At 53.9% G+C, this 70828-nt stretch overlaps 3 long non-coding RNA genes and 1 pseudogene across 4 annotated transcripts; 1 reads left to right on the top strand and 3 right to left on the bottom strand.

Annotated features, from left to right (window-relative positions):
• Positions 1 to 5591: 5591 nt before the first annotated feature.
• On the bottom strand, positions 5592 to 7962 carry LOC141575786 (uncharacterized). Its single transcript, XR_012503598.1, has 2 exons — positions 7671 to 7962; positions 5592 to 5962 (listed from the first exon to the last, which is right to left on the bottom strand). It is a non-coding gene; the product is annotated as an uncharacterized LOC141575786 (long non-coding RNA).
• Positions 7963 to 13462: 5500 nt separating this feature from the next.
• On the bottom strand, positions 13463 to 17201 carry LOC141575787 (uncharacterized). Its single transcript, XR_012503599.1, has 3 exons — positions 15760 to 17201; positions 14968 to 15324; positions 13463 to 14869 (listed from the first exon to the last, which is right to left on the bottom strand). It is a non-coding gene; the product is annotated as an uncharacterized LOC141575787 (long non-coding RNA).
• Positions 17202 to 38450: 21249 nt separating this feature from the next.
• LOC141575795 (uncharacterized) lies at positions 38451 to 44057 on the top strand. 2 transcript variants are annotated; one of them, XR_012503636.1, is made up of 4 exons: positions 38451 to 39171; positions 40001 to 41323; positions 41759 to 42115; positions 42214 to 44057. It is a non-coding gene; the product is annotated as an uncharacterized LOC141575795 (long non-coding RNA). The 2 variants fall into 2 exon arrangements; XR_012503635.1 differs by having other exon boundaries at positions 40001 to 42115.
• A 16480-nt stretch (positions 44058 to 60537) lies between these two features.
• LOC123614924 (large ribosomal subunit protein eL34-like) lies at positions 60538 to 62396 on the bottom strand (annotated as a pseudogene).
• Positions 62397 to 70828: the final 8432 nt, after the last annotated feature.

Genomic DNA, 70828 nt, shown 5'->3' with positions numbered 1-70828 from the left:
AAGGTCCTGGGTTCAATCCCCAGTCCCTCCATTAAAAATAATAATAATAATAAAATACATAAGCCCAACCCCCCCAAATAATTAAAGTGGTGAAACAAAACAAACAAAAATTTAAAAATAAAGAATCTGGAGAAATCCTTTTGTTCAACAGGTGGTCAGCGGGCACCCACTGCGTTCCAGCTGTGGGGGCAAGAAAAAAACCAAGGACAGCCTCTGCCCTCCCGCCTTCACGGAGCTCACAGGGAAACGAGAGAAGTCAAATGTGCGATGTGTGGGACTGCATCGAGGGTCCCAGAGGGAGGGGGAGGGGTGTGGGGCGTGTGCATGTGGTGGCGGGGCGGCGGCTGCTCCACCGCTCACAGAGTTAGAGGGGCTACAACAAGGAGGATGACGGATGCCGGATATCTGAAAACAATCCAGTTTGTCGAATGGATTCTGTCAGCTGAATGTGCTAAGCCTTATTGCAGGATGCAGCCTCACACTGAGGTGTAGGGAACGGGTCACATGACTCTAAATAAAGCTAATGGCCACTTGGGCCACGTGCTTCCGACAGCTAAGACCCCGAGTCTGGGCCAGTGGGAGGCACAGGGTAGGAGAGGGACACTGTCCAGGGCCCCCCGGCCACAGGCTGACGGCGTCCACATCCCCCAGGACCCCTGGGATTTTCTACTGCCACAGGTCAGTGACCAGCCCTGGAGGGTCTGCTCTTTGGATCTGAGTTATACAGGGAGGTCAGAGCACTGGGTCCTGCACCGCTTGGAACACAGCTCCTCCAGTGTTAAATCCCACTGTTCTCAGGGTGGGGGGTCCCTGGACCAGCAGCAGCATCGCCTGGGAACGTGTTAGACATGCAGCTGGCAGTCCCGAGCTCCAGACCTGCTCCAGCAGAAGCTCGGGGGCGGGCCCGGGTGGCCCGGCCTTCAACGAGCCCCCCAGGTGGGGCTCCTGCTGACGCTGGGGGCTCTGGAGTGGCGAGCCCTGGAAGAGCCCTTCACACTGACCCGTCCCTCCTGGGATCCTTTGATCCCGACGGCGTCTTGGCCCCCTCGGAGAAAGGGAAACGAGCACTCTGAGGTTCTGCCCTGGCCTCTCCCACCGCGGATGGAGCCCCAGGCTCCCCTCAGATGCCACCAGTGAGTGGAGAGGCAGCAGGGGCAATGGGTTTTGCCCTTTACCTTGGAAACAATTCAAACTTCGGCTTTGATGAGAGACGGGCCACGAGGATGAGGAGACCAGCACTGAACTCTCAGTACATCTGCTCGTCTGTGACGCGGGCTCCACGCTGCTGAAACTGCCTTTAACCTCTGGGTGCCATTCTGAGCAGCCTGTTTCTTTGACGAGGCGTCACAGCCGTCTACACTGAGGACAGGGAGCATTTACCCCCTGTCACCCAGTACCAGCAGCCTAAGAACTTCTCAGGCGTCACAGACGTGGACTCTTGACCGTGGAATGAATCTGCCCATTGGCTTGGTTTGTAAAGGCCGGTATCATGATCACTTAGCTGCAGGAGATATTCTAGAGTAAGAGACTTCTACGGAGACTGGGAAGGAGTCGGGGTAGAGATGCAGAGACGGGAGTTACATGATACCTGGACCGTGGGAGTAGATGGAATTCCAAGAGAAGCTGGCTGCAAACGGAGCCTTGGGGGACCTCTGCATGTAGGGGTCATGAGAAGGAGAGACAGAGATGGAGGCAGATAAAGAACCAGGCAGGAAGAAAACTGAGAAGCGCAGTGCTCGGCCAAACCACCAGTGACAAGTTTTCACGATGAAGGAACCAGTCCGTCATCTAAAATGTTTCAGAAAGAGTGAAGATGAGACTAAAGATGAGACGTGAGTTGGAGTACCCACCGGCAGCAACACAGCCCCTGGCTGAGGTCAGAGGGCAGGGGTTCGGGTGTCTGGGGGATGGGGCGGGGCACCACCTGCTGCCCTCAGTTCTCCTGGGAGGCCAATGTGGACCTAATCTTCCCCTCACTGGACAGATACCCTTTGAGGAGATTTAATCAAGGAAGAATGGGCCTAATGGGGTCTCAAGGTAAATGAGACAATGGCTGGACCCATGTGCTGGGTCACCTGCTCACGTGCTTGGGGATTCTGGAGACGCGCCTGCTTCTGTGAGCTTAATAAACTGTGTTTGTCACTTAGCTTGCAAATGGCCTGTCCCTCTGTTTTATTCCTGGTTTGACAGCTCTCCTGGGTTTTGAGAATTTTTTTTCCTCGCTAATTGGAACAACTTTCTTCTGTCCTTGGTGGCCCCCATTTAGATGGGATCCACTGTAAACGGCCACCGTGCAGGCTGTTTCCACGTGGAGGTGGGGAGCATGGGACACAAAGAATGCCCATGCCTGACCCTACTGGACCTCCCTGCCCTTATGGCCTTGGGGTGACCCCATTGTAGATGACAGACCAGTCCCTTCATCATCAGATGCAGGCTGCCACTCATCTTGCCGACACCCCTCAGGTGACCTCTGCTCCTGCAGGCGTTGTGTCTCTAGAACTTGCCCGGAGGTCACGTCACCCGCGGGGGGTTCCAGGAGCCTCCGTGCATCTGACGAGCAGCTGGGCGTGAAGACAAACCTACCAGACCATCACTGAGCATCTACTGTGTACATTCATGCCAGGTGATCACTGAGCACCTACTGCATACATCTGCAGTGCTGTAACGTCACTAAGCGTTCCTGTGTACAGCTGGGTCATTGCTGAGCACCTACTGTGTACATGTGCATCCCAGATCTCAGGGCATGGTGCTAATGGGCCTGGACCCTCACTGACTCACACCCTGGCTGTTCCACTCCACCCACACTTCAGCTGCTCAAGAAGGGCAACCTGTGCTCTGAGTCACCATGCAGCAGGAACACACTTCCAAGAACCATTCTCCCATCCACCCAAACATGGAGCTCGTTCAAATTTTGAGCCCTACGAAAATGACACTTTTTTTTGGAATCCAGCCTCATCTCTATTTTTTCATCCAAAGTAACTGATTGCACATCATCCAATCTTAGTCAGTTCTAAGTAAACATGGTCCTGTCTCTCTGGCCAACCTTAGAAAGTGAGGACGCATCTGGCTCCAACCACAGCCTCACTACCACCAAAAAAAAAAAATCTTGAGCAAATCAGCACAGCAACGGGAAAGAAAAAAGGACTGTCCAGGTCAGATATTGATTTCTCCCCAGTTACTCTGAAGAAGCCCCAGGGAGGATGGGAAAAATCAATAGAGAGTTAAGGTGAGTAATGGAATCGACGGTTTTCTTATAAGATAGATTAAATTGAGATAAATTAAAACAGAGTGGGTCCCTGGGTGGTGTTTGGGGGAGGCCCCACTGGTTCATGCAGGGAATGACTCAGTCTGTGGGTCACAGGATCTGCCACAGATCAGAGTCACCTGGGGAGACTTAACCATCTTGATTTCCAAACTGTGCCTCAGACCAGTTACACCAGGATCTCTGAGGGTGGGAGTCAGGATCCAGTTATTCCAAAGCCTCTCTGGTGATTCCAGTGGGAAGCTATCTCACTAACCACTGGCTAGAGCCCCTCCACCCCTCTTAGGCCTTGAAGGCTTCTGTCCCACCCAAGCGTGGGCGCAGGGTGGAGCAGGCAGTAAGCAGGGCTCAGAGGCAGTTTCAAGCTCCCCTCCCCCTGGAGCTGCCGTGTCCTCTGAGCCATCCTACTGTCTTCCTTCCTTCCTTCCCAGAGCCATGGTCTCCACTGGCCAGAGCTCAGAATATACACCCTCTTCTCTGGCCAAGCCCTCCTCCCTGGCCAAAGTCCTAGATGGGCCTCAAGAGTGACATCTGTATGTTGGACGTTCAGTCTCCATTTCTCTCTTTCGTAGCCTCCCCTGTGGCACTGCTGGTGTCCTGGGGGTAGGTTATGCCTGGGCCATGGCGATTGGTTCAGGGATGGGCATGTGACTCAAGCCAAGACTCTCTGGCTCAAACAGGGAAACCCTGACCTTATGGTTGAACGGCTGGGAGGCAGTAGTTGGCTTTTCTTGATATTTCTGAACATGGGTGGAGGAGAGAAGGGGACGTTAAGCTTGAGTTGTTCAACACAGCTGCTTTGGGAATAAAGTCAGCGCAGAGGAAGAGAGGAGCGAATGAGCCCTAGTGATACCACCTGAGCCCCTGGATCAAGCCAGGCCTGAAACTGACAATGGTTTTCAGCTAGGGGCTCAAATAACATCTCTTTTCACTTAAGCTGGTTTGATGTTCGTTTGTTTTTGTTGCTCACAATGTAAAGGATCCTGACAAACGCAGTGGCCTACGGCTCCTCATTACTTGGCTCTGGCCATGGTCACCCCCAGTCTCTGTGCACACCACACTCCATCTCCTCTTGGAGCTCAAGCCACACTGAAAGACCTTAAAGCAGCTGAGGGATCCAGATGGCCTGGTTCAAATCCCGGTCCTGCCGCTCATGAGCTGTGTAGCCTGAGGCAAGTTACTTACCCACGTGAATTCCAGTATTTTATAGTATGGCTATTGATACCACGTGCTCAAGTTGTCTTTACTCATAAGTATGGATTAAGGATTAAATGAGATGTATTTAAAACAGCAAGAACTGTGTGTGGACACACTGAGGCCCATGTCAGTGTTGGCTCTTGTTATGACAATGATTTTGATGTCTAAGGGGTTCTCAACCTCCCACCTCAGGTCTTTGCACCTGCTGTTCCTTCTGCCTGGAATGCTATCTACTTTGATCACACCTCCTTCAGATGTCAGCTCCCTGAATGTCCCTGCTTGGTGTTCCCAAGGCTCCCTGTGACTTCTGACCCGATACCCACTAAAGCCTGCAGTCCTATGTCGTTAGAGTAGTTACTCCCTTCTGTATCCCTCTCTAGACTGTGAACTTGAAGGCACATGATGAACCTGTTTTGCTATGTTTTGTAGCTTCAGTGCCAAGGACAGAGCCTGGCCCCTCAGAAGATATTTTGAATAAATGAACAAGCGAATGAATGAATAACTCAGGGACAACTTCTTTACTGGGAGAATGTGCCGGACTGTGTCTGACAGCTGAGAGAGGCCAGGGCTGAGGGACACCCTGGTGCTCAGGCTGGGAGGAGCAGTCCAAGCCCTCAGCACTGCAGCAGTGGGGCTGAGAGACACCTCTGACCCACTCAGTGCTGCACAGGGCCCATATTCTTTTACTGCTTTTCTATACAAGCTTCAGGTGTGTATCATTATAGTTCAGCATCCACGTACACAAGATGGTCCACATTCCTTATCATCAAGTGGGTGACCAAAGTGCTTGTCACTGGACCCACTCAGCACCTGCAGCTACAAAGCTCCAGGAAGGTCTACACTAGGCACACAGGGTGAGTTAGACACATCGTGGGGAGTAGGAAACGGGCTGTAACAGGCATAAGACTGCCCTGACTAACCTCAAAAGGGGTCTGTGTGCTTTTTTCCCTCTAAACACATTTGGGTTTAATGAGCTTTTAATTAAAACTAAGGCAGATGTCACTCTGCTAAGATCATGCCTAAAAAAGGAAAGGATGGAGATGATGCTAAGAGGCGTTGCTAATGCAGGGTAATCGTGATGATCTTCCATGAAATGTGTTTTGTTCTTGAAACTGAAATTGACTTTGATGTCTTTTGAGAGACTTAACACACTTTTAATTCATGCAGAAACTCTTTTCTCAGTTCTGCAGGCTCTGCCAGGAGCACTGGGGACCAGTGACATCTTGGGAGCTGGGCTGAGCATGACCATGAACAGAACTGTCATAATGGTCCAGCTCCCAAACCTGTCCCCTGGTGGGCAGCACTGGGGTCATCTGGAGTCTGGGTGCAGAGGGTGAGGGGTCCCAGTCCTGTCACGGCTGAGCTGTGACTGTCATCTCCATGACGCAGAAGGGCGGCTCACCTCCCAGGGAACCCGGGTCCGAGCCTGTGCTGTGCCCATGGGTCGCCGTCTCTGCCAGGGGTGGAGCATGATTCTCTGGGTCGAAGCTGCAGACCTGGACCCTGGACAGTGCCAAGCATCAGCAACGTGGGAAATTGAGCAGATTTGCATCCAGAGCTTAGAGTCCTTCCCCTTTTCCTGCTACCCCGTGCGTGCTGTGTGAAGGAAAGGGAGGGAGGGAGCTTGGCTCAGAGTGGCCTCACAGCAACAGCTATGAGACAGCCTCCTCGCCCCACCCTGGGTGAGGGCTTCCCCTGAGGACCCAGCAGATGACAGCGCCTCCCAGGGTCAGCTTCCTCCATCGGCCCCACCTTGGCAAGGTGTCCACAGCTTCGGCAGCGCTGGCCCACAGCAGGGACAGCATCCTCAGGTCACTCCAAAGGTGGAGAGGAGAAAATGCTCCCAGGACGGAAAGTCCAGGTGCAGCACAGCTCTCCACCGTTTCCTCAACAACCTCCTCGTGAGGGACCCCGGCCCCGTCTTTCCTCGGAGCTCTCAGGGGTGGGTGCAGGAAGCCCAGCGCCGCCCAGCTCCTGGAGGGCCCCCCGCCCCCCGCGCTATCTGAAGGTCTCTCAGCAGCCACAACACCCCAGATAAGCCCTCTTTCCATTAATGAGAGGGGCTCTTGGGAAGGGCTAGGCAACAGGACGTAACCGGGGAAGATCTGTGAAGTCAAGGAGGGGTCCGGGCAAGTTTTTTAGATCTAAGATAAGGCATCATTGCAAAATGTTTACTGCTCCTGTGATGCCGGAAAAGCAATGTGCATGAAAGTTATTTTACTTAAACATCCTGATGGTCGTCTCTGGGGAAGGCTGAAGGATAACGATTTAGGGGTCTGACGCAATACACAAACAAGGACTCAGACCAATGCTAAGCGCCCCAGGCTTTCCCACAGACGCAAGCACGACAGCCAAGCTGCCAGCCCTTCTCTACCCGCCACCCTTTTCCAAACACGCGGTGTCTCCCAGAGCCTCTGGCTCTCACGCTAAAAGGAAGCACTGGGCCCAGATCTGATCCTTCTCGAATCTTATGACCGAGTCTGGGGCTGCGTCAGCTTGTGTATGTGCTGCAGCTTGATACAGTCCACGTGCGTGCATCTGGGGCGGCGTCTGTGTTACCGGCAGTCCGGCCCCATGTGAACTGCCTGTGGGTGTGACGCGGGGGCTACCAGTGTGCCTCACCTGTTTGTCTTACAGCTGTTCCGCTGCGTGTCACCCACGTGCCGTCCTCTTGTGCTCTACGGGCTTCTTACGTGTGTTCCCGGTGACTGTACTGTCAGCCTCCCACACACCGCTACCTGGACGGATGCCATCTTTGTCTACGTGACCCGTGTGCTACCTGGGCCCCGTGCTGCTGTGTGATACATCAGTGCTGCCTGAACGTGGCAGTACCTCGCGTCACTTTCACATGTCGCCTGTGAGTGTCACTGCTTATCTGTGTTGCCAAGAGTCTGCTCTGAGCCCTGTGCGCGTCCACCTGTGCGTGCGCTGCAGCTGGAGGCTATTACTCTGCGTTGCCCACAGACCGCTGTGTGCCCGCAGCTCCACGTCCCCCTACGCGTGCCCTACTCCTGGGAGTGGTTTCCGGGTGACCCCCACCCCCCGCGGCCCCGGCGCCCCTGACCCCCGACCCCCAGGACGGGCTCCCTGACCCCCCCTTCAGACGGGACACCGGGGCCAGGGCGCCGGGAAGGGCACAGTCCCCGTTCTGGGCCCCGCCCCGCCCCCTCTACTAACGAGGACTCCTCGCCCCAGAGGGGCAGAAACGCACCTCAGATTTGCTCAGGAAAAAGCCGGGCGGTTGGTGCGCTCCTGACCTGCGGTCTCGGCAGCGCAGGCCCAGCTTCAGGCGCGGCTGGATCCAGGGCTCCAGTGGTGTCGTCAGAACTCAGTCTGCTCCTTCTTCCAGCTCAAGCCTTTGCCTTCATGCGGCCTGGCTTCGCTAACAGGCCCCAGTCTCCCCGCCGGGCTCCTCCAGGCTCCTCCACGGTGACAAGGCGGCGGCAGCGTCCCGTCCCCGCCTCCTCTCAGGGCCGAGGCTCTCCTGTCGGCCCGGGGCAAGGCCTGGCGCTCCTGGTGATTGGACTGAACGAGGTCATGTGACCATTTCTCACCCAATCAGTGCAGCCAGGATACAGCCAGCGGAACTGTAAGAGCCTTTCTAATTGGCCCTGGGACAAACCCTAACATTCATTCTGATTGGACATGCTGAGGTCATGTGACCATTTCTCACCCAATCAATGCAGCAGGATACAGCCAGTGGAAGTGTAAGAGCCTTTCCTATTGGTCCTGGAGCAAGTCCTGATGCTCACTGATTGGACACACAGAGGTCATGTGACCAGCTCTAGCCCAATCACTGAAGTCAGGGAAGGGCTTCCCTTGACCCGCCTGGGTCACAGCCCCATCTGGAACGAAGGGTGCTCCAGCTGGATCACAGGTTTGAGCGTGGGGCACAGATTCCCTGATGCAACTTGGGGCACTCCTAGAAGGAGAGGTGGATGCCGGGAGCCCGCCACAGGTGTTCTCTACAGAATCTGGATTAGTGCCCTGGAACCCCAGCTGCACGCACCTAGGGACCCTGGAGGGAGAAGAGAGGACTCCGATTGGAAGGGAGGAGCGCTCCCTCATGAAATGCAGAACTCTAAAGTCACCCCGAGGAAAAGATGAGAAACTCGCAGGAACGCCGCCTAGACGTCAGGCCAAACACGGGGATACAATAGCGCTTGCGTCCAGATGAAGCGAGCACACTCCCGCGGTGACAGATTTGTCCTTAGGTGGTGAAGTTGCCTGGACTGGTCCGCCCTCCGTGCTGCTGGGATGAATCCCCATCAGCAGTTAAGGAGCAGGAAACCGAAAAGGCACAGGCTGAGCCCTACACAGCGCTCAGACCTCCTCCCGCCTCCAGAAACGTCTGAGGCCCAGCCTTTCTTGACCTCCCCTTCGTGGGCAAGGCTGCCTCACCTGAGCCCCCCGGGAAGCCCTGCCGGACCCCTCCTCTGACCCTATGCACCCTCCTCTGAGTCCCCACAGTGTGGGGCGGAGCCGCATTGGAGAGCTTATCTCATTTCCGTGCCTTGGAGTTAATCTCACCCACCTGGAGTGATGGGATTGCTGGGTGGAGGTCAGGACCCACTTCTATCCCAGAGCATCTGACGTCCTTGGCGAGTTCCTCCCCGCTCTGACAGGGTGACCGTGCCCTGGGGCGACTGGTGAGCAGAGCACCCCTGTCAGTCAAGATTGACACGAGGCAGGGGAGAGAAGTGGGTGGTTATTTTTAGTCACAGAGATGAGGGGATTTTATGAGACTGCTGCCAACCTTTATGTGCATTAGTCAAAAGCAGCTCCTGTAATAGGAGGGAGTGACAGGCAGCTGGCAGGGGTTCCTACACAACCACGTTTAGCTGGTCTACTGCATGGGCTTGGGTTTCACCCCTGTGTCTTGCATTCCCGGGCTCAGAGCTGGAACCCACACTTCCTAGAACACCCTCTTCTGCAAGGATTAGGGTTTATTAATTATTTACATCTGACACATCTATTTGTCCTAATGTGTTTACTCTTCTCATCATTTCTAATTGCTCTCTCAAATTTTTATTTATCTATTTGTGCACAGTAGTCGACTTTGGTTCCAGATACAAGCTCTTTACCAGTCACCTCCCCATCCAGCCTCATTCACCCCTCCCCCACCAGTTCTCCCAAACACATGGCTTGACCTTGAATCTTTACTCTAGAACTGCCTCTGGGCGAACGTAACATGAGATGACATACACTAGAGGTCAACCCTCCAGGACTTAAAAGAAATCAGATGTGGGATGTGAGGCAAAGAGCAATGTCATGGACGAAGCCTAAACTGTTGGCCTGATGTGAAGGCAGCGCTGCTGTAAAGATGTGGGTTATATGGAAAAGGACCATTACAGAACTGGGGACACGTCAACCTTGATGGTCACACTACCTGAACTCTTCCTCGGCAGCCACAGAATAAAGAGCTGTGAATATTTCTGGAATTTCAAAAGCCCTAAACTTCTGATGTCCCCAGTGGATCTTCAAGTCTGCCTTAGAGCATCAGAGAATCCCTCTTTTTATCATTTATCAGCAATGGATTCAAATAACTCCCAATGAGCACCGTTCATTCTGTGTAAAATGTCCAGCCACTCCCAGAAATAATTTCATTAGTCACCTCATTGTCAGCCACACATGACTTTATTAAGGTTCCTCTTAGGGATTAAATTTCCATGCTTGGTCTCCAGCTGATGGTGACCTCATTGCAGAATTTAGTTCAATTTGTTTCAGTCCTTTGTGAAGTAAGAGAATGTGCACTTGTAACCAGTAAATGGGTTTTTACAACTTTATGGTTATACATACCTGGGAATATCAAAAGCATTCTGGCTGGGAACTTTACCCTTTTTTTCCCCAAATGTGCACACTACAAGAAAAAAGGGGGTAGGTTTGGCAAGAGCTCTTCTTTCGGAATCTTCTCCAATAAGCTATTACTCCAAGTACACAGATTGCTCATTACGCACCCGCCTTGTTCTCAATGCGCTTGCAGGTTAAATAACCCCACTGAGGCAGCCACCCGTCCTGTACGGCTTTTGTTTTGTAGAGAGAGAACTTCACATATCTTTTTCTTTCACATGCTAGGCCATAAAGCAAGTTTCAACTAATTTAAGAGGACATAAATTATATCAAGCATCCTTCCTGATCACAAAGCTAAGAAAACAGAAATCAATTACAGAAAGGAAAATGGGAAAAGAACAAACATGTGAAGACCCAACAACATGCTAAAAAACCAATGGGCCAATGACTGGTGAAAAGCTAAAAGCTTTGGTTCTAAAATCCAGAAGAAGACAAGGATGCCCCCTGTCACCACTTCTGTTTAACGTAATACCGGAAGTCCTAGCCACAGCACTCAGATGAGGAAAAGAAACAGAAGGCATCCAGGTTGGAAAAGAAGCAGTGAAACTGTCACTTTTTGCAGGTGACTTGATGCACCTTTACATCAGTTCATACTCACTGAACGGACCTTTGGAAATTAGAGACTGCTCTTGACCTTAAGAAAGTTTGACCCTCAAGTCAGACAAAGGGGACAGACAAGCAGTTCACCAAATCACAGCACAACTTCCCATCAGGGGAGCAGAGTGGGAGAACCTTGATTCATGTCCATGATGGTGTGGCTGGTAGAATGATGGCCCCCAAAGGTGTCCAAACTCCAACCCCCAGACCCTGTGACTGTGTTACCCAATGTGGGAAAGGAGGCTTGCAAATGTAATTAGGGGTCCAGAGCTTGAAATGGGGAGTGTATTCTGGATTGTCTAGGTGAGCCCAATCTAATCCATCACTTCTTGAAATATGATAGCCTTTCACTGGTATTAATCCTCTGTGGCCTGTAGCAGGTGACCTTGGCCCTCCAAAGATGCACAGTGAGTTCTTAGAATGATGCTGAGAACTGTGTCCAAGGGGTGGGCACGGCCAGGACTTGGATGGTAGACCTGGACCTTGATCCCCTCCCAAATTTCCCCGACATTCACTCTTTCTACTGACTGTCTTGTGGGCCAGGTCCTCCCTGGGTGCTGGGTGCGAGCACCAGCGGGAAGATCAAGTTCTGCACATCAACCCATGTGTCAGAGATTCCAGGAAGCAGAGACAGTCAGGAGCGAAGAGAGGAAGTCTGCCCCATGTAGATTCCAGGATGGAGGTCATTTTGGCTTCGCCCCCGACATTATCAGTTGGATTCCCAGAAGACGGGTGCGTTCTCACCAATGTGACCAACCTCTGCTGTGTTCCACAGCTGCCGGCCTCACCCCTGGCATCTCCCTGAGTCTGGGAGAAGCCGCAATGATCTCCTGGGGGCTGGAGGAGACAGACCTTCCTGAGAGGTCTGAGGTCTCAGAGAGCAGGGATGGTGCTGGATGGTGGGAGGCGGGAGTAGGTGTGAGGTCCACCCAGAAACCAGGGAAGGGGAGACGCCCTGCTGTCAGGCTGCTGGGGGATTCCTAGATGGATGGCTCATTGCATCTGGAATCAGTTGAGTTTGCCTTCCATGTGTGACTATGAGAAAGAAATATGAGAGAGAGAGGATACTAGCTGACAGAGGATGATGCTGAGGGAACACAGAGAAGGTTGAGCAATGTCACCTCTCCCTCGGGTATAAATTAAAAACCATCTCAAGTGAATGGACCCAACTCAGGGTGACTCTCTCCTTCCAGGTGACAGGCAGGAGAAAGGAGATACGAAGAAATGAAAGGGACTTACTGTTACTGAGATTTTTTCTTCTGTGTTTGGATTCTCAGCTTCCTCTGCTCAACACCGATCGCCCCACCACCCGACAGCTCTGCCCTCACCTCCCCCGTCGCTGGCCTCCATTCCCGCTGCTCCGACCAGATCCCAAGCTAACCTTCCGTTCACCCCGGTGACTCAGGGGTGTGTGCTCGCCCCGGCCCCTCCACCCTCCGCATCCCGAGGCACTGCCACGGACCGGCTGAGGGCCCGGGCGGTTAAAGGCGCCTTTTAAGTGACAGTGCCTTGCTGTCCCGTCACACCGGTATTTTGTACACGCTGGGGGCAAGGAGAACTGTGACCCTGCTGTCCGGGAAAGGGCACTTCGGCCAGACCGTGAAGACGCTGCACCCGCAGCGGCTGACGCCCCACGGCGGATCGGTTCTGTCCCCGGAACGGTCCCCCGGGAGGAGCCCCGGGTCTCAGTGGAGCGGGGAGACGCGCACGGAGGGGCCTGCGGGCCGGGCCGCCGGTGAGGCCCTCCTCCCGGGGACACCCCCTCCCGCGGGGCTCCCGGGCGGACGCCGGAGGGCCCCGCCACGTGCCCCGGGCCGCCAGCCGGGAGCCCCCGTGAGCCTCCGCTCCGGAAGAGGAAGCCGGCGCTGCGGGCGCCCCAGGGGGCCGCGGAGGACCCGGGCCTGGGGTGGGGGTGCGGGCCGGCGCGCTGGGGCCCGGCGGGCGGCTGTGGGGCCCGGGCGCGGGGCGGGCGTGCGTTCCGCCGCTCGGCTCGGCCCCCCTTCCCTCTCCGCCTGGCGGGCGCCTCCTGAACCCCGTCTTGGTGCGTCTGCACCGCCTCTGGGTCTCCCCTCCTGTCTGAGGTCCAGGACCCCTGGATCCGCCCACTTATGTCCAGGGGGACAGCCAGTGTCTGGCCCGGAGCACAGTGGGCGCCCCCGCCCACACGTGAGCGCAGCCCCGCGGCTCGCCGGGGCGCGGCCTCCCGCCGAGCCCCTCCTCGGGGGCCCTCCCGCCCCAGGCAGCGCCTCCCGCCCCAGGCAGCGCCATCCCGCCTAGCCCCTCCTCCGGGGCCCTGCCGCCCCAGGCAGCGCGTCCTGCGGCTGTGGGCGCTTCCTGGGCAAGACACGGATGCCCCCGCCCCGGTTTTCGGGGAGAACGAAGTGAGGGCGAAGGCGGGGCTGGGAGGAGGCTGGACCTCGACTGGAGTCCGGGAAGCTGACTGGGCTGGGGGTGCCTCCAAGCCCAATGCCACAGCAGGAGGGCATCCGGTCAGTCGTCCCAGACTGGCCGGGCGCCTGGGGTTGTAGCAGGGCCGCGCTGCTGTCAGCAGCGCCGGCAGAAGAGAAGCTTCCTACTGTGGGAGGGGCCGCAGGCAGCCTCCGCACCAGGGGCTTATTCTAACCAGGAGCCCGCCGGGTCCGGCTGCGCCCCTTCTGTCTACTGAGACCTCAGTCTCTTGTCCTCTCTGTTTTTATGTCCCCTCTCCCTCTTCCTTTGCCCCAGGCCTTGTCTCCACACTCAAGAGCCAGTCTGAAATACTAGCTGTACTTTTACTTCTTTATGTTTCCCCAAACCCTGTTCTCCTGTACCTTCCAATCCCACATCACAAATTACAAAGGAGTAAAATTTATGCAGTCTCTACAGAGGGCACTGACGGGATTCAGGAGACCCCAGCTCTGGGTCCGTGTCCACCAAGATGGGGACAGGCACCTCCCACCACCCCTCAACCTTTCCCACACACTCAGTGGACTGATTTCCCCTCCAGGATCCTGGCGTCTGGGTCATCTAAATAAGCCCAGGTCCAGTCCATTGTTTGAATTTCGAGGGATGTTCAAAGCCAAGGGACACCTCCAAACAAATCAGGTTGTAAACTGTGGAGTAGTTGACATGCGAACATGTTAACAGTTCACTTCCTTGTACTCTGTCAGGAGACACAGGGAGCCGGGTGCGCATCCGTAATGCTGAGATGGCTCTGGATCAGGTGACAATGGCCAGTCATCCAGGGAGCAGGTGGAACTTCTCTCTGTGACCAGGAGGAAATCGCCAGGGTGCGGGTGGGGGTGGAGGTGGGGGACCTTGGCACTAGGTGAACATCCTGTCCGTCCACCTTTCACCTGTTGGTTCCCCTCAGTTATAAGCCTGGCCTGTGTCAACAGTCAGTTCTTCTCAGGTTTATAAAACAATGCCTTACCAAATCCGCCATTCATCCACCCTCAGCGGCTGTCAGGCTCCCGAGAAGTGGAGCACTGGGGGGCTTGTGGAGGACAAGTCAGTCCTACTGGCAAGGCAGGACGAGAGGCTGAGTCCTGACCATTAATCATGTTTCCAAAGTACTGAGGGGTCCTGGCTGTAACACATCAATGCAGATAACATTTTGAGAACAACTGGAAAAATTAGAATATACTCTGGGTATTAGACTGGATTAAGAAACTATTAATTATTTTGGCAAGCATTTTAACTATAAAGGAAAAAGTTACACTTTTGTTACACATACAGACATATAAAAACAAAAAACATCATTAATACCTCAAAATGTATACAGTTGACCTTTGAATAATGTGAATTTGAATTTTGTGGGGCCACTTATACACGGATTTGTTTCAATAAATAAGCACCACTGCACTGTCCGAAGTTGCTTGAATCCGAGGATGTGGAACCATGGCTGCAGAGGTAACGTTAGACACGGATTGTCAGCTGCACGAGCGGCTTGCGTCCCTCAAACCTGAGCTGTTCAAGGGTCAACTGTAATGAAAACACACTTGCTTCAAACGAAAGATAACTGCAGAGGTTTTACACGCACGTGTGCTCACACACGCACCCACACTCTCACACTAACTCACCGAATGATGGGAGTGGCACAGCTCAGGGTGGAGCCGGATTTTAAGTGTCTGTGATGACCCTCTTGTCGCTCAGTCCTGTCCGGTACCTGCGATTTGACCCCATCTGGGGACCAGGTGCAAAGTCTGAGGTTGAGCCCATGAGCGGTCGTGCTGCTGTTCTCAGCTCTTCCCCTGCTCGAGCATCCTCACGCGTTCCCCTGGCTTCAGTTTTGAACACGTGCCTGCTCTGGCCACTAGCTGCAGGGGAAGGGGCTGTGGGGCAGCTCCAAGCTGGACGCCAGAGCCCTCTGCTGCGTCCTGTTCCCTCGGAATCCCCTGTGCTTGTTGTGGGAGGAGGCCTAGGCCGGCCCACGGCCCCTGGGGTAAGAGACGCAAAGCACAGAGACCCCTCAGCCACGTTCAGCCCATACCAGGCAGTACCCAGCCCTCTGCCCACTCACGAGGGCGGCCCGAGACCAGGAGCGCCGCCCCGCGAAGTCAGCCTGCCCGACCCGACCCTCATCGGGTCTGCAGACCCCTGAGGACAAAGGCTGTGGCTTAGGCCACCAGGGGTCTGGGTGACTCGTGATGCAGCATTCTTGTGGCAGCAGGTGACTGACACAGTGTCCCCGTCCCAGTCTGGGCACCAGGGAATACTAGGTCCCCCTGTCCTACGAGGGCCGGGGCTCCCAGCCCACGGAAACAGCAGCCCTGAGAACAGGTGGGGGCTCTGCTTCCTGGTGTTCCTTGACAATACCAGGCATTACGGGCTAAACTGCTTTCTATCCACTTAGCAGATAATTTACAACTCACACAAGAAACCCAGAGTTATTGCTTATGACGTCTTATGACTGCATTATGGGAAGAATCCATCTTTGCTCAGAAGTTAGTAGGAAACAATATCGTCCCCAGACAAGCCTCCTGAACAGTACTGTGCAGTTGGCTCAGTCACACTGGGCGGTCGGGCTGTGATGCGATTTTGTGATCAGACACCGGGCACATCTGGAAAGCCGTCATCCCGGGGTGGCCTGAGCAGGCTGGTGCCGTGGGGCCTGTGGGAAGTAATCCCATTCTCGGTGAAGAGATTTCTGATCATCCAGAGCAGCTCTGAACTCAGAGATTTGGGGCCCCCTAGGCGGCAGAGCCTGCAGCACCTGGCAGGGAAGTGACAAAAACGCCTTAAGTTTACTTTGGTCACCACGGGAGGCAGAGACAAGACCGAGTGGGTCAGGAACCACCACATCGGCCCCCAGATGGGCAGTGGGAGCGATGACGTCGAGTCCAGCCAGGACACGGCGGGTCTGGGCTGTGAGCGGTGCGGAGGGGCCCGGGCCCACACATGGCTACGTTCTGCGGGATCAGACAGCTTTTCCAGGTGAGGACTGTCCTACCCCGTCCCTTCTCCCTCCGGCGTGGGCAGCGCCTGCCCGCTGCCCCGGCCGTGTGTGGGCCCATCGCAGACTGACGACCCCCGTCTGGAAAAGTGCTCACGTGCTGAGATGGGAGGGAGGCTGCCCGCCAGCCTGCTGGTCCAGGGGGACGGGAGATGGGGAGCCACCCCCAGACTGCGGGCTGAAGAGAGGCGCCCGCTGGGCCTCGCAGGCCTTCACCTCCTCCCTCCCAGCCCAGCTGGGCGAGGGGTGCCGAGGGCGGCTGAGACCAGCCAGTGGTGACCCTCTGGCTGCAGCCCCGGGACCTCTGCCGGGAGAGCCAGGACCCCCAGGGTCGTGACCGCAGCGTAAGCTGATACGACAGGTCCCAGGCCCAGGGCGCCGTCCCGCTGGGTGGTGTCCCGAGCGCACGGGTACGCGGGGCGGCGCCTCAGAGCCACGTTCCAGCGCCACCGCCCCTGTGCCTGGCCAGGGCGCTTCCCCTCCCTGTGTGTCACCTCCTCGTACGTGAATAATAGTAATGACACCGTGTGGCTTACTGCGGAGAGTGAACGTCTGAGTACACACGTGGCTTCGGGAGCAGTGTGAGCGCACGTGGCACTGGCACACGCTGCGGTAGCGACTTTGCCCAAATGCTGGGAACCCCAGACTCCGAGCCGAGACGCTGGGCTCGTCTCACAGACCGGCCTTTCCCCCGGCGTCCTCTGCACGTGGCGCACTTGACAGGATGAAGGAGTTGCTGCACCTGTACAAGGACCCCGAGGTCAGACATCCCGGGAACCCCAGCACCAGCCGTCCCCCCAGCCTTTGCCGCAGCCCCGCCAGTGCCTTTCCCACCCCGAGGAGTCTGGGGGGGCGCTTCTCGGGGGCGGCACGTGGCTTTGCAGCTCCTGGGGCTGGAGCAGGGCTGGCACAGGGGCAAACCCTGCCCTGCTGTCCTCTGTCACTGAGTGACCGCCTCCCACCCACATCCCTGTCAACAAAGTCACTGACAAATTGATAGATGGGAAGGGAACCCGTCCTCCGTCCAGGGCAGCAGGCGAGGCAGCCGGCTGTGTGTTCCTCGGGTAACATGCTGGCTTTAGTTTGTCAAGTATTTGCCGCCCAGCCCCGGCCACTTGTGAGCAGCGATGCTGTGACTTGGAAATGCCTTCCACCCACTCAGCTCCTCCCTCCAGACAGAGGAGCTGTGGGAGCTGGGCTGGAAATCGCCTCCTGGGAAAACCGGGACCAGCCGCCCCCCTGCCGGGGTGGGGGGGCCCCCGGCGACAGCTCTGCAGCCCGATGCCCGGCCACTCAGTCTCCCGAGGAAGTGCGCGTGTCTCCCGCCCACAGGCTCCCTCCCGAGGGTGCGCCCCGAGCCACAGGCTGCGGTTTGCACAGTGGGCTCTGTGAGTGACGGGTCCTCCTCGCCCTGCGCCCAGACTCAGGCATGGAATCCCCCCCGCCACAGTCGGAGGCCCCGCAGAGACCACACCGCGGGCAGAGGCCCTGTTCCCGGGGCCGCCTTCAGAGGCAAACTGTGTGTGCAGTGACGTGCCCCCCGGGCTGATGAGGCCACACACCGGGGCGGAAGCCAGCGCTCCAGGTCGCCCCCAGGTGCTCCCCGCTTTGTCGTTTCCACATAAAGATCATCAGCGGGAAAGCTGTGCCCGGCGAGGGCGGTGTTCAGCTGCCGCGGCCTGGGGTTGCGGGTGCTCGGCTTTTCTGAGGAAGTCCCTGAATTGTCCACTGTGCTTTTATTTTCTGCCTTTCCCAGCTTCACCGAGTTCCTCTTGGCGTAAAGTGAAGGGCGCTTCCTGATCGCCTGGGGCATCTGAGTGTCCGTGTGAGGCCGTCACTGCAGTCACGGGAGTGAGCGTGTTCCCCCCCCCACGTTTCCTGTTCCCTCTTGTCAGCCCTGCCTCCTGCCCGACAAGTGCTGTCACTGTAAAGTAGGGGAACCCTCCCTGGCCCGGCGGAGAGACTTAATGTGATCATCTCCACTCTGCACGTAACTACACTTCACAGATTTACAGCGATCGAGGCTCAGAAGCTTTACGTCGCTTGCCCAGAGCCCAGGGCTGGGAAGTGGCAAAGCCAGCATGGGTATTAAAGGCAAGATGACTCTGAAGTCCTTGCTCTCTTTCTTCATGCTGTGTTTTCTCTCTGTTCCATTCACAGTTTTTTAAAAAAATTCAATCCTTAATTCTCTGAGCACACTACGAACAAAATACTGGTAAACTTTTCACGTAAATTCAGTTTGCTGAACACTAGCTGGGCCAAAGATCTTTTTTAGTTCCCTTTTCCCCTGTGTTTTCCAGTTTGTTTAATGTCTGCTGACCTACTCATAATTGCTCACCCTGTTCTTGGCTGTGTGCCAGGTGCACAGATGTGTCCGTGAGAAGGGTCTGCATCTCTGTTCCTGTGGTTCGCTTTCCCTTACACTCTGGCCTCCACCTCTCTGTTGGATTCTGCTATTTGTTCGTGCATCTTCTCTGTATTTTCCACTAGAGGCTTTAACATGTTACTCAGAGTTGTTTTAGATTCACTGACTTAGTTCCAACAGCCTGTGTCATACCTGAGTCTGTTTGTGTTGGTTGCTGTGTCTCTTGACAGTGGATTTTTTTTCCTCCTCGTCTTTCCCTGTGTCCTGGACTTTTTGGTTGAAAGGTGGACATGGGAATGGACAGTAGAAATGGAGGCAATACTATTTACACCGGGAAATGTACATGCCTCCCATTTTATGAGGGGGCTTTGTTTGGGGCTGGGGTGAATTCATCCAGACAGGAGCTGAGCTGGCGGCGCACCCCCGCCTTCACACTCCTCTAGTGTTACCTTGTGTCTACAGTGGGGACTAAGTTTCAAGAGGCTATCTCTCAATATTCCTATTCCACCCTCAGCTTTAGGATTTACTTATAAGCCTGTGGCGTGGAGGTCTCTCTCTACACGCTCGTCCCTCTCCCAGGGGCCTTCTGCTGCGACTTGTACTCAGTGCCTGCTAACTTCATGATGGGCGATGGGGACCCTCTCTGTTGTCCCAGTTGATTGTATTAGGTAGGCTCCCTGTCGCTGTCTTGAAAATGAGGCGTTCACAGTGACCCTGACCCACTGGCCACCGTGTCATCCACACTCGCTTTGTCAGTCTGATGTGTCTTTGAGGAAGTTTCCTGTCCTCCATCAGCAGAAGGTACCCTTATGATCTGCACCCAGGGTGGTTGTTTTTTTCCTCTCTCTCTCTCAGAAGGATGTCTCTCTGATCCCTTCCCCTTGTCATAATGGGCAGAGACCCATTTGCCGTGGAGATGGCAGGGTTTGCTGATCTCCCAGAGTTGCCTGACATTTGTGCCCCAGGAGTGAGGTGAGGGGGGAGGACCTGGGAAGGGCTTGTTTCCTCCCTGCAGTGACAGCCATGCCGCTCTCCCAGAACGGCATCACAGAGGGAGGCTTCCTCCCATCGCCCATCCTGCCGCCAGTCTTTGTCCTGAGCAGCAGGTCCATGGAGCAGCATGTGCGAGGGGCTGCACCCTCCTCGCCACGTGCCTGGCTTCTAGGGTCTGCACTCACAGGCCTGCCCACCCTGAGCCTTTGGAAACCTGTGGACACTTCAGAAGAAATGCACTTATGGGAGCCCTGCGCTGCCCTTGCTCTGACCCCGACAGACCAGGGCTGCATCCCTGCCCCTCCCTGGAGGCGGCTGCCTTCCTTAGATTCAGGTTGGCTAGTGGCCCTGCAGCCTCCGCTCTCTCACGGGCATACTTCCTGCCTTTTCCTTATTGTGACTGTGGGAACGATGCTCTTTAGCACTTGGGAAACATGACAGGACCCTTTCCTTTAAGGGTCTCTTCATAGGCTGTTGCTCAGAAATCAGCCACATGGACCATGCGTGGAGCATGAAGTGAACGCTGAAAACACAGCTGGCATTGCAGACAGCTGTGCAGCCAGATAGACGTGCTGTGACTACGGGGGTGAGAAGACGGGCTACTGAGGGGCGACAGGCAGGCTCTGCTGCTCCTTGCTGTCTTCTCGGTTTTCATGTCATTTCCCCCATTTTACACATAGGAAGGTTGGCGCTCAGTGCCATGGCAGCTTTTGCCCCAGTCACATGGTCCAGAGCATCAGCACTCAGGCAGGGACTCTGCTTTCTGGATGCAAACCCGGTCAGTGGGGACGCTGGTGAGGACAGACCAGAGGGGAGCCCACAGCTCCTCCCAGGCGCCCCTCAGAGCCCATCGAGCCTGGTCTCCCTTCTGGTCGGCATTTGGCCATCAAGCTTCACTGCTGTCCACAGAAGCTTGTCAGCTTCCCACAGAATCCCAGGTCACCCAGAGACCCAAGTACCTCTACAGGGTGCATGGGCAGCTGGCCCCAGAGAGGAGGCGCATGTTCCAGAGAAAGACCCCTGAAGCCGGAGGGCAGGGGAGCACACCAGCAGGTGGCAGAAAACAGCTTCAAGAGGCAGGCTGTGGGGTCTGGGTCTGATGGAGGCAAACTCCTCCAGCCACCCCCGCAGTGAGGAGGAGGTTCACACTCGTCACCAGGACTTGCTAGGCAGAACCTGACCCGGCCCCGCCGCGGGCTCCCACCTGGCCTGGGGGCCGTGCTCAGTGCTCACGTGGTGTCGGGGGCGCTCAGGTTCTTCCGGTTTGTCAGAGGCCCCACGCGTCAGCCTGTCCCATGGGCTTTGCGGTTGCTCTGCCCTCTGTCTAGAACGGTCTTCCCGCCACGTCCGCGTGGCTGTTCCTTCTCCCCTTCCCGCTCTCAGCGCTGCTGTCCCGTCGCAGAGACCTTCTCTGACCCCGTGGCAGCGGTCCCCACGTGGTTGTCCGCCTCATCACTGTCTTGTTCCCGGTGCAGCCATCATCACTGCAGAAAATCGTGTTGGCTTCCTTCTCATGTTACTGTCTGTTGTCGGCTTCCTAGGAGGGCAGGTCCTTGTCCTCCTCGGCACCATCTGTCAGCAGTGTCAGGGCCACAGCGGATGATGACAGAGCTCTCCTGAGTGAGTGAAGGCAGCAGCGCATCCTGAAGCCTTGTACGTGGCGGGTGGAAAAGCTCTGCTGGTGGTTCCTCCTCCAACCGGAAGCTCCCCGCCTCCTCCCCAGACCTGAGCCGGGCAGGTGCCCCCAAATCAGGACCTCGCCCGTGGCTCCCCCACCCCGCGCCCCTCCTCGCAGCCCAGCTCTCCCTCCCTCCTTTGCCCTCTGCCTCCTCTTCCCTCCATCCGTCCGCTGCTTCTCCCCCCTCCTCCCGGCTCAGCTGCTCCCGGGGACTGGGCTGAGGCGGCCTTTCGCCCGCCCTCAGGTGACTGAATGTCCCCCCGCCCCCGCCCTCCAGACTCACGATGACGTCAGGCCCAGAGCAGCCATCAGCCCTGGGCAAACCCCACTTCTTGGTAAAGAAGCAAAATTGTTTCTGCATCTGCTGGCTCTAAAGCAGATCTGACATCTGTCACGCTGCCCGTAACCGCTTCTCCCGAAGCACACTCAGCTCACATGGACTTCTAAGCCCTCAGCCCAAGTGTGTGACAGAACTTGGTTCTTTTATAACTAAATACAGTTTCTCTCCAGAGCCCTCGCTCTGGCTAATGGCAGAAAACACCGACTCAATTCCAGCGCAATGGTGTCAGCTCAGGGCAGACTCTTTCTCTACGCAGTTGAGACTTTTTCTCCCTCCCCTATTAGGTGCCTCTAAACTGGCTCACACGGGGGCGGGGGTGGGGCTCTCGGTTGTCACCTCGCATGCTGACATCTGCTGACCAAGCTCGTCCCCATTCAAGGTCGGCTCCTGCGATGCTCAGTGTGCCTGGTGTCACATCCCCTGACCCCGCCCGCTCTCCTGGTGCCCCGGCCCCCTCTTCGCTGTAGGACTTTGTCCTCCTTGGGACCCCGCGTGATCCATGCTCTACCCCGCACACCGGGATGTGAAGGACCACAAGGTCTGTCCTTGGTCCTCTCTGCCCCGAGGCCCCACCAGCCACCTCCTCTCCCCACCCCCATTCTCACTCTGGCTGCGTGGGGTCCCTTGTGAGGTCAGTGCTTCCAGAATCCCAGGCAGGAACCAAACCCAAGTCCCCTCAGTGCTTAGACCCCACACTTACCAGGGGCGCCTGGCCCTCTCCATTTCAGAGCCAACTCGGGGAAGTGTTGGGTGCGAGGCCCCTCCTGGTGTCTCTCCTCTTCCTCCTGGATTATTTCTCTTCTCCAACCTAGAGGCAATCTCCACCTGTCTGGGGGCTGGGAAACAACCCACTTTGAAGTGATTCTCCCTCTCTCTGCATTACGGCAGAACAATGTATTTGAGGAGGGAAAAAAAACCCTAAAGAACAGGAATATTATTCCTTTGTTCTCTGTTCCTCCTGTAGAACTTCCCCCGGAGCAGACGCCTCAAGGGCAACGAGCAGGGGAGAGGGGGTAAAGCGAGGCTCCAACGCAAAAACCCACCAGTCACCTCCTGACAGTGTCGTCCTGCCGCCGGCAGATCAGGGACCTCCCACAGCGGAACCACCAGCCCTGGAGGCCGCTCTGGGTGACCCGGCACCTGGCGCAGGTGATGAGAAGCTGTCTGGGGAGCATCCACACAGAGTCGTGAGACGGATCTTGGGGTCCCCAGGCTTCCCCGGAGGAAGAGGGAGCAGCTGGCGGTCCCCAGGCTCGGGGGGGTGCAGAGAGAGACGTGGATCCCGGGGACGCCCTGGGGGAGGAGGAGGAATCACAGAGACCAGCGAGGACCAAAGTCTGAGGGATTAATGGGAGTCATGACGTCCCAGACCAGGGGCCCCTCACCCACAATGTCACGGCATCACGTGGCCCCACACACCGGTCAGCATCTCAGATGGGCACTTGGGCAGATCAGGCAGAAAGTGAGTTTATGTGAAGGAACCTGGGGCGCCCACTGAGTGGTCGGGAGGACGGCGGTCAGGGTTGGAACAATGACCTAACCCGACCAGACGAGGGACCGGCCACCTTTGCTGCCGCAGCCTGGCCCCCAGCACATCCTGGACGCAGGCGGACGGCGAGGGGCTTGCGTTTTCTGACTCAGCTCATACTCATACATCTGGAAATTTGCCAAACACATCAATGAATAGGGGAGGTCTTGGACATAAATAAGAAAAAAATTGCCCCCTCACCTTTGCGGGACTTGGAGCAACACCAGGGGAAGGGGAAAGCGGACCCTGACCGGGCTGACGTGATGCTCCACCAAAGACACACAGCGGAGCCTCAGACAGATGAGCTTCAGTTATGGAAAAGCGACCCGAAGTGCTGTTTCCTTGCAAACCTAAGATCGCAGACTGAGGCTCACACCTCACGCGCGTCTTATCCGGAACCAGCCGTCATGACGGAGTGTGTTCAGCCCAGAATCCCAGCTCCCTGGACGAGAGCCCCTCCTGGCCTCCTGGGCACAGAGCCCACGGGGACGCTGCAGGGACACAACCGTCCCTAAGTGACTCGAGCAGCTGCTGGTTGCAGCTGTGGGAGGGCTGCGCGGTCACCGCCCAGCGGAGCAGCCCCACCTCGGGTGCAGAGGAAGGGCCCGGGAGGGCGGCTCCAGGCCCGTGGAGGCCGAGGGCAGGCCTGCTGGACACGGGGGCTACGTCGTCCCTCCGTCAGCAGATGCTGCCGGGGCCCCGCCCCCCGACTTTGGAGGATGTATCTGTGGACCCCAAGGTCACAGCAAGGGCATCACCTGTTGGTTCAGGCTCACCCTTCAGCCCCTGCAAGTGCGCATTTGGCAGAACTTCCCACCGGTCTGGGGGGCACGCTTCTAGGCTTCTCACCCACCCATGGGGTCTGTCCTAGGTTCTCCTCAACTCCCTGGCTGGGAACCCTGTGGTGGGGTCGGGGGCTCTCCCTTTGCTCCGCTAAGGAGCAGAAGCAGAGTGGGGTGTGGGGGTGGAGGGAAAGCAGCAGCAGGAGCTCCCGAGCCCCCCAGGGCCCCAGGTGGGTGCTGAACACTGTCCTGCGCCCCCTCAACCCTGGGCAGCAGGAGGTGGTGGGTCCGAGCTGGTCAGGGCCCTGAGGCCCATCTCCCCATGCCCTGCCCAAGGGCTGTGGGCCGTCCCAGTCTCTCAGCCACTCCTGTTGACCCTCAGAGGTCAGCTGGTGTCCCACATCCAGTACAAGGGGGGCGATCAAGAGAAGCCCCTTGGAAGTAACCTCTGAGAACAGCTGGGACTGACCAATGGCTTGTTCTGTGGGGCTATTTTAAGAAAGAAACCCGCCAGAAACGAGGCGGGGCACCAGCTCCCTCTGCATTTACACGGGCAGTGACAGGATTTGCCAGTGCGGAGTCACCGGGGCTCGGCGCTGCCCCCTCACCAGCTCCGTGCTGATACTGGGGGTCCCTGGGCCCCCGTTCCCACATCGGTAGAACGGGGGCTGAAACGTCACCCACCCCACGGGACCCTCGTGAGGATCCACGAGGTCGTTCACACGACACGTTGGCACGGTGCCTGATCCCTGAATGTCCGTCGTTATTATCCGAGGCTTTTGCATCCCAAGGAGAACAGAAGGTGGAGGTGGAAGGGAAGAGGCGGAGGACTCAGTTACGCGATCAGACGCTCCTGAGCCTCAGGCGCCAGGCCAGGCCTCCTCCCGCACCGCGGACACCGCGCTCAGCACCTTCCCTGGCTCCACGAGGCCCAAGCCAGCCCGCCTCCCTGAGGGCGCAGGAACCTGGGCCGAGGGGTCCGTGCGGCTTCGCGTGTGAGCAGGTGTATCCCTCAGGGGACACATTCAGCTGCAGTGACGGGGCCCCCAAAAGAGTGGCTTCAACAAAACGCGAATTCCCTGTTATCCACAGTCCCGGCATAGGCTGTGGACCGTCATGCGGTGACCCCGCCATGGGAGGCCCGGGCTGCCTCCTGCTCCACCAGCCCTGGCAGATCCCCCACCCTCCTCGGGATCCATGATGGCAGCACACTCATTCACTTCCGGAGGAAGGGAGAGCGGGCTTCAGGGAAAACCGGAAATAGTACCCATAATTTCCCCTCACCTCATTGGCTGGAGCTCACCATGTGACCATACCTTGCTGCAAGGGAGGCTGGGAATTGTAGTCTATTATGGAGAAACAAGTATCCCGCTAAACCTTGGGTGCCCTTTTGCTACAGCACGAAGCAGAGGATTGGACGTTGGGGGCAGTACTGCCCCAGGAGTGGGCCCAGAGGATGTTCCCAAGCCTTGAGGGCCTTTTTCATGTATAAGTAATTCAAGATGAATGAGAGTAAACTCGAGAAAGGGAGTTCAGCTGGGTACAGGTGATCACTGACAAAGTTAGGAAGGAAATTCAAGACAATGATTTCAGACAAACTGGAATTTGAGGTCCATGAGATCCATGAATTATCAGATGATACACACTTGAAATTTAAAAACAAAAAGACAAGTCCGTTGCAACTGGAAGGGAGATGGAAATTGCTTCTTGAAACATTTATGCCACAGCAGCCAGGGAAGCCCACAAAGAATGTTTGATGATGTTTTAAGTAGCTTTTGCGCTGCTGGACTCTCATTAACAGTCATTGCTTTTATGTTTGTCACCATGACAGGACATTTAGTGCATTTCACAAGACCCATGTGTCAGCTGTCCTCCCTCTGCAAGGTAGTGGTGTGGTCCAACCACACCATTCCCTGAAACAGCCTTTCCCTTCCAAGACCTCTGATACCCCCTGCTGACACTCACCGTGGGGCACCCATGAAGCCCTAACCAGCCAGACACAGGACGCCTCTTCTCAGTGTGCACACTGGACCCAGACTTCCTGCAGGAAAGCTGCCATCTGACAGGAGAGCTGGGGTGCAGAGCCAGTCTGACTCTTGTCCTGCTGAGACATTTAAAACGAGCATTCCCCAGCTTCGCACACACAGAAGTCCGACCACTGCGGGAGGTCAGATCTTCTTGTTTATGGATGATTTATGGGCGCAGTAGCCTCTAACTCGCCTTTCACTTCCAGGAACAACTGTCCCCCTGAGTATCAGATAAAGACGAAGTTGTCGCAACGATACAGTCCAGGAACGCAGTACTGTTTTCAGCACTCAGACATCCACTCCGTCTTTCTGAATGAGCATCATTTGTGCTGCAGGCGCCCGAGTCTGTCCTTGAAAGGCGGCTCCTGAGAGGGTCCCAGGAAGCCCAGACGCACACAGACACCTGTGCCCAAGTCTCGGGGGTGGGGGTGATCTAGAAAGCAAGCACCCAGGTCTGCTTCTAATTAAACATTTCGGGCATGCAACCCGTGTAGTTCATCACTCTCCAGTCTGACGGGAGAAGAGAAATTGCAGCCAGAGAGTCAGGAACTCCTGGTCTTTTCTTCGGGACGGTGAGAAGACATCAGAGAAGTGGCAGTGTCAAGTCACACATTAAGGCTGACAAGCACTCAGTCATCTGAGTTTCCTCCCCTCCCCCTTAACTTCTGTATTTAAATTCTTTGTACACAGCCACACACAGACGCATTAACTGTGGGACCTTGTGGGTTTTCTTGCTAAGTATTTTTTTTTCATTTTTAAATCACTAATCAAATTTAACTGATAGTGTGAATGGGGGGGTCACATATAAATTGAATAATTTTAACCCCAAAATATGCAGAGGTCTCTGATTGTTCTATTTCCAGGGTTATTAGAGAACTTGTTTAATAAATCAATTTATAACCCTGCCAGTTATCACATCCAGTCATGGGATACAGGTTGAAGGTCATTCTCTTTCTGCCCTCTCTTTGTGTATCTGTCATTAAACATAATACCTCATCAGGAGATAACGTCATGGATGTAAATTACAGGTCCTTTGTGAAGAGGAGGCAGGACCAAACGCCCTCTCTGGCCCCCATTGGTCAGGCAAACGTCCCTCATTTTCTTTTTCCTCCAGACGCCTGGGGGGCCCATGGAGGACAAGAGGCACCTGCTGTTCTTCCTTGGGGCCTGGAGGCTCGAGCCTTGAGCTCAATCCACCCCCAGCCTAGTGGGTACCAGTCCCTGCTGGATGCTACAATGATTTACATAAAATATTACCTCCTTTCGGTCCCCGCAGTGGCTGTAGATGACCTCAGAGCAAGCCCAGACAAATGTTCAGAGCAGTGGTCGGTCGAGAGCGCCCTTCTCTGGGATCCGGAGTCTCCAAAGGGTCTGCAGTCACACATCCCACAGGAAACAGAGGTGTCTTATGCTCCACAACAAATGTGTGTGAAGCATTCAGCCCCACTCAAATGTGCAGTGTGATTATCTTCCTTCGTCTGTAACTGGATTGCACTAGCCTCTAAAAGCCCCACTTCCCCCATTAATTTGATCATCAGGTAACCCAGTCACTTGGGTTTAAAACAGCCATTTTGGTGCAAACGACCAATCAGGATTAAGATTTACGTTCAAGTTCAGCCCCAGATCAGGCTCTTCTCTGTCTTGGCACCTGCTTCTCCTGGTGTGAAGGTGGCTGGGGAGGTCCGGGGGGGGGGGGGGGGGGACGACGGGAAATTTCTCCCATGGCTGCCAGACAAAGGCAAGATCTCCATTTAAATTTGAATTCCAGACAGACAAAATTATTTTTTATTATAAATATGTCCTAAAAAGTTCATGGGACACTCTTAGACCAAAAAGCACATGTATTATTTGCCTAAAATGCAGAATTAACTGCACATCTTTTATTTTCATTTGCCAAATCAGGCTGCCCTAACTCTCCCTCATGACATATCTCCCAAGCTTCGGCTGGGTGGGGTCATCTCTAGCCCCTGGAATCTGGAAATCAAAGCCAGGTGATCCCCATCACCACCCCTCTGTCTCCATCCCATATTTCATACTATCCTGAGGGACCTGTCTTACTTTCTTCCTAGCACGTATCACAGTTGCTAATTCCATATTTGTTTCTGTGATTATTTGTTCAACGTAAGACTTCTCCTGCGGGCTGTCAGCTCCATGCTGATGGGGAACAAAGGATCATCTCCACCTTGGTGTCCAGCTTGTGGTGTCCCTGGATATCTGCTGAATGTTTGAATGCCTTTGCTCCAACACCCCTACTTTACAGGGGGGGAAAGGAAACCCCAGAAAGAGGGGCATTAAGCCCCTCTAGTCTGATGAGAATCATATCCTAAGGGATCAGCAAGTCTCTCTCCTTTGACCCAAAGACCGCCATTAGAGTCAGGGTCTCCCTGCCTACACTCGGACCCTCACAGAGGGGGCATCTCCCCCCACCCTGAACCTGCCGTTGACTTGGCCAGAGCGGGGGGCAGCCTCCAGGCACCGCCCTCTGCCCTCCACTCAGGGTTTGTGTGGGGGTTAGGAAACGTGCCCCACTTCCACAGGACAGGCTAGCAGACAGTAGGCCCTCCCCGAGGCCCCGGCCCTGGCGATGGGACTCTGTGCTCGGTCCCAGCCTGGAGTGCTGGGTAATGAAGACGGGCGTGTTGCAGCCTCCCCGGGAACCAACTTTCAGGGCCTCGGCGAGCCCTGATTGAGCATCTTCAGTCCCTGGGAAGGGTCTTAAGCTCCAGGACATCCCATCAAACAAGCCCAGAGTAGCAAGAGGGGTTAATGAGCCTGTATACTAGAGTGTATTTTAGCAGAAAGTAGAAATGCAAAATAATGGCAAGAGTTGAAAAAGACCATTAGAGGGACCACGAAGAAGAGAAAATAAAGCCAACTTCGCCTCTGCGGCTGAACCCCCTAGAGCGCCCTGCGGGGTCTGGCCTCAGGATGCCCGGATGCGGCCCCGGCAGGCTCCGCGCCGAATTCTCAGTTGGTGGCAGCAGCATGGACTCACTTTGGGCAAGAAACGACATTTCTCTTCCCGTCAATCGCATTGAGCCTGTCATTTTGAAAGAGCAAACAGTTCCTTCTTGCTGTTCTCCGTGCTTTTTCGCTAACACTTTACTGCTGGCGGGGGAGCGGGGCGGGGCGGGTGACCGTTCTAGCTCAGGCCCGTTTCAGTAGCAAGTGATGAAACTGGAACTCAGACTGGCTTACAGGAAAAAGAAATCCTATAAATATAAGATGAATTTCTCGTGGACCTCAGGCACCTCTGGGGTTCCTCTCCGCCCTCCCATCCCTGCTTTCCTCCTCTGATCATTGATTTTCCTGTGGGCGGTGAGAGCCGGGGCAAGGAGGTGTTTATTTCAGCCTTGCCCACAACAACAGAGCCGCCCACCCCGCCTGCAAGCTGCCTGCAGAAGTCAGTGCTGGCTGACTCAGGCCTCCAGGGAGGCAGGGGTGACTCACGCGGGCACAGCTGCCTCTGTCTATAAACCCTTCACAAAGCCCCGGAAGGGCCTGGGAGGTTGTCGGGTCCTGCGCATAGAGAACGCGGTGTAGAAGCACGAACTGGATCTGATGTCCCGACCCCGGGACCTGACCTTGGCTAGCTGGGACCCACTCAGATGCACACGTTGTCCCTGACTAGCACACTAGTGTGTGGGGACAGGCCAGGAAACCAGTTACTGGGAACCGGTTTGTTAAAAGTGATTTTTCAAAACATGAGAACCTCAGAGGGCTCTGGCCTGCACAGTGTTTGTTTATAAATGCTAGAGAGCACGTTCTGCTCATCAGTCCCCCAGGGTACCGCAGAAACCCCTGCTTCCACCCGCAGGCCAGGCTCAGTGATGACGGAGTGGCTCAAGTTACTCCCTCCAAGAGCTCCAGTGACTCCTCATCTACTTAGGGTAAGCCCCATGCTGTGTCCTATAGCCTGGGGGGCCCTCCGTGGCCTGGCCCCGGCCTGGCTCTCTTACTCAGTGTCCCCTACCCACTGTCTATTCCACTTCAGCCTCTCCGACCTTCCTACTGTTCCTTGAATAGGCCAGGCTCACTCCTACCTCAGAGCCTTTACACTTGGTGTTCCGCCTGCCTGAACACTGTTCCCACAAACTTCATCCTTTCAGTCTCAACTCCAGTATCACCTCCTCAGGGAGACCACCCTTGACTTTCTGTCTCGTGCAGATTCCTTGCACCAGGTCACACTCACAGTGCCCTCTTTGATTTTCTTCATTGCACTTGTCGCTGTCTGAAATTATTTGCCTATTTGTTTAGAACATAGTTTCTGAGCCCAGTGATTCTGGAACCAGATGCCGGCTCTGAATCCCAGCATCACATCTTCCAGTGTGACCTCGGCCTCTCTGTGCCTCAGCTTCTCATGTATGAATTAGGGATGATGAGAGCACCTGCCTCAGGTGTTATGAGTCAGTTAACACGTGCAAGATGTTGCGAATAGTGTCTGATACATAATAAGTGCTATGGAAGTGTTTCCTCAACGACTGCTCCATTTGTTTGCTTCCCCTGCTGCTGCTCCCAATACATCATCATCCCCATCATCCCCATCATCTTCACCTCCATCATCCCCATCATCATCATCATCTTCACCACCATCATCAGCATCACCATCACCATCATCATCTTCACCTCCATCATTATCATCATCACCACCATCACCATCACCATAGGGACCATCATCATCTTCACCTCCATCATCATCATCATCACCACCATCATCACCGTCAGGACCACCATCATCGTCACCTCCATCATTATCATCATCACCATCATCACCACCACCATAGTTATTCCATCACAAGAATATAAACTCGGTGAGAGCAAAGATCTGAACTGTTTCTTCACTCTTCCTGTGTCTAGAACAGTGCTTGGCATGTAGCAGGCAGGTGAGTATTTACTGAAGGAATGTGGCATTATGAAATGAATAACTGTGCAAACACTCCAGCTGCAATGCCGACACAACATGGAGTCGGCTGCCGATTGCTGGAGCGTGGATGTTACAGGATCAAAAATAAAAACCGCCCTTCCACCCACTCTGGATGCTCTTCTAGCCTCGCCTGCACTCCCAGCACCTCTGAGTCACACAGGGCTCCACGTTGCCTCATTGATTAAGTGCCCAGGCCCATTAAGTGATGGGTTTTGCATCAATACCTTCCTGCCCTGGGAGCAGGCCTGGGCAGGAAAGCTCTCTAAATAAAGACATCTAACAATGGGTTGATGACCTCGTGTGAAGGAGGGCCGGGGAGGAGGCTTCCTTTTCATTAGCAGAGGCCAGAGGAAGCCAGGCGGGAGGAGGCGCGAGGGCTGGAGCCTGCGCTGTGCTCTGAGGGGGAGAAGCCTGGCTGACAAAGCCGCCTGCGGGTCGTGTGGGCAGAGGACAGGAGAGCTGACCGGGGTGAGGAGCTGACCGGGCCGGCACAAAGGAAGGTGGGAAGCTCAGTACTTGACTTTGCAGCCTGTCTGCCTGGGGGCTGCAGGGGGAAGGGGGTGGGGGCAGCTCTGGGGCAGCCAGCCGCAGCGCCTGGCAAAGGCAGGAAGTCACATGCTCTGTTCGTAAAGCTCAGCTCACTGGGCTCTGTAACATCAGTAATATTCTACTAACCCAGAAAGAAGAAAAGAAGTATCTGTCCTTCATGTTTGCAATCAAAATTTGTCATTTCTGAAAACAAAAAACACAAAAAGCTGTTGTTTATAAAATGCTCCTTCTTCAAGACACTTGTCAGGCTGCTGATCTCTCGCACATCTTACACCAGCACCTGATTTAGATCCTCCCTCAGGCCTCTCTTCTGTGTATTGTGGAACCTGGAAGCTTCCCCAAGGTCCCACATAATCCCCCTGGGAGGCGGTCTCCTCTGGCACCACGCCCCCCCGCCCCTTACCGCACTCAGTTCCTCAACCTCTGGGACCGGTTTCTGTTCTGCCCATAACAGTCCAAGAGTCGGGACTCAGCCTTAACCCTTATTTTCCACGGAAGGCAGGGAGGGAGGAAAGAGGGATTTGCCCAGATCACCCAGCGTGATCCACGTTCCTGCAGCTCCAGGACCCCCGGCCCAGCCTTCTGCCCACAGGATGCCCCTCCCATCAGCTGGCCGCCGGTCAATCTTGCAAAGCCATCAGAAAAGACCGCACTTAAACTTTAACGAATGAGCCCACGTGCTAGTTCTTCTTTCCACCCCATACCTTTCTCTGGTACATCAACATTGGTTTTACATCTTTTTACAACAAAAAGTTGATGCTGTGAAATAATCAGGTCACCTATTTCATTTTGACCTGGAAAGATTCCCAGCGTAGATTTGGAGGGTTACTGGGAGAGGTCGGCAGGCAGCAGAACTGCCCAGCCTGGTCGAGGGGTGGGGGAGGGAGCGAGGAAGCGTGCGCTCCTCCCCAGAGCAGGGTCAGCCCAGGACGGGTGTTCTGCGAGACCCTGACCCAGAGGCCGCGCAGCCCCCAGGCAGGGCCCCATCCCATCCCCGCCCCGCAGCCTCCTCCAGTCCCCAGACTTCCCTCTACAACAGGATTTACCTTTTCATTCTTTTATTATCTGTTCCCCTGATTCCCCAGGGCCCTAATTTATGGAGCTGGACTGTAAGGATTTCAAAACTGCTCCTGATGCAGAACTTCCTCCAAGAGAGATGTCAAAATACACCCCCAAGCTCCCCAGAGTTGACTATTAAATGATGTCCGCTCGCTCGTGTACACCGGCTGCGTGCAAAGTAGCTTTAACTCAAGGAGTTACACGCACGCACACACACACACTCACAGCTGTTTCCAGATATTTCGGAAAACTCCCAACCGTTGTCTTTGAAAAACACCTGAGGGTTTTACAATCTCTTGCAAAGTAAATGATTTTGAAACACTCAGTGACACATTAGCAGTTTGTGCAGCATATTTCAAGACCACTTTCTATTTATTTAATTTATTGGCTTTTGTAACTTGAAGCTCTCACTCACACTCCAAACTTCTTTTGATTCCTGAAGAAAGTGTTAGCACCCGGTCTGCTGAGGGCGTCGGTCTTCAGCCCTGCAAAACCGCCTTCTCCGCGCCTTACCCAGGATTTCACAAGGCTCAGCGTTACAAATCATGGCTCAAATTACAAAAAGGCACCTCTCTTGTAAATAATTTCAGGTTCTAAGTATGTAATTATGGGATTTTTTTTTTACTAATTACATAATCAAGGTAGGTGATTATGTCATCAAAATGTGACACTTCATCCACGCTGCAGCAGCTGCTCGTCAATGAGCGTGCACTGGGCAGGCCTGGCTGTGAGCGGGGCTCTGTCTCGGGGACCCTGGGACGATCCTAGGCAGGGAGGCGGGGGTCACACCTGGTACACTTCCCCCACCCCTGGCCCTCCGCCCGGGCCCAGGGATGCTGAGTTCTGTGGGAGTTGGTGGCGCGTGTTCCTCCCCTTCGGAGCCCCCTTAGTGCAAACAACCCTTTTACCCCAATGGCCTGAATCATCCGGCTGAGATCCGTGTAGCCTCCTGTAACGACTAATAAGGGGGCCTCGACGGCGCCCGCGCCGACCGGCCCTGCGCTGGGGGCGGCCCAGAGCCGGCTTTCCCCCAGGGCGGGGTCGTCTCGGGAGGCGCTGTGCCGTGGGGCTCCGGCCTCCCGGCTGAGACCCCTCAGGGGCGGAGGGATCGTGTTAACGTCTCCGCGCGGGGGGGCCCGGGGTTCACACGCTGGGCGAGGACTCGCCCCTTCCCACGGGCTCCTGACTTACCCCGAATCCTAACTGAAGGGGACACGTGCCCCAATGCCCTTGCTCGTCCACCACTGGGTAAAGGCCAGCGTCCACGAGCCTGGAATCCTCTACTCTGTGGGATTTCAGCTTTTTCTGTTTAACACACCTTTGGAAGTCGGTGCTCGATTAATTAGCCATCCCGGGCCGGCGCCCCACGCGTAGCTTGGGCTTTGAACCCTGGAGGGAGGCTGGTGGGGATGAGGACGGAGACTCCAAGGGGTGGATCCTCAGCCTTGGGCTGCAGCTCCTGAGCTGGCTCCTCACCCACCCACCCCTGGGGCGGATTTTTCGCGTCTACGCGGGGGTTGCGAGGCCAGCAGCTGCCTGACCCGATGCTCCCTGACAGTTTCAGAAGGAAATGACACTCCCTGAGATTAAAGGAAATGATCCTGAGCTGGCATCACTTCTCCTTCCTTAACACGACGAAAATGTGCATCGTCATGGGAACTCTCGCCCATTCGTAGCAGCTGTCACCCAGGTGCATGTGATGGTCACACGTTTTGACTGCTGGTGTCTTTTCGCTGTGTTACTGCAGGAAGGTCCCAGCGTGTGCTGTGAGTGTCGTTTCACCATCAACAATAGGACATGGAGAAGGTGAAGGGGGGCCCGGGGGTACAGGCGGACGATGGTGACCTCACAAAGCCACCAAGTGCAGGATCGGCTCCCACCCGCCCCAGCGTCAGCCGCCTGGGCCGGTGACCTGGGATCAGAAGGGGGCGTGGGGGCAAGGGACAGTGAGGGGCAGTGCCCTGACCTGGCAGCAGCAAAGAGCATCTCCTTCAAGCCCTTATTAACAGAAGCACAGGTGAGAGGAAAGGTTTCCATGGAGCCGTATCAATGATGGAGAAATACAAGTGATTTGTGATTTTGATTTATCATAAAGAAGACTTTCCTCTGAGCCTAAACCTCGAGATTCCCCTTTAATGAGGAGAACAGCCATTAAATTAGATCTCACGGACTCTGCCTGGATGTCTCCTCAACCCCATGAAGGTGTCCCTGGCCGGGTTCATGTCCTGTCAGCCGTGGCTCTGGAACAGCCTCTGTGGACTGGACACTCGGGAGGCTCTGTGGGGAGGAGGGGCCTTTGGATCTGTGCCCCACCCGCGTCCCCCTGCCCCCCCAGAACGCCCCTCCATCAGTGAGTGTGAATCAGGGAACCCAACTTTTTAAACATTTGCCCAGGCAGACATTTTTTAAAAACATAATTCTCCTGAGATGAAATCACTCATTTAAAAAGGGAATTAATGTATTCTGAAGGCAAGTATAAATTAGCAGGGGATGATTCACACTTAGATCATTCTGGTCCATCGATGAAAACAGGGGACGCTGAGGCTCATGTGCAGACAGGACTGCTGGCGCCATCTGAAACCCGCCTTGTGCTGGGACGTCTGCTGTCCAGCATAACTGAGCTTCCGTGGCCTCTGCCGTGCTAGTGAGAGCTGCTGGACGCGCACGTCACAGAGGGGAGGGCCCGGGGGCCTGTCTCACCCAGACACGCACCCAGGGAGGAGGGTGCCAGCTAACAGAGCCAACGTTTAAAAGCTTCCCGTTTGCGTAGCTGCGTCAGTAACGCACACTGACGGCAGGGAGAGGGGATGAGAAAACACAGGGCATCAGAGAAAGAGAAAGGATCACCCACGATTCTACCATCAGTCAGGTTAACTGGTAACAGCCCCGCATCTCCTCCATTTTTAAACTTTGTCTTAAAGAAGCACACATACACGCAGGTGATTTATGCGACCTCATTTATACCTAAATGGGACCGTGTCCTAAATGACATTTCATCATCTACCCCACCACTCAATACACCGCACACACCGCTGCGTGTGACTAGTACACACGTGCACGACCATCTGGCTCCTGCAGTGTCCCATCGAGCGCTGTCCTGAAGCCCACTGGACGGTTCCCTCTTCTGGCCCCTCGGGGTTCCCTGAGGCCTTGCTACCACATGCGGAGGCGTGATGAGCGTCCCTGGGCCGCACGCTTGCCCTCGGCATGACCCCAGCCGTGGGTGTGCACTGGGCACACAGAGCGGGGAAGCTGTAGCACTAGGCCTCCAGGCAGAGGACTGGGGAGGGAGGAGCGAGAAGGGGGCACCCGAGAGGCGTGACGGGTCGGGGAGATGGCAGAGGAGACGAAGATGGAGGAAGGGAACTATAAAGGTGTTTCCAAACCACTCCCGGGCTCACCCTAACCTGCCTACGTGAGCTGATACGAGTCAGCACACCAAAGGCTTTGAAGACCGTCTACACCACAGACCAGCCCCAGGCTGACCGGCGGACGGCGCACACGAGGGACAGATACACACAGCGCTTCAAAGCCTTCGAGAACCGAAACTGAGCTGCAGCCCACGCGGCAAGGGCAGGGATCTGCTGCACCGACCCAGCCAGGTCAGCCGCTGCTGAAGCAAGTCAGCCTTCCCCACAGAACTTAAACAGGATCCAGGGTCACCTGACATAGTACCTAAACTGTTCCGGATACAACCTGAAATCACGTGCCATCAAAAAGCCAGAACCATCTCAGTATCTTGCAAGAGGAAATTCTAATCCAGAGATGCTAACGCCAGGGGGAGGGTGGAGCTCAGGGTAGAGCGCGTGCTTAGCACGCGGGAGGCCCTGGGTTCACTCCCCGGCACCTCCAGTAACAAATAAATGAACCTACTTACCTAACCCCTCCCACCTCCCCACCCCCGAAAAAGCGATACCAGCTCCAGGTGACACAGAGGGTGGAATTACCAAACCAGCCTTGAAAGCAACTGACGGGGCTCCGAGGGGAAAAGCGAGCACTCTTCACGCAAGCGGCAAGAGCTTCAGGCGAGGCACAGAAGCGACAGAAGACTCAAGTGACGACTCAGAGCTGAAAAATGCAGTAACCGAGAAAACACAATCAAGCTGGCTGGTCTCAGCAACAGAGTTTACAGGAGAAAGGGCAGCGCTGGATAACAGGTTAATAAAAACTACCCATTCTGAGAAACTAGGAGCGTAACGCTGAGACCCCTGCACAGAGGGGCGGAGGCCTGTGGGACGGCACAAACGCAAACAGACAAGACCCCGCGCTCGCGTCGTCGGAATTCCAGGAGGTGGGGAGCGCGGCGCAGGGATCCTTGCTGGCGCCTCCCAAATCTGCCGAAACGCACAGCTGCTATTCAAGCGACCGAGGGAACCTCAAACGGGAGAAATTCAAAGAAATTCATGCTTCCGTTTGTCAGAACGAAACTGTGGCAAAGCAAACCCAAAGAATAACCTCGAAATAGGCATGAGTACCTTCCACGGGCTGTTTCCCTGAGTGCATAACTCATCAGAGTTTCTCATCAGAAAACATAAACTCAGGGGCCATCGGGACAGCACACGGCTCCAGCATGTAGAAAGTGGCGTCAAGCAGAGCTCCGCATCCAGGGAACACCCTTCGGTAAAGGTGACCCAGAGACGATCTCAGAAGCAGGAAACCCAAGACGTGTTGCCGGCAGACCTGCTGGGAAGGAAACGTCGACGCAGGGCCTCAGACAGCAGGCAAAGAGACCAGAGGAAGCCCAGGCCGTCACAGTGGAGGAGAAGCCGCGGAAGCAGGAAGGACCTGGGCCCCGAGACGGGCTGTGCACTGAAACAGGAGACTCTGGTTTCAGCTCTGACAGCACGGAGCTTGGAAGCGGTCACTTCTATCCATAAAACGAGGGAAAGCTGAACAGATGAAAAATCGGGGTTACCTGGACCCACCGGAGAAGTGACATCACAGGACAAACCAGCACGTCTAAGTCTGGAGGGAGGAGGAGGCAGAGGGTCAGGCCAGGGTCTGCTCGCCTGGGCCAGAGGCACGTGGGGACACCAGCTGGTGGGAACACTTTTATGACACTGAATATATATATATATATATATATATATATATATATATAAATTTACAACAAGACAGAATTTCCAGTCCTAGGTGTCTACCAAAGACAAATGAAAGCATATGTCCGCACAGTGACTTGTACACTCGCACTCATGGCAACAGTATACGTGGTGGCCCAAACCCCAAAACAACTACACGTATGTATGTACGTGTGACTGAATCAGCACGCCGTGCCACCAGAAATCCACACAGCACGGCAAACAGACTACAGGTCAATAAAAAGAAGACAAGAGAACAATTACAACAGCCACCAAGTGGAGAACGCGGACACAGAGGTGCTCTGTGTACACACCAGCACGCTGACTGGCAATAGAGTGAAGTCCTGGTGCATGCGACCGCAAGGCGAATCGCCACAGCAGGGCGCTAGGGGAAAGCCGCCAGGCCCGCGAGACCGGGTCAGGTACCATGCCGTTCCTGTGGAGTGGCGGGGAAGGCGGATCCACCAGGATGGACAGCGGGCTCCTGGCTGCTTGGGTCTGGGGTGAGAACTGAGCGTGACAGAAACTGACAGATCCCTGGGCGTGCTGGGGGCGCTCTCACACTTCGTCAGGTGAGGGTCGCGCGACGCTTTAAATTGACTGGAAACTGCAGAATTGGGTGCTTAAACAAGTCAATGTCATGGTATGTAAACACCCCAAAAGGTGTTTAAAAATACCATGCACACCAGAATGGCCGAACTTTAAAAGACTGACCGCTCAGAGAGCCACTGAGGATGTGAACCATCCAGAATGCGTATGCACTGCTAACAGGAGTGTGAAACGGCACAACAATTTCAGAAAATAGTATGACACTTCCTTAAAAAGTTACAAACCCATTCATGTGACCCAGCCACTTTTAGATTCTCCCCCAAGAGAAATGAAAGCAAATGTCTAGGAAAAAAACACATGCACACATGTTCATAGCAGCTTAGCTTGTAACGAGTGAAACCTGGGTGTGACTCAAAGTCCACCAACAGTTGCATGGAAAACAACTTGTGGTCTGTCCATGCGGGGAAATACTCAGCAAAGAAAAGACGAGGGTATGGCAGCCACGTGCGTTTCTGAGTAAAGCAGGAAGACCAATGGGTGCACAGAGCGGGGTTCCACTCACACAAAGCCTGGAAAACGGAAACACTTTGAAGTGACAGCAGTTGTCGGGCAGGAGGCAGGGCTGACAAGAGGGAACAGGAAACGTGGGGGGGGGGGGGAACACGCTCACTCCCGTGACTGCAGTGACGGCCTCACACGGACACTCAGATGCCCCAGGCGATCAGGAAGTGCCCTTCACTTTACGCCAAGAGGAACTCGGTGAAGCTGGGAAAGGCAGAAAATAAAAGCACACTGGACAATTCAGGGACTTCCTCAGAAAAGCCGAGCACCCGCAACCCCAGGCCGCGGCAGCTGAACACCGCCCTCGCCGGGCACAGCTTTCCCGCTGATGATCTTTATGTGGAAACGACAAAGCGGGGAGCACCTGGGGGCGACCTGGAGCGCTGGCTTCCGCCCCGGTGTGTGGCCTCATCAGCCCGGGGGGGGGGGGGGCACGTCACTGCACACACAGTTTGCCTCTGAAGGCGGCCCCGGGAGCAGGGCCTCTGCCCGCGGTGTGGTCTCTGCGGGGCCTCCGACTGTGGCGGGGGGGATTCCATGCCTGAGTCTGGGCGCAGGGCGAGGAGGACCCGTCACTCACAGAGCCCACTGTGCAAACCGCAGCCTGTGGCTCGGGGCGCACCCTCGGGAGGGAGCCTGTGGGCGGGAGACACGCGCACTTCCTCGGGAGACTGAGTGGCCGGGCATCGGGCTGCAGAGCTGTCGCCGGGGGCCCCCCCACCCCGGCAGGGGGGCGGCTGGTCCCGGTTTTCCCAGGAGGCGATTTCCAGCCCAGCTCCCACAGCTCCTCTGTCTGGAGGGAGGAGCTGAGTGGGTGGAAGGCATTTCCAAGTCACAGCATCGCTGCTCACAAGTGGCCGGGGCTGGGCGGCAAATACTTGACAAACTAAAGCCAGCATGTTACCCGAGGAACACACAGCCGGCTGCCTTGCCTGCTGCCCTGGACGGAGGACGGGTTCCCTTCCCATCTATCAACTTGTCAGTGACTTTGTTGACAGGGATGTGGGTGGGAGGCGGTCACTCAGTGACAGAGGACAGCAGGGCAGGGTTTGCCCCTGTGCCAGCCCTGCTCCAGCCCCAGGAGCTGCAGAGCCACGTGCCGCCCCCGAGAAGTGCCCCCCCCAGACTCCTCGGGGTGGGAAAGACACTGGCGGGGCTGCGGCAAAGGCTGGGGGGACGGCTGGTGCTGGGGTTCCCGGGATGTCTGACCTCGGGGTCCTTGTACAGGTGCAGCAACTCCTTCATCCTGTCGAGTGCGCCACGTGCAGAGGACGCCGGGGGAAAGGCCGGTCTGTGAGACGAGCCCAGCGTCTCGGCTCGGAGTCCGGGGTTCCCAGCATTTGGGCAAAGTCGCTACCGCAGCGTGTGCCAGTGCCACGTGCGCTCACACTGCTCCCGAAGCCACGTGTGTACTCAGACGTTCACTCTCCGCAGTAAGCCACACGGTGTCATTACTATTATTCACGTACGAGGAGGTGACACACAGGGAGGGGAAGCGCCCTGGCCAGGCACAGGGGCGGTGGCGCTGGAACGTGGCTCTGAGGCGCCGCCCCGCGTACCCGTGCGCTCGGGACACCACCCAGCAGGACGGCGCCCTGGGCCTGGGACCTGTCGTATCAGCTTACGCTGCGGTCACGACCCTGGGGGTCCTGGCTCTCCCGGCAGAGGTCCCGGGGCTGCAGCCAGAGGGTCACCACTGGCTGGTCTCAGCCGCCCTCGACACCCCTCGCCCAGCTGGGCTGGGAGGGAGGAGGTGAAGGCCTGCGAGGCCCAGCGGGCGCCTCTCTTCAGCCCGCAGTCTGGGGGTGGCTCCCCATCTCCCGTCCCCCTGGACCAGCAGGCTGGCGGGCAGCCTCCCTCCCATCTCAGCACGTGAGCACTTTTCCAGACGGGGGTCGTCAGTCTGCGATGGGCCCACACACGGCCGGGGCAGCGGGCAGGCGCTGCCCACGCCGGAGGGAGAAGGGACGGGGTAGGACAGTCCTCACCTGGAAAAGCTGTCTGATCCCGCAGAACGTAGCCATGTGTGGGCCCGGGCCCCTCCGCACCGCTCACAGCCCACACCCGCCGTGTCCTGGCTGGACTCGACGTCATCGCTCCCACTGCCCATCTGGGGGCCGATGTGGTGGTTCCTGACCCACTCGGTCTTGTCTCTGCCTCCCGTGGTGACCAAAGTAAACTTAAGGCGTTTTTGTCACTTCCCTGCCAGGTGCTGCAGGCTCTGCCGCCTCGGGGGCCCCAAATCTCTGAGTTCAGAGCTGCTCTGGATGATCAGAAATCTCTTCACCGAGAATGGGATTACTTCCCACAGGCCCCACGGCACCAGCCTGCTCAGGCCACCCCGGGATGACGGCTTTCCAGATGTGCCCGGTGTCTGATCACAAAATCGCATCACAGCCCGACCGCCCAGTGTGACTGAGCCAACTGCACAGTACTGTTCAGGAGGCTTGTCTGGGGACGATATTGTTTCCTACTAACTTCTGAGCAAAGATGGATTCTTCCCATAATGCAGTCATAAGACGTCATAAGCAATAACTCTGGGTTTCTTGTGTGAGTTGTACATTATCTGCTAAGTGGATAGAAAGCAGTTTAGCCCGTAATGCCTGGTATTGTCAAGGAACACCAGGAAGCAGAGCCCCCACCTGTTCTCAGGGCTGCTGTTTCCGTGGGCTGGGAGCCCCGGCCCTCGTAGGACAGGGGGACCTAGTATTCCCTGGTGCCCAGACTGGGACGGGGACACTGTGTCAGTCACCTGCTGCCACAAGAATGCTGCATCACGAGTCACCCAGACCCCTGGTGGCCTAAGCCACAGCCTTTGTCCTCAGGGGTCTGCAGACCCGATGAGGGTCGGGTCGGGCAGGCTGACTTCGCGGGGCGGCGCTCCTGGTCTCGGGCCGCCCTCGTGAGTGGGCAGAGGGCTGGGTACTGCCTGGTATGGGCTGAACGTGGCTGAGGGGTCTCTGTGCTTTGCGTCTCTTACCCCAGGGGCCGTGGGCCGGCCTAGGCCTCCTCCCACAACAAGCACAGGGGATTCCGAGGGAACAGGACGCAGCAGAGGGCTCTGGCGTCCAGCTTGGAGCTGCCCCACAGCCCCTTCCCCTGCAGCTAGTGGCCAGAGCAGGCACGTGTTCAAAACTGAAGCCAGGGGAACGCGTGAGGATGCTCGAGCAGGGGAAGAGCTGAGAACAGCAGCACGACCGCTCATGGGCTCAACCTCAGACTTTGCACCTGGTCCCCAGATGGGGTCAAATCGCAGGTACCGGACAGGACTGAGCGACAAGAGGGTCATCACAGACACTTAAAATCCGGCTCCACCCTGAGCTGTGCCACTCCCATCATTCGGTGAGTTAGTGTGAGAGTGTGGGTGCGTGTGTGAGCACACGTGCGTGTAAAACCTCTGCAGTTATCTTTCGTTTGAAGCAAGTGTGTTTTCATTACAGTTGACCCTTGAACAGCTCAGGTTTGAGGGACGCAAGCCGCTCGTGCAGCTGACAATCCGTGTCTAACGTTACCTCTGCAGCCACGGTTCCACATCCTCGGATTCAAGCAACTTCGGACAGTGCAGTGGTGCTTATTTATTGAAACAAATCCGTGTATAAGTGGCCCCACAAAATTCAAATTCACATTATTCAAAGGTCAACTGTATACATTTTGAGGTATTAATGATGTTTTTTGTTTTTATATGTCTGTATGTGTAACAAAAGTGTAACTTTTTCCTTTATAGTTAAAATGCTTGCCAAAATAATTAATAGTTTCTTAATCCAGTCAAATACCCAGATTATATTCTAATTTTTCCAGTTGCTCTCAAAATGTTATCTGCATTGATGTGTTACAACCAGAACCCCGCACTACTTTGAAAACTGATGATTTAGGTCAGGACTCAGCCTTCATCCTGAGGTCGAAGACTTGGGTCTCCTTAAGGTGAAAGGAGGGAGCCGCGGGTCTGATGGGGGCGGCGGCAGGCGCAGGGCCAGCACGTGCTGCTCAGGGCTGCCTGCTCGTTTTCAGCTGCTGCTCCTTCTGTCCCAGGCTTTAAATATTTGGAATATTTCCCTGGACGCACGAGGTCCTGGGCTGAAGACAGGATGAAGACCCAGAGGTGGTGCAGGTGCCCAGGACGTGGTTCAGGAGGAACCTGCCCGGGTTGAGAGGGAAGGGAGGCCGAGTGAGCGCTGGCGCCGCCGGGGCCTGAGCGCAGGAGGACGTCCGTCTGGGGGTTGGAGGAGGTGGGAGCGCCGGCCTCAGCATCACACCTGGGAGGTGTCAGGTGGCCTCGGCAGGAACAAGAGTCACCACGGTGTCACCCTGTTTGCACCTGATTCCACCCTCCGTCCTCCCGAGCTGCTCCACCACCCCGGTCAGCTGACTCCTTCCTCACTGGAGCCTGACAGGGACACCCGGTTTGTATAAAACGTCTGACACCCAAACACAAGGGAAGGGGCCTCAGGTCAGTGTCTGAAGTCACAGCAGCTCAACCCGCATACTGATGATAATGATGACCACGCTAGTCCTGTCACTCACTAGGATGTGTCCTTGGACAAGTGAATGAACCACTGGGCCTCAGTTTCCTCATCCACAAACTGAGGATAACCGACCCCACGTCAGGATGAGGACTGAGGGAACTGGTCCTGTAACTAGAGCTGCGAGCACGGCCAGCACAGAGCGAGCAGCGGTAATGCTGGGCTCCCCATCTGCACGCTGGCAGGGGAGCTTGGAGCCCTTTCCCTGGGGCGGGGGCCATAGGGGACCCGGGGAGCTCGGGGCCCTTTCCCTGGGATGGGGGCCAGAGGGGACCGTGGGGAGGCCACTCATTCCCGGGCCGCCAGGGAGGGGGCCCTGCTCAGCAGGAGGCTCTTTGCTCCTGTTGGCGGTCAGTGGGGAAGCCCAGCCCGTGTCTACTACACATGCTGTTCTAATTCTATGTCCTGATCTTGCTACAGCAGGAAATCTTGTAGGTTTAGAGGCTAGATTCTCGACAAGAAAAGATAAAGGTGTCTCCAGCAGGGAGATCAGATGGAGAGGGAGGACTCTTTGTTAAGAGGTGTCACCGCAGCTGCCTTGTGGGGAAGACAGGCTTCTGTGCTTCAATCTCCTTTCCTTCAAATTCAGTCTCTCTCAGTTGCCCACATCACATGCTTGTGTCCTGAGCCAGGGGCCCTACACTAGCACGGAGCCGCAAGGCACGTCAACCAGAACAATGCCACGGCCATGTGGCTTCTGTGGGCTGTGATGTGGGAATGTTGAGAGATCAGGGACTTCAGGTGATAAACACCTCCTCCTCCTCCTGACCCTGCGCCTTAAAGCCCACCATCAGGGCTAAGATCAGGCTGTCCCTGGACACCCTGGGGAGATGCTCGGGGCACCAGGCTGGGTGAGTCTACATGACTATGACCCTCAGGACAGTGCTGCGGGTGGTCAGCGTCAGGAGCGGACAGCAGCAGTGCTATGAGCTTCTGGAGGTGGGGAGACATGATGCTAGAAGGGGCTTCATGAGGATGCGGACTACGAGGGAGCCTGGGCATGTTGACAAAGGCTTGGGGGGAGGGAGGGAAATTCTGGGAACAGCCAAGGTGAGGACAGAATCCCAGGGATGGGGAGTCAAGGCTCTCGAGGCAGATCAAGGGCACGTGGTGCAATACAGAGAGTGGGTAAGAGAATGGACACGGGGCCAGGCTGCTGGGTCTGAGTCCACACCCGACAGCTCATACCTGTTCAACATTAAGTGAGTCCCTTAACCTCTCTGTGCCTCAACTCCATCATCATTCAAATGAGGCTGGCGGTGATACTGCCTCACAGACTTGCGATGATGTAAAGGAGCAATGGATTGGAAGCACTTAGAGCAACGTCTGGACTTGATGAGTACCACATCACGAATGGCTGTGATCACGGCAGTGGTGATGATAATGGTGACAACGAGCAGGACGGAGATGATGACAAAGATGGCGATGATGATGGTGATGACCACAGTGATGTTGATAAGGATGGTGATGATTGCAACGGTGGTGACGATGAAAATAACGATGATGAAAGAAAAGAGCCCAGAATAGACATAACGTCCTCCCAGAATCACTCTTCAGGACAAACCCTGAGACCCAAGGCATCTAGAAGCCACTGCTCAGCTCCAGACACAACATCAGAAAAAAGCAACTCTCAAGGACTGGGTCAGAGGGCTGCTGGGAAATCAGCATTCCTCAGAAGAACAATAGGAAATGTGGTTAAATAATCAAAATTAAATTTCTTTCAGTCTAGACATAAATAATTAGATTTTATAGAATTATAATCTGAAGTGCAATATACTATAGAACGTCTGACTACTTCTCAAATCTGATTTTCTTCCCTTGTAATTGACTAGTGGGATAGACTTGACAAGATACACTGTTTACAACTGATCAGGGACAAAAGCTGATGTCCCCAACGTCTCAAATCTCAGAACATCCTGCTGATGCACAAATGATGCACACCATGTCACTGTAATAGAAAAGAACCAATCTGACTCCATTTTAGATCTGTTCCTTTGACTTTAACCCTGTGCTGTGTTTCTCGTGGTTAAGTCATACTGATTTTTCACTTTTTCGTAAAGGGATGTTGCCTAGAGCCTGAAATACATGAGACAGGCCATTCCTAAGGCTCTGATCTTTAAGGGTAGAACACTTTTCCATTCATACAGAGATAAAAAGTTGCAGAGCAGAAAAATAGTATGTCTTGTTGGAAGTTTACAGGAACACCACGACCTGACCTACGTGGGCAGCTTCAAGAACAAAGGATTCCGACACCAAGAAGTTTGCAACAACCAACCACACCCCCCCCCCTTTTTAGTATAAACGGAGCCTGAATTCTCACTTAGAGAAGATGGTTCTCCAGGACGTTAGTCTGCCATCTTCTCGGTCTGCCAGGTTTCCAAATAAAATCATTATTCCTTGCCCCAAGACTCGTCTCCTGATTTACTGACCTGTCACGCGGCAAGAACGCATTGGGACTCAATAATACCACTAACCTGGGGTCACAGCGCGTGGCTGACCTGCTCTACCCTGTGGAGGATAAAGGTGCACACCGACATCACACACCGCCCAGGGTTCACTGCTGGTCCCCAGCAGCCTGGCTTAAAAGCCATTAGCACTTGGACCACACTGTCCGTAGCTGTGGGGAGCAGAGCTGAGTGAGCCTCACTGACAGAGGAAGGGGGACCGGTATCTCATCCGGCCCGGAGCTGTGACTGTTCATTACAGGATCCAATCTCCCAAACCAGGCTCCCAGGGGCTCCTGGATATTTATCTCATTTGCAAGCTTTTCTGCAGCATGAGGGTGCAAAGCCTAGCAGCTTTGGTTCATTCCTGCAGTTCTAGGGACATGAGAAAGGAGCAGCTTTGGGCCCAAGCAACCCCTGCCTGTGTGTGGTTCTGTGTTCTCTGTATAAATAGGAACGTTTCTGAATTTGCACACAGGAGTCATGTGTGGTTGTGGGTGTGTGTGCATCTGTGTGGTCATGTCTCAGTTTGCAGGTGTGTCTCCGTCTTTGCCTTTGCCCAGGATAGGTGTGTTTGGTGTCTTGTGACCACGACGAGTTTTCTCTGGACAAGGCGCGGCCTCCTGGCCTGGCTTCTCCTCCCATCCCTCTGCAGCCCATCACCAGGACACACATTTAAAGGACAAACCAGACCCCCTCACTCCCTGGTTAAACCCCTCCCACGGCTCCCGAGTCAGCAGGGCCGGCAGCTGCAAGGACGGGTTAAGGAGGGCACATGTCAGCGTCCCACCCCCGGGCCTTGCTGGGAGGGGCCCCTGTGTCAGCAGGCCTGGGCGGGTCAGGGCCGCGCACTCCCACCCACCCCCCACCCCCCACCCCCAGCTCCAGGTGAGGCCCCGCTCCCGCTGGGAGGCCAGGGCAGACGGCAGGACGCGCTCAGGCCCTTCGTGGGCAGAGACTCGGGCTGCGCGGCTTGGGGGGAACACACGCCCGCCCCCCGCCGGGGCGGCTCCAGGGAGGGCCCCGCCCCGGGCCCCCCAGCCGCCCGCCGGCCCCCCAGTGCTCCGTCCCGCCACCCCCACTCCAGGCCCGGTACCTCCGCGGCCCACGGGGGCGCCCGCAGCGCTGGCTTCCTCTTCCGGAGTGGAGGCTCACGGGAGCTTCCGGTCGGCGGCTCGGGGCACGTGGCGGGGCCCTGCGCTGTCCGCCCGGGACAGCAGCCCCGCGGGAGGGGGTGGCCCCGGGACGAGGGCCTCACCGGCGGCCCCTAGGCCCCTCCGTGCCCCCCGACCCGCAGCCCACTGCTGCGAGGACTTTCCCCGCCATCCTCGGGCGGGGCCTCGCCCCCGACGCCACGTCCGCACGGAGGCCTTCTCTGACCACCCCGGTTCCAGGACACCGCGCCCAAACCGAAGGCCGCCAGTACTGAGCACGTTCCAGAGATGCTTCACACCCGCGCTTCCCCCTACAGCGCGAAGTTACAAGACGTCCTGCTGCTTCAGCAAAATGAGTCTTCACTGACCCAGACTCCGTAACACGGGAAGATCCCGGCCACGGACGCACCGTGCAGGCGCGGGGCTCCTCCAAGAAGGACCGCTCTGGGGACAAAACTGAGCCTCTTGGTCAAATATACGCGTGGTGTGGGGGGGCCGGGGGGGCTTCTTCACAAGATCCCTTTGAAGTGCTTTTTCTCTGGTGCGGCCGGGGCTGGAAAGGGGCTGAGCCAGCACGCGGTCCTGCACGCAGAGGGAGTGGGCAGTCAGTGTAGAGAGCTCACTGTGTGCATGTGGACCAAGGAAACGGAAGTTACGATATGGCACGCGGTGGGACCCTGGCACGTACTCCCCTAGGTATTAAATCCAGATACATACACTCAGTTTGCAGAGAGGGAGTGGGGGAGCTACTTTAAACCATTTGGGTCAGTCCTGTCAAGGAGTCTGTGTCGCAAATGCAGACGAACCAGAGGCTGGGGACCTGCTGTCCCCTCATCTGTCTCCAGGGGGTGACTATCCCACCATTCTGAGGTGATTCAGTGTTTAAAGTTGTGTTTTTCACTCAAAATGGCCCTACGGATGAGGCATGTATTTCATCTTATGCTCAGCAGAGAAAAAAATGAAAACCAAAAACTGATCTGGTCCAATGCCGGCCTACTCATGATTTTTAAGACGCTCTGTTTAAACCTAAACCCTGTGTAAGATGCGGGTCCCGTGCTGTCATTACGTGGGCTGCCCCTGTGTTTGTGTGGCGCCCCTGCACTGAGCTTCAGCCTGGCCGCTGAGGCTCCACCAGCTGGGCGCAGAACACGCTGGTGTGAGAATCCTGGCTCCACCCCTCCCTGGATGTGTGGCCAACTCTGTCACCTCCCAGTGCCTCAGCTTCCTCACTGGTAAGTTGGCTGATAGTGGTACCCACCTCACTGGGAGAGGACTGAATGAGATCATCCATCTCAGCCCCTTAGCGCAAAGGTCTGTCACCCAGGAGGTGCTCCAAAAATGTGACGGTTATTAATTTCATGTGCACAAGATGGACCTAGCGGTAAAAGATGTAGAAATAGTTTGGGAATTTGTCCTGGTATATTTCAGGCACTTGTGAATGAAGCACTAGCCTGAAAGGCGTTTATCACCTGCTTTCTCATAGCTAGGACCCTGGACTCAAATATTTCTTACTGTTTAATAATATTTTTGTTCTTCGTGTGGCTGCCTCAACCTGTATTTCTTACTGACTTAGTCCTAATGCTTAAGCCTAGACTTTAAGAGAATAACAGAAACTGAAACTGTCGCTGTATTATTTGTTCTTTTAGATTAAAATTTATTTTCGGATTCCCTACAATCTTGCCTTTCACACATGCCTGTGGGTTATTAAAGGGTAGTCAGAGCGTGCCTTTCATTTCTTCATATCTCCTTCCTCCAGCTTGTCATCTGGAAGGAAGTTTGTCATTTTCAGTCAGCTCACAGGAGATGATTTTTAATTTATACCTGAGTGAGAGCTGACATTGTTTAACCTCGGCCTCCTCCGTGTTCCCTCAGCATCCCCTGTCGGCCAGTATCACCTCTTTCCCTCCCTCCCTCCCTCCCTCCCCCTCTCTCTCTCTCTCATTTTTCTTTCTCATAGTCACACATGGGAGGCAAACTTAACCCATCCCAGATGCAGTGGCCCATCCCCCCAGGAATCCCCCAGCAGCCTGACAGCAGGGCGTCTCCCCTTCCTTGGTTTCTCACACCTACTCTCCCACCTCCCACCATCCAGCACCCCTGCTCTCTCAGACCTCAGACCTCTCAGGAAGGTCTGTCTCCTCCACCCCACCCCCAGGAGATCACTGCGGCTTCTCCCAGACTCAGGGAGATGCCAGGGGTGAGGCCGGCAGCTGTGGAACACAGCAGAGGTTTGTCACATTGGTGAGAATGCACCCGTCTTCCGGGAATCCAACTGATAATGTCGGGGGCGAAGCCAAAATGACCTCCGTCCTGGAATCCACGTGGGGCAGACTTCCTCTCTTGGCCCCTGACTGTCTCCTAGGACCTTGCTGTGGGTCCCCTGCCACAGGACACAGGACGTTCTGGGATAGAGCCCAGAGCTGGTGCAGCTGGCGATGGCAAGGGAAGAGCAGAGAAGTTCCCTCGTACAAGAGGGATGACGGGGTGTGGCTCAGACCTGCCGGTCAAAGGGAAGCAACCCCCCGCCCGCCCGAGAACCTTGCAAGAGCGCGTGAGAAGCACAGAACAGAAGGACTAACGTTCTTAGCAAAATAAACCTTCAGATGTGTCCTTTCCACAGGACACAAAAGCACACACACAACAGCCCTGTAGGAAGGAAAATCACTTCAGCAAATCATACGTACATTTTCCAAATCTAGGTCCTTTCCTCACCATTTCTAGGAGGCTGTCTGTTGATTCTCTGCCCAGGTTGCTAAGCCAAGCACAGCCTGGCACTCGGCACGTGGGTAATTAGCTCTCAAGATTCTGGTTCATGGTGCTGGCGATTTGGGACAGGAGTCACCCTGTCCTACTGCAGGGTAAACCCTGACAGCTGGGTTTTCTCTTTGTGTAATGCAAGCGCCTGACAAGCTTTGACTGCCAAGACACCCACTTCAAAGAGGCATCCACTTTAAAGATAAACACAAGAGCCAGGCCACCCCCGTCCACTGGGGCTCCTTTGATTTTAAAGATTTTGGTTGAAGTTGGTAACTGACCACTTGGATGCTTGTTTTTTTCTCTTTCTGAGCTTTAAAGCCCCACTCTTACTTTTTAATGTACTTTTTTAAAAAATACTATTTTTTGTTGAAGTCTAGTCGATTTACAGTGTTAATTTCAGGTGTACAGCAGAGCGATTCAGTTATCCATGTATATACATATTTTTTTCAGATTCTCCTCCACTACAGCTCACCACAAGAAACTGAATATAGTTCCCTGCACTATATGGTCCCATTTTTATTTTTTTTAATTCACCAATAAAGAGTGAGCCCTTGAAACCCCAGGCACCCACCCTTGGCCCCAGGAAAAGCAGAACCCCAGTGCTCTCTCTCTCTACCTATGACCTCACGGTGTGGCCCCAGGTGTACCATGTACCTTCCAGAGCATGGAAGTAATAAACCATTTTTCCCCAAAGTTCCCTGATGGCCTAAAGGGCGTCTTGTCATCATACATAAGGACCACGAGGCCCAGTCATAACTGGGTCACTGACAGGCTGAGACCGGGGGGATGCTGGGCCTCTCTTCGTGTACTAATTACCTACGTGTGTGTCCTTCGGTGGGGAAATATCTATTCACATCTCTCGCCCATTTTTAAATTCGGTCCTTGGCTATCTTGTAGTGAGTTTCAGAACCTCCTTGCTCACTGTGGACCCCGGACGCTTAGCAGGTGTGTGGCTGGCCGACACTTTCTCCGCTTTGTGGGTTGTCTCTTCACCCTCTTGATAATGTTCTTTGAAGCACAGATTTTTTTCAATTTCCATGAAGTCCTATTTCTGTTTTCCTTTGTCACCCACGCTTTTGGGGTCATACCTAAGAATCCACTGCCTTCACGTGGCAGGCACTCTGGGAGTATCAGCTGCAGGATGAATAAGGCTCCATCTTCCTCAAGGTCCAGGAGGCTGTAGCAGTGACCCCCAATGCCTGGGCTGGGGTTGAGCCACACCCATGCAGCACTACCCTCATCTTCCCATAGTGCCCTCCCCGCCCCCCCCCCCAGTACTGCACGCACCACACTGATCACAGTGTCCTTGCGATGGTACAGGCCTGTCCTATATCCCCATTAAACGTAAAATCATGACAGTTGCTGGAACTCAGTCCCCATATAGATAGAGTTATAGGTAAACAGTGCCTGTCTCCTAGGCCGGTGTAAGGACTGAGATGACTCAGTGCCACTCAGTGCCGGTGCTCCCTACCACATAGCAGAGCTCTCACCAGTGTTGGTTCTTTCCACGCATCAACTCCAAGGCCTTTCCCCCAGGGTCTGCGGGGTGAGTTATCATGTGATCTCCAGGCAGGAAATGTTCTTCATCCCTAGTGGTCAATGGAAACAACTTGCATTAATTTACAAACCTGGACACTGACCAGTAGCAGACATGAAGTGGTTCTGTGTAAAGTCCAAACGGGGTTCTGAGTATTTGCTTCACTGAATCTTTTCTAAATTTATTCTACTATGTATACCTTTAAATGTGAGTGTCCTTTCTTAAATTTACCCTGTGCTGACAAAGATTTTAATATTTATTTTTCCTGAATATTTAACTTCATCAAATCGTTGTGGATCTCCGCTCCCCTCATCTTTCTGACCTAACTGAAAGTCTACCCGGGTTGAGTAGCAGATTCTCTGAGCATCAGATCCTTTGTTTATAAATAGGGAACCCTCCACTCAGAGGTGAGAACACTCAGCAGAAATGCTTTAAACCAGATTCATGAGTTTTGAAAAGCCACAGAAAAAAATGCCCCTGAAAGTCCAGAGTAGAGATTAAATGGAAGATAATGCTGAATGAAACTGCCCGGCTCTGAAACGAAGAGAGAACACTAAAGCGCAAATAAACACACAAATGAAACTTCTAAAGACTGATTGGAAGTAAGCAGAGTAAACACATTAGAACTAATAAAAGAGATTTACCAGAAGCAAAGAATAAATAAATCCTAATCTTTGCAGGATAGGGTGTTAGAGAAAATGCGGGCTCTGGCTCCGAGCCCTGGAGTGCAAGATACCAGGGCGATAGCTAAGCCTGTGCAATAGATTAGCTACATGTGGTTGAGAAGAAACCTTTGCCTGCTGCCCGACCCTCCCGTCCCACTATGAGAGCTAGTTTTGGTTAGCGCATGCAAAGCAAAGGTGTGCGGCAGTCACGTACAATCCCCTCATCTCTGTGACTTAAAACACTGTCTGTTTCTTGCCTGCGCCTCGTGTCCATCATGGACTGACAGGGGTGCTCCGATTGCCATAGTTGCCCCCAGACCTGGCTGCTGCTGCCCGTCACCCTGTCAGAGGTTGGAGGAGCTTGACAAGGACGTCAGATGCTCTGGGAAAGAAGTGAGTCCTGACCTCCTTCCAGCAATCCCATCACTCCAGGTGGGTGAGACTAACTCCAAGGCACGGGAATGAGATACGCTCTCCAATGGGGCTCCACCCTGTGCTGGGCGGGCTCAGGAGGGAGCATCAGGGGCAGATGAGGGGTCCGGGAGGGCTTCCCAGGGGGCTCAGGTGAGGCAGCCTTGTCCATGAGAGGCTGAGCCTCAGACATTTCTGGAGGTGGGAGGAGGTCTGAGCGCTGTGTAGGGCTCAGCCCCTGCCTTTTCGGGTTCCTGCTCCTTAACTGCTGTGTGGGTTCGCCCCAGCAGCACCGAGGGCAGATGGCAGGGCAGCCAGTCTGCGACTTTCTCCACTTAAGGACAGACCTGTCACCACGGGACTGTGCTCACCTCCTCTGGACACAGAACTGTGGGCGCAGTTGTACCCCCATCTTACAACTTACTTTAGGAGCCTCCACCCCAGAATCTCTCCTTCTGATTCTAAGGCTTTGCATCTCATTAGGCAGAATTTCCAGTTTCCAAATCGAGAGGCGAGTCCCAGGACTGGGGTTTCGCTCCAGCGCACACATCCGTAGTCTGCATTTCCCTGATACCTTGAACGGCTGTGGATGATTCATCAGCTCCCGAGTTCATGAATGAGGTTAAAAATTCAAATTTCATTAGAGACTCAAGATCTTCCACAGTTCAGTATAATTTATATTCCGCTAATGCACAAAGCCCCCAATCTTCATGCTGATACACTCAGGGCTAAACCTTCCAACTACGAAAGTACCATTTTAAGGAGCGCATTACAGTGAGCTCAGAGAGGCTTGAGCCCGTGGCTGGGCTGAATCTGCAGGACCAGAGAAAGGGCAGGACGCAGGGCAGGGTGGCCGAGCTCTGGCCACAGCTGCCCAGCAGGCCTTAGTCCCAGCCAGTCCCAGGCTCTGGCCGGTGTCAGCGGGTCTCAGAGATGAGTGTTAATGGGGAGGGTATAGTTCAAGTGGCAGAGCACATACTTGGTAAGCATGAGGTCCTGGGTTCAAGCACCTCCTCTAAAAAGACACGTAATTACCTTCTCCCCTAGCATAAAATAATTAAATACACTAATAAATAAATAAAATTATAAAAAAAAAAAGTGTGTCCAAGACCAGAAGTGGGGGCCAGGCTGCATCCTTCTTCTTTACCCATCAGGGTCCCCATGTGGAGATGGTGGGGGGCCTCCAGGGCACTGACCCGGCTTCTGTGGAGGACATCTTCCTGTGTCCACCTCTCCTTCTAGGAGCACCCCAAGTTTCACCAGGGAATCTGTGCTCCACGCTCAAACCTGTGATCCAGCTGGAGCACCCTTCGTTCCAGATGGGGCTGTGACCCAGGCGGGTCAAGCGAAGCCCTACCCTGACTGCAGTGATTAGGCTAGAGCTGGTCACATGACCTCTGCGTGTCCAATCAGAGTGAGCATCAGGACTTGCTCGAGGACCAATAGGAAAGGCTCTTACAGTTCCGCTGGCTGTATCCTGGCTGCACTGATTGGTTGAGGGACGGTCACACGACCTCGTTCAGTCCAATCACCAGGAGCGCCAGGCCTTGCCCCGGGCCGACAGGAGAGCCTTGGCCCTGAGAGGAGGCGAGGACGGGACGCTGCCGCCGCCTTGTCACCGTGGAGGAGCCTGGAGGAGCCCGGCGGGGAGACTGGGGCCTGTTAGCGAAGCCAGGCCGCATGAAGGCAAAGGCTTGAGCTGGAAGAAGGAGCAGACTGAGTTCTGACGACACCACTGGAGCCCTGGATCCAGCCGCGCCTGAAGCTGGGCCTGCGCTGCCGAGACCGCAGGTCAGGAGCGCACCAACCGCCCCGCTTTTTCCTGAGCAAATTTGAGGTGCGTTTCTGCCCCTCTGGGGCGAGGAGTCCTCGTTAGTAGAGGGGGCGGGGCGGGGCCCAGAACGGGGACTGTGCCCTTCCCGGCGCCCTGGCCCCGGTGTCCCGTCTGAAGGGGGGGGGGGGGGTCAGGGAGCCCGTCCTGGGGGTGGGGGGTCGGGGCGCCGGGGCCGCGGGGGGTGGGGGTCACCCCCGCCGGGACACCCTCTGCTCCCGCCACCCTCCCCCTCCGCTCGAAGAGGCCGAGATGGGCGCTGGTCTAGTCCACGGCCTGAGCTGCCGCCGACCTGGAGTCTAGTCCTCGCGAACGAAGGGACACGGGTCAGGGAGGAAGGGGGTCTGCCCTCGGCTGGGCGGGGGTCCCTGCGGGGCCTTGGGGGCGGCGCTGCAGCGGAGGGAGAGCCCTCTCGTGTGATGTACTCGCGCCACAGCCAGGAGTTCTTGGCTTCCCCGGGTCAGAAGCGTGAGTGAGCTGGGCTTTGAGGAAAAAAAAAAGAGAGGCGGGTTTCAGCCTCATGATGACAGGGGCGGGCTCTTGAGGACCTGGAGCTTCAAGTTTTCTGTGTCTTTCTCTCTCTTGCCCCTCACGCTAAGTTGGGGGAGATGCTGTGTTACTGAGGGGTCGCGGGCAGCACTCACAGAGGTGACACGCCTGGGTTACACTGGCAGTGCCCAGGTGCAACACACGGGTAGTAATCATACCAGGAACACACGTGTGACAGCTGTAAACATCACCCCGAGTAACATGCAAGTAGCATGAACACAGGACACACAGATGTCACAGGGGCGGCACCACACAAACCAAAACACACAGAGAATCCCGGGGAATAACCCGTGACAGCTCACTTGAGAATCACGCACATTGAGCGTGTGGAAATGTCCACACGGAGCAGCAGGCTCAGGTGACGCAGAGGTGCCGCACACACAGGCTGGACGCAGGCAAAACACACAGACCGCGTACTGCAGTGGCGTGCACACACAGGGACAGACCAGGAGACCCCCAGGACCCCAGCGCACGGGGGGCATGCACAGATAACACGGGGTCCTGCTGCAGTCAGGTGACACAGGCCGCATGAACACAGGTAACGCGGCCCACCTAAGTGAGCGCAGCACAGGGGAAAGGCTAGAATTTGAGCCGGGCAGTGCCACACAGGCAGAGCACACATGCACACACAAGATGCACACTCAGGCTGCACGGGGAGGCTCGTGGTGAGTGACACACGGCAGCAGCAGTGCAGCCTGAAGGCGGCGCACACACAGCCCACACCCAGGCAGCACAGAGGGGAAGCAGCCGCAGAGAGCACAGCCGCTGGGAAACACACACTTAGCACGGAAACCAGGGAGACGGCACACGGAGGGTTCACACGGGTAACACACACACGCAGCATCACACGTGAAGGACGTGCGTAGGTGATGCTCGATGGCAGCCCGCAAGTCACACCCACAGGCAGGTCACACAGGAACCAGACGGGTACGGCACAGGCAGCTCCCAGTAGTAGCAGCCACCGTGCACAGGACACACACCCAACGTGGGCTGCGCACCTGTAACACGTACACAAGCTGACACCAGCTCTGGATTCAGACATAAGATTGGAAAAGGCCAGCTAGGGGCCCAGTATCCCTTCTAACCTGAGAGTCACGTGCTCTGGACTAGACACTTTGGGAATCACGTTCGAAATCATGATCCTTCCATCCTTCACAGAGAACGTCAAGATGTTTGAATGAAATAACCCACCTGAGTCCATTCTTTTCCAGTTTTATGGGTGCAGTAATATTTTGTAGCGAAGCCTTTATCTCTTTGATTTAAAAAAAAAAAGAGCTTATGCAGAAGTTCCTTGTTAATTTACTTCATAAATCCTCCCCAGTTACGTCCTGCTGCCAAGGCTTACCCAGTGCCCCTTCCATTATCAGGAGGGACTTAATTGGGATGTATAATTGCCAAGCTGGGATGTGGAGAGGCCCCCAGCTCCTAGGATGCCCTGGGCATCCCCAGGAATCAGGATATGCTGATGTGAGATGAAGGAACACTGGTGTTTGCTGCATCCACTGCTGACAGCTCAGAAAAAAGACGAGGCCAGGGACCCTCACGAGGAGGTTATCAATGAAGGATGGAGAGTAGCGCCGCACTTGGACTTTCCGTCCTGGGTGCATTTTCTCCTCTCCACCTCTGAAGTGGCCTGAGGATGCTCTCCTTGCTATGTCAGCACTCTTGAAGCTGCGGACACCTTGCCAGGGTGGGGCCGTTGGAGTTAGTTGACCCTGGGAAGTGGTGTCATCTGCCAGATCCCCGAGGGGAGCCCTCACCCACAGATAGGGTGAGGAGGCCGTTTCACAGGTGTTTGCCTGTGAGGCCACTTTGAGCCAAGTTCCCTCCCTCCCTCCCCTTTCCTTCACACAGCATACACAGGTTAGCAAAAAGGAGGGGAAAGGACTTACATTCTGGGTGAAAATCCATTAAATTTCCCGGTGTTCCAAGTTCTCTGCTGCATGGCGCTGGCCAGAGTCCAGCTCTGCCGCTGGGACTCAGGAACCATGACCTGTCCCTGGCAGCGATCGTGCCCTGTGGCTGCAGCTCAGCCCTGGACTCCTTGAGAAGGGAAAGGTCCTTCTACAAACTTCCCTGAGAGCCCAACTCAGCATGATAGGGCCAAGACCCCTCCCCCTTTGCACCCTAACTCCAGATGCCCCAGTGCTGCCCACTATGGGACGGGCGTGGGAACTGGGCTGTTTTCACCATGGGAGCTCTGCCCAAGCTCACCCTCAGTTCCATTTCTAGACCGTCACTGGTCCCCAGTGTTCTCAGCAGAGCACAGAGAACTGAGAAAATAGGCTCTGTGTGAATTAAAAAATGCAGTAAGGCTCTCAAAAGACATCAAAGTCCATTTCAGTTTTCAAGAAGAAAAAGGATTTGTGAAGCAGCTTTGCAGTTAGCCTACAGTATCAGCACCCAAATCCTTTCAGCACCATCTCCATCTTCTCAGTTGTGAGGCGTGGTCTCAGCACAGAGTGACTCCTGCCTTAGTTTTCATTAGAAGCTTATAACGTTCAAAAACATTTAGAGGGAAGAGGACACTCCCATTTAGGAATAATTACATGCCCATTGACTGTACTCCATGGTGTGTATGACCCAACCCCTGTGCCAGCCACAGGCCTTGCCTGGTCACCAGCCTTGGTGCTGAGGGGTTTCAATGATGAGCACCCTCCCAGGCGGGCGGTCCAGAATACGGACCATCACACTGCAAGAACAGAACACCACAGGTGACTGTTCCTGACGAATTAGATGGGAAGTTCCCAATAAAATACTAGAAAACCAAATGCGGCAGCACATTAAAAAGATCTCTTAACATTACCAAGTGGGATTTATCCTTTGGATACAAGGATCACTCAGCACATGCAAACCATCCAGTGTGATACATCACATTAACAGAAAGAAGGGGAAAAAAATCATATGATCATCTCAATAGATGCAGCAAAAGCATTTGACAAAATTCAACATCAATTCATGATTTAAAAAAAACTCTTTAAAAGTTAGGTATAGAAGGAAAGTACCTCACATAATAAATGCCATATATGACAAGCCCGCAGCTGACATCACGCTCAACAGTGAAAGGTTGGAAGTTTTCCCTCTAAGATCAGGAACAAGACAAAGGCACCCATTCTCACCATTCTATGTCAGCATGGTACTGGAAGTCCTAGCCAGGGCAATCAGGCAAGAAGAAGAAATAAAAGGTATCATAATTTGAAAGAAAGAACTAAAATGATCCCTATTTGCAGATGACATGATTTTATATATAAAACATTACAAAGACTCCAAAAAGTTATTAGATCTAATCAACAAATTAGGTAAAGTTGCAGGATACAAATTTAACATAAAAAGTCAGTAGCATTTTTACTTAGTAACAACAAATTATCAGAAAAATAAATCTTAAAAATACCATTTATAGTAACAGCAAAAACAATAAACTACTTAGGAATAAATTTAATCAAGGAGGCGAAAGATCTCTACACTGAAAATTACAAAATATTAACCAAATAAACCAAAGAAGACACAGATAGATGGAAAGGTATCCCAAGTTCATGAATTGGAAGAATTAAATACTGTTAAAATATCCATATTACCCAAAACCATCTATAGATTCAATGTAATTCCTGTCAAGATTCCAATGGCATTTTTTACAGAAGCAGAAAAAATCCTAAAATTTATATGGAACCACAAAAGACCTCAAATATCCAAAACAATCCTGAAAAGAAAAAAATCTGAAGGCATCACTCTTCCTAATTTTAAGGTATGTTATAAAAATAGCGTACTCAAAACACTATGGTACTGGCATAAAAACAGACACACAGACCAGTGGAACAGAATCGAGAGTCCTGAAATAAACCCGTGCATATGTGGTCAACTAGTATTTAACAAGGGAGCCAAGAATACTCAATGCAGAATTAGTCGACTCAATAAGTGGTGCTGGGAAGTTGGATATTCACATGTACGAGAATGAAACTAGAGCCCTATCTTATGCCTCACAAAAATTAACTCAGCATGATGGAAGACTTAGCTGTAAGGTCTAACACCATTAAACTCCTCGAAGAAAATGTAGGTGAAGAGCTCCTTGACGTGAACCCCGGCAGTGATTTTTTGATGATGACGCCTAAAGCACAAGCAACAAAATCAAAAACAAATGGAACGACATCAAACCAAAAAGCTCTAACCAACAAAACCATCAGCAAAATGAAAAGGCAACCTATGGCATGGGAGAAAGTGTTTGCAAACCATCTGGTGAAGGGTTAATCTAACAGGTGGGGGTCACAGAGGAAATATGAGGTGAGACACAGTTCTCACCAGAGCTGAGAGTCTCATTGGGGAAGGCACTTGTGCCCACACATGCGTGCACACATGCACACACGCACACGAGGATAATGAAATGGATAGTTCTAGGTCGAAATGGACAGACTGGGAAAGGTGTGGCCCTGCAGTGGTCGAAAGAGATCTTGCAGTCTAGAGCCATGGTTCACGGGGGAGGGAAGGCAGTCAAAGCAGGCGAGATTCTCTGGGACTTGAAGGATGGGTGTTTGCTGTTGCTGGGTTGCACCACTGCAGATCTGCTCCATTGGGCCGCCTTCTTCTAGTAACTGAACCTGCATTTTCCTTAGTGAGCCATCATCCACCCCCATGTGCTATCTGGTTCCTCTCCTGGATCTAAGATGGCTGCGTCACCCAAGCCCAGCTAGCTGAGTCATTACATCTCTAGCCAGAGATTGGCCCAAAGATGAATGTGTAGCACTGGGTGGACCAATGAGACTCAGCCCTGGGTTTTTCCTTTAACTGATTGAGAAAGAAGAAACTGAGCTTTCCGAGAAGATGCAAACATTAGTGAGACTCAGATCCAGGCAGCTATCTTGGTACCACGTGGGGAGAGCCAAGGCACAAACGGAGAAGTCAGATCTGCAAGATGGGAAGAGGAAGACAAATCTTGATAATGTCACTCGCGCCCCTGGAGTGAGCATGCCTGAAGCCATGGCCCTGGGTGTTTTTGTTATGAGGCAGTAAATTCTAGTTTTTACAACAGACTCTTGAAGTTATGTTTCTGCCACTTGAGATTGAATTAAGACAAAATAAATCTGCCTGGTATTTTCAATGCCACACCAGAGTCTGTTTGGGGACTGGGAGTTGGAAGAAAGCTCTCACACTAAGAATAAACTTCTTAAAACTTGCTCTGGATCAGCCATCAATCATTCTGCAGAGGGAAGGCCCTACATTCAAAAAACAGCTCTGGGAACTCCAGCTTGACCATAGGGAACCTTCATCTTTCTCTTTCTCTTCCAGAGGACACTGTAGCTTAGAGGCATTTATAAGCTGATGTGTTTATGACCCTCAAACAGGGAGGTAGATACCCAGCATTTCCTGCCCCAGTTGTCTGGGGAGTTTGTTCTGAAGGGCACACATTAAAAATGGGCCTTTCTCCACTTCCTCATGCACAGGTGAATTATGAGGATCTTTTCTTGCGAAACTGACTTTATTTCTGAAAAGAAAAAATAACCCACTCCTAGCTGCTCAGAAAGCAGTGCATCCTCCGAGGTCTATGAACGATGCAGCCGCTGTGAGCGCAGCATCCCCCCCTCTGCTCGCTCTGCCAGTGGAAGGCTCAGGAATCCCAGCCTGGGGTCTGGAGCTGATCCGCATCTGCATTCATGGTCCAGTGCGAAGGAACTGGACCCAAGGGCAGGGCTGGTGCCCAAACAGGTGCAAAGAGCTGAGACTGCAAGCTTCCTCTCTATGAGGAAGCTGACGTCCCTGAGGCCCCACTTATGGGGAACAGGACCCACGGACTCCATGCACACAGCACAGACCCAGCTTCAGGCTCTGGAAATGCTGTGAGGACCCCTGCGAGTACTGAGGCCTCCGTCTCCAGAGCAGAGGGGCCGGGGGATGAGTGGAGGCGCACTGACACTGGGCATTCATTGATCCAAATGGTTTGGCTCCCAAAGAGCCTCCGAACCAGACCCTCTCTGGAGATGAAGTCCAAGGCTTTCCAGAGCATCGGGGCGTCAGGACCAGCAGGGGAGGGACAGGACTGCACTGTGCGCCTCCTGCTGGAGCTGCGGCTCCCAACCCTGCAGACGAGAGCAAGTGTAGGGTCAGCCTGAGTTTTTCACACGTGGCTTTCCTTTATCTCCACTGCGAATTCAGTCCTTCCTGTTTTGTCTAGAACACCATCTGTCCTCTGCAGTGAGGACAGTCTTAGACTCTCCCAAGTCCTACCTTGATTAAAACTTTGAAATTGCAATGAAAGGGAAATGGAAAACAGAGCTTCCCGGCAAGACACTCAACGCCTAGAGCTGACGCCTCCCAGAACCGTCCGGTAACAGTCGCTTTGCCAAGTCAGAGTACATCTGCAGTCCAGGCACGTTGTCCCCAGTTCTTTGTTTTGGTTTTTGGGGTTTTTTTTTTTTTTTGCTTTTTCGCTTTTTTTATTACTCAGAAAAGCTTCATTTTTTTATTGAGCTTTTTGACTCTGTGCTTGTGCTTTCAATACTTTCACGATTTCCTGCTCCTCAGTAAGGAAAGCACGCTTGACCCTGTCACAGACACACTTAGCACCCGTGGAACCACCATAAGTCCGGCTGACATGCTTTTTTTTTAGACAGTCTCATAAGAGCTGTAGGTCTTACAGCGCGAACTCCTCGAAGTCATCCTGGGCACAGGCCACGTGCGGATTTTGATGCTTTCCCATCTTTCTTGGTATAAAGGTAAACAACCCTATTACCAGGGGTTCGGGACAGCCTGCTTTTGTTAGAGGCTGTACTGTAGGACAGCCTACGACGGTATGTCAAACGCTGGACCATTCTGAATGCCTCTCGATACAGTCCCCGGAAGAGGGGAAAAAAGCACGTTTCCCTAGTTCTAACCGCATATAAATACAAAACTCTTCCATAGTGGGATTTGATGACCATGAATTTATCCCACTACCCTCCTACTTTCTCGGTCTCCAGATGCTTGTGGGATACTCTGTGTAAGGATGAGTAACCAGCTCAGAATGTCAGTGGTCTGTGTGTCTGAGAGGCAGTGGGATGGTTTTATTTGATCCCAACTGTGGGGCCAGACTTCCTGGTTGAAATCCAGGCTCTACTTATCTGGAGCTGGATGGTGTTGAGTGAGTCAGTTTACCTCTCTGAGGCTCAGCTGCCTCGCTTGCAAAATGGGAATGACAGCAATCCTTACCACAAAATGTCACTGGAAGAACTAAAGTAATTTATCATTCTTCGTAAACAGTAAGCACTCAATGACTGCTAGGCGGATGATGGAGGGGGAGGAAGAATTATCAGCTGTACAGTATTTAAGACAAGTAAGCCAAGTCTTAAGAGCCTGTTGATCATTGGTAAGTTAATGAACTCAATCATTCAACAAGTGATTATTGGGAAGATTAAATAAGATAACGTGCAAAGTTCTTAACCCAGCCCAACACGCACACAGGGAAACAGCAGTGCCCAATAGATGTTGAAAGGGAAGCTGATAATGGTGATTATGCTGGTGACGTGATGATGTGGGAGGTGGAGGATGATGGATGAGAATAAGAAGAATCCAAGAGTGCGTTTAAAATAAGCAATTGCACGTGTGACCCTGCTAGTGACAGCTGGAGATAGATACATTTATCCACACAACGAAGGAATCAAGGACTCACTAAGTACCAGGTACCGTGCTTGGAATTTGTCCTGCTCAAGTCCAAGGACGTTCTCCACAGCTTTGATGGTAGCGGCAAAATAGCAAAACTGGCCCAAGCCCCCGTGGGCAGGAAAGTGATGAGACTGGTAGAATCTTTCCCCAAACTCACAGCTGCAGAACAAGCTACCGACGCTGCAGAGACTAGATGAGTGTGTGTGTTGTTGAGGAAAAGTTCACACGTGGAAGAATGAGGAGCGTGGGAGCAGGCTGGGGCAAAGAGTGGGAAAAGCCGAGGCTTTGGAGCCTAATGACACCCAATTCTATTCCCAAGCCGGCTCCAGACCAGCCGTGCAGCCTCAGGGAACTAGCTAAACCCCTCTGAGCCTTCCTGTTCTCATGAAAACTGGTGATGAAATCCTTCCTCACTAGGCTGTTGTGAGGATTAAACAAGATGTGGCCGTGTGTTTGTAAAATAAGTTACTCAAGGTAGGACGCCAATCCCTGCAGTAATTTCTGCTGTTACCAGCCACCTCAAAGCCCAGTCTCCTTTTTCTCTGTTACCGACTGAACTGTGAGAGACCAATAAGACTGTGTGTAAAATTTCAGAATCCAGGTCCCATCTTAATGAAATACAGTTTTTGGAGTTCAAGCTTTGTCTCTCCGGTGAAAATAGAAACTTTTCAAAGCAATCAGGCTGTGCTTTTCTTCACCAGGGCTTTTGCTGTAGTGAGTGGAATCCCCTGACTCCCATGAAAACTCGCTTATTTGAAGCTGCTGGGATTTTGTGAGCTGCTCGTTACTGCGGCGCAATACAGCCCGGGACGCGCCTCCGGGTGCCTTGGCACAGTGTGATAAATCTTCCCGGCAGGACCCAGAATGGCTGATTAAATTCCAGCTTCGAGCTGAACGCGAGCTCCCAGAAGAGATCAGATAGCATCACAGAAGAAAACAAAGCAAACACGCTTGTTCCACCCCGAGTGCGAGCTGAGGCTCATGTCCACTCTGCTGGTGTTGAAACCCTCGGGCGCTCCTCACTGATATCCTCCCGGCTTCCTCACGGACTTGTAGAAGACGGGGTTTATTGCCATCCACCTCCACTCACCGCACACTTCCCAGCACGGGGCCTGGCCGTCTGAAGGACAGTCAGTGGAAGGCGGTCCTTCGGCGCCACTCCCAGCAGCTTCAGATGGTTTGAAGGTCGGAGTAAGAACAGGATGGAAATCTATGGGGAAGCAACCTCTCGGAGGGGCCCTCCCTGCAGCATGAACTCCCCATGCCCTGGGTCAGCCCCCAGCTCCTTCTTAATTAATAACTGCAGGTTAAGAGAGCCCAGCCACCTTCAGAATGTGTTTACTTAGGCCTGAAGCCAATTCTGACCCAATCAAAGAAAAGGACACAGTGCATGAACTGCCAGTGAAATTAATTAAGGGGAGGCTGGCAGGGAGATGGACGGGAGTGCAGGCCTGCTGGAACCCCGCCCAGCGCTCCGTCCGCAGAGTGCTCGCAGCCGGGCTCGCAGCCGGGCCCGCAGGCTTCGCGTCCTCCAGGGGCCGTCAGGGTGACTGGACCTGCCTGGCTCCAGCCACGCGCCATCAGGAAGGGATAGGGTCCTGGGTTCCGGGTGCTCAAGGAATACCAGATGTTGAGTGTTGGCATCTAATCCCAGTTTCTTCTCAAAAACTGTGCAGACCAACCAAACAAGCAGGACTGAGCTGGCAGGTCACTGTCTCGTGACCTCGCCTTCCAGGCTGTGAGAAGAGCACACCCCTCGCCACAGAGTGAGTCCCACAGAGGCTCCCAGTTCAGTTTAACTGAGGTTAATCTGCTGAGGCGTGTGGTGCTTGTGGGAGGGGGAGGAGGGGCGAGGACCAAATATCCTCGAAACACCCCCGTCTCAGAGTGAGACCTGTGGGGGTTGCCTTGAAGGACCCCTGCAGAGCTGACCCCAGACTCCCTGGAGAAGTGACAGGGAGGAAGTAACTTCAAGGCGGACCCCTTTTATCTCCACGTGTCTTTCCCAGGATCCCCAGCCCAGAGCAAAGGTCTTCGACTTCACTGAGTTCCTCTGTTCAACCTGAGGACTCGCAGCATGCTCTGTAATCACCGATTTCCCTCCTGAGCTCAGCACCAAGACACTGTTGTCCAGCGTCCCACCTGCCCAAGGTCCTGAGACTGCTCCAGTCACCCGAGTGTGATAAATGGGCCCCTGGGGTGATGACAGGGGTGGGGCCAGGGGTGAGGCCAAATTAGTAATTTAAAAACTCCCAACAAACAAAAGTCCGGAACCAGATGGCTTCACAGGTGAATACCACCAAACATTTAGAGAAGAGCTAACACTTACCCTTCTGAAACTATTCCCCAAAAATGCAGAGGAAGGAGCACTTCCAAACCCATCTATGAGGCCACCATCACACTAGTACCAAAACCAGACAGAGGTCTCGCATAAGAAGAAAATCACAGGCCAGTATCACTTATAAATATAGATTAAAAGTCCTCAACAAAATACTAGCAAGTCAACTCTAACAATAAGTTAAAAAAAAAAAAAAAAGGGTCATACACCATGATCAAGTGGGATTTGTCCCAGGGATTTTTCAGTGTCTGCAGATTGATCAATGTGCTACACGACGTTAACAAACTGAAGAATAAAAACTGTATGATCACCTCAACAGATGCAGAAGAAGCTTTTGATAAAGTTCAACATCCATTTATGATTAAAAAAAACCTCTCCAGAAAGTGGGCCTAGAGGGAACACACCTCAACATAATAAAGGCCTTGTATGACAAACACACAGCTAACAGCGTGCTCAATGGTGAAGAGCTGAAAGCATTTCCTCCAAATCAGGAACAAGACAGGGATGCCCACTCTTACCACTTCTATTCAACATAGTTTTGGAGTCCTAACCACAGCAATTAGAGAAGAAAAAGAAAAGGAATCCAAATTGGAAAAGAAGAAGTAAAACTGTCACTGTCTGCAGATGACATGACACTATGCATAGAAAACCCTAAAGAAGCAACCAGAAAACCACTAGAGCTCATCAATGAATCTGGTAAAGTTGCAGGATACAAAATTAATACACATAAATCGGTTGCATTTCTATACACTAACAACAAAATATTAGAAAAAGAAGTTAAGGAAACAATGCCATTTACCATTGCATCAAAAAGAATAAAATACCTAGGAATAAGCTACCTAAGGGGGCAAAGGACCTCTACTCTGAAAACTATAAGACTGGTGAAAGAAATAGAAGGCAACACAAACAGATGGAAAGATATACTATGTTCTTGGATTGGAAGAATCAATATTGCCTACCCAAGGCAATATACAGATTCAGTGCAATCCCTATCAAATTACCAATGACATTTTTGATAGAACTGGAAGAAAAAAATGTTAAAATTTGTATGGAAACACAAAAGACCCTGAATAGCCAAAATAACCTTAAGAAAGAAGATTGGAGCCAGGGGAATCATGCTCCTTGGCTTCAGACTATACTACAAAGCTACAGTAATCAAAACAGTATGGTACTGGCACAAAAACACATAGATCAACAGCACAGGAGAGAAAGTCCAGAAATAAACCCACACATTTATGGTCAATTAATCTACAAAAAAGGAGGCAAGAATATACAATGGAGAAAAGACAGTCTCTTCAATAAGTGGTGCTGGGAAAACTGGACAGCTACTTGTAAAAGAATGAAATTAGTACATTCTCTAACACCATATGCAAAAATAAACTCAAAATAGATTAAAGACCTAAATGTAAGACTGGATACTGTAAAACTCCTAGAGGAAAACATAGGCAGGACACCCTTGACATAAATCGCAGCAATATTTTTTTTGAACCAGCTCCTAGAGTAATGGAAATAAAGGCAAAAATAAACAAATGGGATTTAATTAAACTTAAAAGCTTTTGCACAGCTAAGGATATGATAAACAAAACAAAAAGACAACCTACAGAGTGGCTGCAACTGACAAGGGACTAATTTCCAAAATATACAAACAGCTTATACAGCTTAATACCAAAAAACCAAGCAGCCCAATAAAAAAATGGGCAGAACACCCAAATAGCCTCCTCTCCAAAGAAGACATCCAGATGGCCCACAGGCACATGAAAAACTGTGCATACCGCTAATTGTCAGAGAAATGCAAATCTAAACTACAATGAGATATCACCTCACACCAGTCAGAATGGCCATCATTCAAAAGTCCACAAATGACAAATGCTGGAGAGGGTGTGGAGAAAAAGGAACCCTCCTACACTGCTGGTGAGAATGTAAATTGGTACAGCCACTGTGGAGGACAATTTGGAGGTTCCTTAAAAAACTAAAAATAGATTTACCCTATGATCCAGCAATCTCACTCCTGGGCATATATCTGGAGAAGACTATAATTCAAAAAGATACATGCACCCCAATGTTCATAACAGCACTACTTACAATAGCCAAGACATGGAAACAACCTAAATGTCCAGCAACAGATGAGTAGATAAAGAAGTTATGGTATATGTATACTATATATATACACATATACTACTCAACCATTAAAAAGAATGAAACAATGCCATTTGCAGCAACACGGATGGACCTGGAGATTGAAGTGAAGTAAGCCAGACAGAGGAAGAAAAATACCACATGATATCACTGCTATGTGGAGTCTAAAAAAAGACACAAATGAACTTAATTACAAAACAGAAACAGACTCACAGCCATAGAAAAACTCATGGTGTCTGGGGCAGGAAGGAGGTAGGAAGGGATAAATTGGGAGTTCGAGACTTGCAGATACACACTACTACACACAAAATAGATAAACAACAAAGTCCTACTGTAGAGCACAGGGAACTATACTCAATGTCTTATAGTAACTGATAATGAAAAAGAATATAAAAAGGAATATATGTATGTATATGTATGACTAAAACATGATGCTGCACACGAGAAATTGACACAACACTGTAAACTGAGTATACCTCAATTAAAAAAAAAAAAAAAGACCATCTCAGGTGAAGCAGTTGTCAGGAAGGATTAAAGGGCCTTCATCTTCATAGCTCTGCCCCAGCCCAGTTATCTTACAACCACTAAAAAACATGGTAATCCCTTCCTTGTCAGGAGCACATCTATTGCAAAAAGAAATATTCAAATTTTTAATGAAAGATATAAAAATTTTAAGTAATAAGATAATACAGGATGAAGCAGAGACAGTTTGTCTGCCAGCATCCATTCTCCCCTTCCTTCTTCCCAGAGTTTCCCCCTCCCTCTAGTGGCCCCTCCTGTTCACTCCAGGAAAACCAGTGGTGGGGTATATATCTTACCTCCAGTTCCTCATCAGAGAAATTGTATTTGCAGCTCAAAGCATAAAACAAACCCGTTATCTTCTCGCATAATGAGGACCGTGAAAATTAAAACTATTTGGAGAAAGTCAAAAACAAGCAGGAGGTCTCCAGCGTCTGGTAGATGCCGTACAGCAAGCGCCGGAACACCAGGTATCAGTTACGCAGCCCAACCTTCCCACAGGAAGGGAGGCCTCACGTACTCACCAGGACACCTCAGGATGCACAGGAACAAAGTGAAACAACGCGTCTTTGCCATCAATTGTCCAGTGGGGCTCTCCTTCCCCTCCTGCCATTCTGGGCACAGAGGGGTGCCAAGAAGAACCTGAAGATGAAGGCACACCTGCTCTACCCCATCTTATCCCCACCTACCCCAGCCCATCCCACAGTAGTAGCCGCGCTTGCTGTCCTCCGAGCCGAAGACCTTGGTCACCATGCTGTAGAGATGCAGCCCTTCCACCAGCATCCACGCAAAGGCGCTCAGGAAGAAGTAGTGCAGGAGCACGGCCAGCACCCGGCACGGGGTCTAGGAGCAGAGCAGAGGGTAAGCGCCCTCGGGCTGTGAGCAGGGGTCCCGGCCTCCCTGCATCCGTTTCCTGGGGGCACCTTCTGGTCCCATGGCCTCATCTGCTTTCTGGGAAGTCAAGTCCTGCCTTTCCAAGTGGAGCGATTTGGGTGGGACACGTGATTCAGGAAGTTGCCAACCAGTGCGCCAGACCCCCTCCCGGGCACGGTGATTGAATCAGGAGAGGGCAGGGAATCAGGCCCAGCCAATCAGCATGAACACCACCCCGCAGCAGGATTGGTCAGGAGGAGGCACGTGACCAAGCCGGCCCAATGGGGTGGGTTCTGAGGTGGGCAGAGCTGCCGGGAAGCCAGTGAGCCAGCCTGGGGGGCCACGCGGGCCAGGCAGCCTGTCGGAGGGGCCAGGAGCCGTCGTGGGGAAGGCACCTCGGGCCGGCCAGGGCCCTGGCGCAAGGCGGGTATGGAGTGCCCCTGTTTAGACCTGAGGGAGGGCGCTGATGTGAGGGCAGGGAGAGGGAGTGCCCAGGCACCACGCCTGGGTCCGCCTGGGACGCGGAGAAGGGCGCAGCCTGGGAGGAGAAGCAGATATGGAAGGAGATGAGCCGGGGAGCGGGGAAGCAGAGGGTGAGGGAGGAGGGAGGAAATCCTTTAAAGGGAGAAAAAAGAAACGAAAGACAGAAACTTGTGACTGAACCATACTTGGCTCTGCGTTCGTTTTCTGCTCCCTCCCCTGGATTTCCTTCAGGAGAAGTGACCATCCCCCCACACCCTGGACGCAGCCAGGGGGTGCGTCCATCGTGGTGTCCCCGCCCCTAGCCGAGAGGTGGGCGTGTGCTCAGGCTGTCACTCTCACGTGACTGTTCATGAAATGTTCATTTTTAGCACGGATAATTTCAATCCCTTTTCAAATCAACTTTTCCTGCCAACGAATAGATGTGATCTGCTCCCACAAAGACACCCACGGACTGTCTAAATTTGATGTCACCTACACCGAGTGGTGACAGATGTGGAGAAAAAGTTATATTTAATCAAAAATAACTCTGTGACTTCATTTTTTAAACTTGGGCTTAATTAAACCGCTTTGCTTCCTCCCTCTCGCCTACACTCTCGCAAACCCACTTCCTGCTGAAGCATAGCTTCCTCTGCCCACTCCCGCTGCCCAGCGGACCCACCCACGTGCCGGCGGAAGACAGCTTGGTCTTTCGTTCTCAGCGTGTGACGGATCCAGAAGAGGAAGCTCTGCTCAAAGTCATCCAGGCTCACAGTCACTGTCACACAAAGACATGATGCCATCTGAGTGCTGGAGAGGTAAATGACACTAAACACAAGGGCCCCAGGACATCCTGCAGCCGCCAGCTCTCCAGGAGACGGGGGACAGGAATGTTCCAGAGCAACAGCTGCAGAGCCTGAGCTGGGACTGGTCTCCAGAGGCTTTGTCGGCGCCGAGTCCTCACCTGCACTCCGTCCGTCCACCCTGGGCTGGCATTTCTAAGATGCTGACACCCTCACGGGACATCCATAGACAGCTTCTCACCGCCTACATCTGGAACACAGGCCCCGGGCACTGGGCTCCATCAGGTCGCTGTGGGGACAGCCCCCGTGAAGCCCGCCTGAACCTTTGCGAGCCTGTCTCTGCCCAGCCCCCCAACAGCCTGGGGAGGCTGCCCCAGTCATGGCGACTCGAAAGCTTCTTTCTGGCGGCCTGGGCAGCCGCTCTTCTTGGGCTCCTCAGCAGCTCTGAGCCCGGGAAGGATGTCATCTGGGGGGACATGCGGCCTGAGACTCCTCTCAGAGACCGGGACACAGAACACATGGGTGTGGGAAGAGCTGAGCCCGGGGAAGCCAAGATCCAGACTCGCCCGCCCGCACCCAGGGCCCCCACCTCCTGTGAGCTGGCCTGACTGCCAGTGCAGGGACCAGCGCCTGCATGAGGCGACGCAGTTTTGTGTGACCCTGACACAGCCCGGAAGCCCGGTGCACACACTTTCTACACGACTTGTGAGGGTCCCAGAGCCGGACATCACTGGGCCAACCTTTCCAAGGTGAGCTGTGTGCAAAACATCCTCACAGCACGGGGCAGGGTGTACTCTGAGGATGACTCGGGTATCCCCCCATCCCCACCCCCACGCTCAGACAGAAGGACAGCTGAAGATCGCAGCTGTGGCCTCAGAAACCATAGTGGCCTGAGCACCCTGAGCAGTGAGGACACAGCGGCATTGCTCGGTCCCTGTCCCCCTGCCTCCCTCACGGAGCCACAGTGGAGAGCAGCTCCGGCACGTCCTCTCTGTCCCCCAACTCAAATGTGTCCTTGAATTGGGCAAACCCTGGACGCTCATCTCGGCCCTCAAAGGCGACACACCTTGGGGGGCAGTCCGTGTTCCAGGACTCAGAACACTCGTGATCCACCCAGGCGCTGAGCGGGCTCTGGGCATTGGGGAAGCAGTGGCGGGATGTGAAAGCCCCTCACCTGGCCAGCTAAACGGAGCGTCACTTCTGCAAAAAAGGAAGTCCAAGAGGCTCCCAAGGCTGAGCGCAGTCACGTGTGCAGCGTTTATGAGCAGCTGAAGAGAAGCAGTTGGGGGCCCACTCACCCCGGGCTGCTTCCAGAACCTCAGTGTGTGGCCAGGTCATCCAAGGACACCCCAAGGGCCCTGACCCCCGGCCCCCATGCCCTCTCCCCTGTCCAAATGCTGCCTGAACCCCCACCTTCCCCAGCCCTTCCAGGC

Source organism: Camelus bactrianus, chromosome 32 (assembly GCF_048773025.1).
Source record: "Camelus bactrianus isolate YW-2024 breed Bactrian camel chromosome 32, ASM4877302v1, whole genome shotgun sequence".
NCBI lineage: Eukaryota > Metazoa > Chordata > Mammalia > Artiodactyla > Camelidae > Camelus > Camelus bactrianus.
This window is presented reverse-complemented; position numbering and strand designations above follow the sequence as displayed.